This window comes from Euprymna scolopes, chromosome 9 (assembly GCF_053919585.1).
Source record: "Euprymna scolopes isolate OS-2025 chromosome 9, ASM5391958v1, whole genome shotgun sequence".
In the NCBI taxonomy this organism is placed as follows: Eukaryota; Metazoa; Mollusca; class Cephalopoda; order Sepiida; family Sepiolidae; genus Euprymna; species Euprymna scolopes.
Window position 1 is genome coordinate 97021906 of NC_136490.1, and position 72089 is coordinate 97093994.

Below are 72089 nucleotides of genomic sequence, written 5' to 3' on the forward strand. Positions count from 1 at the left end.
ATATGAACTGTAAAATATCCCGTGCAAAAGTCTGATACAACATGACTCGGTTTACACGTCAATATCATGTCCCTTGGCTAAACAGCATACATAGATTTATACGTTTATTACTATTATTATTTTTATCATCGTTAAAAGAACAATATCTTACATCCACTAGATAACACATGACACGTTTTAATATATCATCTCCTCCAATATAAACCAATATACAACATATATATTATATATCATCTTCTTAAGTGTGATCCTGGTCAAGGAAGCATTAGAATACTCAGAGAGCTCATATTATAGGTTAATCTGAAGATGGGCTTAATTGAGGTCGAATCGCTGCAAACCTTTGAATTTCACTTTCTATTGTTAACCAAGTAATTGTCTAATTCAACAACGAAGGAAAATAATTAATATTATCTTGCCTGAGTCTATCAGAACCCTCTAAGAGGAGAATTGTTATCAATGATAATAAGAGTATTTGATTATTTTAGTTATTTATTCATGTCTGTGAATAGATTCAACTCAAATAAATCAGAGAATATTCCTATCTCTGCCTCTAATGTATCAATCTATATCGAAGCGGTATTCACCCATAGATAAGTTGGACCGGCTTTCCCCGAAGGAGGAATGTTCATGAAATATCAGATTCATAAGCGGTTTCAAGTCGCTTATATATATATATATATATATATATATATATATATATATATATATATATATGTATATATATATATATATATATATATATATATATATATAGAGAGAGAGAGAGAGAGAGAGAGACGAAGTTAGGCTTTTTGCAGTTCTTGCAAGGAGGTGTCAACGTCTTTCTACATACAGCGCCTGGTATTCTCGAATAGTCATCCATTTGGTATTGAAGAAGTTCAGTGTTGCCTAACTTTGGTGATCTAACGAGAACCGATGTGTCAGCGTGATTTTACCGTATTTATCTCTTAGTGATTGGACGATTCCAATATTTTCCCCGATTCCGATATAATTACCGATTCTGTACTAAATTCTCGATTCCGATACAATTTCCAATTCCGATTCTTCACAAATCTCTAAATATTCAACTATAAAATGATTATTTTTCCGGATTACCTGTAAAAACGCATGCCAAAATTGCATATATTTTCTCAAACGTGGGGATGATTTCTATAGTTTAGTTTTACTTGTAATTTAAAATCAATAAATATTTATTATTATTTTATTACTATCAGCAGTAAAAGATTTTATTTAAAACAAAAGCAATGACAAAATAATTGAAATAGTCGTTTTTTATCATCGGAAAATAGACACAATTTTTTTTTCCGATTCCGATACCCCCAAAAGTTTTTTCGATTCCCGATCTCCGAATCCGATTCTGATTAATCGTCCCAACACTACTATCTATCTATCTATCTATCTATGTGATTTTCTCTCTAGCTTCCTGACCTCATCCTATCAACACCACTATAAGCCAGCCTTTAAAAACGCCGGACTATCATGATGTGGGCAGCCTGATTGATACCAATTACTTGTCTGGTAGATAAATTAATGAGATCGATATTACAACTCTCATTAATACAGAAGGCGTCATAAAGCAGCTGCTTCCGCATCGCTTTCCTTCATTTTCATCTTGTTCTCCTTCAACAAACTTTTGTTTCCCCCGTGCTGTTAGCTGTTACGGAGAGAGAGAGAGAGAGACAGAGAGAGAGAGAGAGAGAGAGAGAGAGAGAGAGAGAGAGAGAGAGCCGCGCCCAGTCAGGCATGATAGACCAAGTTTAAATCCGGGGGCAAGCCAATGTAATGTGCTTCATGCTAAGGTAAGTACACTTGTATTTCAAAATAGGGACACCATAACCACGCATACACTGCAACACACAAATGCATGCATACAAATACATAAACATAAACGCACATATATATATATATACGAGCATTAGTTCTTGTAAACACACACACACACACACATACACACGAGGACTTGGTTTTTCTGTGGAAAGCAACCATTTATTAAGTCGCCTGACGAGGACTTCTGGTTTTAATCGACCATTTGTCCGAAATACTAGCATGTCCAATGTCGCGATCATGTAAATTTGTTTACATTAATAAAAATATATCGTGCTCTTCTTTTACTGAGCACTCTTAATAACCTTGTTAAATTAATTAGTTATCACTTTTGAATACCTTTAAACCGGTATATATATATATATATATATATATATATATATATATATATATATATATATATATATAAACACACACACGAAGGGTGTCTTAGAAGTCTCACATTATCTACGTTTTTATAAAAAATACAAATACTATCTATTTTCTAGTTCATTTGCTTAACAGATGGACGATTCCCGTCCACAACAGACTTGAGATGCCCCTATATTAAAAAAAAAAATAATAATCAGGGGGCACATCTGATGATCGGAGTGGCCACTTCATGAAGGTCAGCGTACGGTGTGCAACTCCTGTGACATCCTGTAGATTTGCTGAGTGAGAAAGATTTCGCATTGTCATAGTTACTTGTAAATGAAACAAATTATTTGTGCTTCGTATTCATCGGAGCTTGATAAACATTCGTTTGTTTACAATAAAATAATTCCTCTTGTGGTTCGATCATACACCGGTTTTATATGGTCCGACGGACGCTTGTAGTTACGGAAACATCCTCAAAGAAAAGCTGACAAAATAAGCGTTTATCATAGTTAAAATCGTCCCGTTTTTAATAAAAGATTCAGAGCCTGTCTACAATCGTCCATATGCATAAAATAAATAAGCGAATAAAACAAGACATAAAATAATAAATAAATAAATAAATAAATAATCCATAGGATGTGCGTACCTACCTGTGACGGAAAAAATACTTGACACCAAAAAATCGACCATGTAGCTTAATCTTAATAACCGCTATATATATATATATATATATATATATATATATATATATATATATATATATATAGTCTTTGAAGTTTTTAACATTTAAAACTATACAAAAAATATTTTTTATCATTCGTTAGAAAACCATCTAGTCAGTAAGTCATTTAATCACCTGCAATCACTGCATCAACTCACTCTCGAATTTACTATAATACTAATAATTTATTTTTCAAGGGATCATCAGTTGTTTACCATGAAACACTGTTTCGGGGATTTAAAAACAAAACAGTATATTACATCATGGCTCCCCAGCAGTGTTGATCAAATACCACCACCCTTAATCTTAGGAAGAAGACATGTTACAAACATTTGATCCAATTTTCTATTCTTAATTGCAATTACTAACTTTTTGATACTATAAAAATGAATTTCTTACCTGTGCGATTCATCAATTTCCATATTTAAAATGGATACATTTTTTTATTTTTTAATTTATCAGTCTTGTATTTATAAGATTAGGATTAATCCATTTAACTACTTATCACCCCCACTATGATTAGTATTTAGTATATTTACATTCTTATTTATTTAAAATTTGATATATAAAGGTTAAAATATTTTTACATATATACATTTATATATATATATATATATATATATATATATATATAAATTTATTATACGTAATTATAAATATATTTTATACATTGCTAATATAGTTTTGGATTTCCTTTATTAATATAGTCTGGTTTATCTTAAACGATTCAAAAGCATCAGGATACCGAACAAATGCTTTATTTAACTGTTTAAATATTTTATCTTTATCCCCACCTTGTTTTATCATCCTTATTACTAAGCTAGAAACTAATGGTATAAAATCTGTTAATTTTAAAGTAACGCGAGCTATTATCAAAAACTCTGACATAATGGTTCCATAAAACTTAAAAACAGGGCAGGTGCTATCTTTATGGGGCATAGATTTTGCTTTTATTCTGGAATTTATTTTATCTAATTTTTCTTTCACTGGTTGGGAATTATTTACTACCCAAAATAGATTTATATTATTATAGAATTTACTTTTCAGGTGAAAATTATTTATTTGATTTATAATTAATTTAAATATTTTAGATATAGCTTTACTTAAAGGTTTAGTGATGCACGTCTTTGAACCTACAATAAATCTAGCACCAACTGGATTTTTATGCATTTTAGGTATCCAATACATACATGGAAGATTTTTGTGTTTGTCTTCTAACTTTAATCCTACTTTTTCACTAATAATACTATAATTCAAAATAATGCTATCTAAATTACTATTACTTACTTTATAAGTATCCGAAACGTTACCTATAAGTCCTATTTCTATCAATAAACGTTGTATATAATATTTTTTTACATATAAAAGCTATATTGTTTGCCACTTTATCAATCGGAACTATTACAAACTTTTCTGAATTTTTTAAAAGAGGATTGGTTTTTCTAGGGTGTTTAAATTGTTTTATATGTTTAACCTTTTCATTTACGCATTCAAATATACTATTTTTCCATGCATCAAACGTAGACTGTGCTAATTTATATTTCTTTACAATAGACATAAAACCTTCTAGTGCTTTAGTTACTTCTTTAACGCATTTAGTGTAATTTAGGCATTTAGATTCTCTATAATTTGGACCCTTACTAAGTAGTTTTCTTAATTTATGGTTATTTACTATCTTTAAATCTCCTGTAATTACATGTTTTATCTCATTATTACAGAAAGGAGAGGAATTACATTCACATTCTGGAATATTTATAATATTATCATTTATATTTATATGTTCTACCGTTTTCTTATAATTAAAAATCTTATTGCGTATTGTTGGCCCTAGTTTATATGTAACTATTGGTTTTTGATCTTTTGTCTGTAATTCATTTGGAAGTAATTGTATAGTTTTTTGTTTATTAAATATTTTAGGTAAATTTACATCATCAAAACCTTTATTTTCATACAAAACTACACAAACATTTTTAGGTTTCTTTTTTATATCGTTCACTGGTGGCTTATATAATTTAGTGTCGATTATATCCAGAATATATTCATACCATTGAATGAAATAATCCTTCCTATATATCGTATCCAGTTGTAATAATATTTTAGATGCTATTTCCTTCAAAACTTTCTTTTTTGTTGGATTAAGCAATTTTCTTATATAATTGAACGACTCATAAATTTGATTAATAATAATATCTTTAATTTTACTAAAAAAATCCTCGCATGAAATAACTGATTTTCTATTATTTCTATTAACATGAGTTCTATCTCTAATACCGTAGCGAGGCAAAGCTGGTTATAATCTACCTATAATTTCAGAATCTTGTAGGTTATTTTTTTTAAACTTTAATATTCAACCCATATGGGTAAATTACTCGCATTTTTTTAATTATATCGTCTTCCTTATCCTGACGCATCCTTAGGATATCGTTATCTACATTACCTAGACTATTATATCCATTACTTTCAAATTTTTCAATTATTTGTACGGAAAAAGACGACTGACTACAGGTTTCTTTAAAATGTTTAACAGCATGAATACATCCCTTAGTGCTAGTCCTATGCAAATTCATGCGTTTATTTAGAGGCATTACAGTTTCCCCTACGTATTGTAAATTACAGTTTTTACAGGACAACAGGTAGACCAAATTTTGGGACCTACATGACAAATCTTCTTTAGAATGATTTATAACAGAATAAATTTTATTAGTCACATTTGACTTATATTCTTTCGATGTTATAAGAATATTACAAGTTTTACATAAGGGTGCTCCACAAGGAGCAACCTTAAAATTATTATCGGCCGAACAAGTCCCATTTGCCACTTCGAAAGAAGGATATATATATATATATATATATATATATATATATATATATATATATATATATATATATATATGTATATATATATATATTAGGGATGGGACGATTACAATATTTTTCCCGATTCCGATACAATTACCGATTCCGTACTAAATTCCCGATTCTGATACAATTACCGATTCCGATTTTTTATAAATTTCTAAATATTTAACTATAAAGGTATTATTTTTCCCCCCGTTTGCTATAAAAACACATCTTAAAATTCCTAATTTTAATTTTATTATTACTACAAGCAGTGGGAGATGTTTCTTCAACCAAAATCAAATAAAAAAGCTGATTTAAGGAATCGGTTGTGGTATCGGAAAATAGGCTCAAATTTTTCCAATTTCGATACCAATTCAGATGCCCCAAAAAGCTCCGATTTTTCCGATTCCCGATTCCGAATCCGATTTATCGTCCCAAATTCAACGCTATTTCACACGATTAATGGTAGCCGAATGGATACGGCCTCCGCTAATCGAGCCAGAGATGTCTCGTGTCGCGGGGTTCGAATCGTTCGACTGGTAGTAATCGTGACACCCTGCACTGAAGAATCCCGAAAGGATGAAACACTAGTGTCTGTAGGTATTTAATTATTATAGTAAAAAAAAATAATTATGACAGCCCCTTTAAGAAATTCGTTTCTTATCGTTGAGCACTTTCAGTGGAATTAAAAAGTCGGTCAATTTAGCTCTTATGCGTAGATCATCGTATAACGATTTGATCACTGTCTGTCTGACGTAATGAACATTTAAATTAAAATGTTTAAAATGTAACGCTATTTCACACGATTAATGGTAGCCGAATGGATACGGCCTCCGCTAATCGAGCCAGAGATGTCTCGTGTCGCGGGGTTCGAATCGTTCGACTGGTAGTAATCGTGACATCCTGCACTGAAAAATCCCGAAAGGATGAAACACTAGTGTCTGTAGGTATTTAATTATTATAGTAAAAAAAAAAAATAATTATATATATATATATATATATATATATATATATATATATATATATATATATATATATATATAAATAAGGCAGTAGTCACCAACAATGTGTATTTTTTAACATTATTTTATTATTCCGTGTCTTGGTTTTTCATTGAGAATTATGTTTGGATCATTGTAATAATGTTTTTAAGTCATTGAAATCGTTTACGCGCGTTTCAGACGGTCTGTGATGCGTCCTCGTCAGAAATTATTTTCAAATGTGTTGGAGATGTAAAAATGGCGATTTTCGTAGTTAATTTGAAGTTTTTCCAAGGGGTGGAGGCTTGTAAGTGTTTATTATTCATTGGTATGCTGAATTTTTATTGCTCTTTTATTGGGCCTGTCCAGGGAGACGTTGACCTGGCTGTAGTCGCTATCTCTTTCTGCTAATGTTTTTTTCTTTTGCTTTAGGGTGGGGTAGTGTGTGTGTGTGTGTGTGTGTGTGTGTGTGTGTGTGTGTGTGCGCGTGTGTGTGCGTGTGTGTGTTTGCTTTTATTGGTTTGGGAATGTGTATATTGTTTTATAGTATTTTGGGGTTATTTGCTTCCTTAGGAAGGCGGCTGTGGTCCGAGGTCGTTACTAATGTGTATGTGTGGGGAGGGGGGGCTTGCTCTTCTGAAATAAGGGTAGGGGTGCTTTCATTCTATTTTAATATTTATTTTTTGGATTCTTGGATTTTAGTATCGTGATTTTTCGTTTTAGTCTTTTCGGGTATTCCTTATATTATGTTTGTTTAGAAAGAGGGGTGTATTCAAAATAGGGGATTTTTTTAATGTTTCTATTTATTTGTCTCCCCATGTGGGTATGGCCAGACCCAGGATCGGTTCCTAGTGTGGGGAAGATTTTGTTCCCCAGAGGGGGGCATTGGAGGGGGTATAGGTATGGGAGGGGGATGATAGAAGGGATGATAGTCGTTTCAGTCATGAGGGGGTTCTCCTCCACTGACTGAGGAGGGAGCGAAGTGTTGGAACAGATATGATACTATGGTTCTAGGTGTCTCCTAGTGTTGTTGGTTTCGAGGTTAAGTAGGGTTGGTATTGTTCAGTGTGTTGTATTAGAGATAGGGGTGTTATGTCTGTGTGTGGTTGTATGCGCGCACGTGTGTGTGTGTTTTAATGTGTCGGTTCTGATTTATGTGTGGGTGTGTATATGTGTATGTGTATGGGTGTGCATGCGAGTGTACCTTGCATTTCATGTTTTTGTGTGATGGTATTATGTTCTGTTCAGTTCAGGAGTGAATCTCGTGATGAAGTTTTTTTCCTGTGTAAGTAAATAAAAATAATTGTCTGTTTGGAAGTTTGGCATTATTTTGAAGCTGTTTCCACTGCATGTGTGTACGTGTTTTGAAACATAGAGGTGTCTGTTATCTGCAATTTTGATGTTGCTCTTATGTAAGACGACTCTATTGCTGAAATTTTTGGTGGCGCCTATGTAGGATTTGTTGCATGCTGTGCATCTTAGTGCATATACTACATTTCTGGAGGTGCAATTTAGATCCTTTTTTATTTTGAATGTTTGTGCTGGGTTTTTGAATGTGTATGTGTTACCTTCTATTATTATGTCACATTCTCCACATCGCGGTTTATTGCATTTTGTAACTCCTTTTGTAGTATGCGGGACGAGTTTTGAGGAAGTTAGGATGCGTTTTAAGTTTTTTGGTTGGCGTTTGCTTTTTATTATTTTTGTTGTTTTAGGTATGTTGTTTAGTTTGTCGTTCTGATTGAGGAGGATAAGGTTTTTTGTTATCTGTGTGAATATATATATATATTACTCTTTTTCATCCAAAACCAGGCATATTGCGGACTTTGAACGTAGGTAGCTTCTATTTGGGATCGTGTCTAACAGATGACTGTGGGGATTGGAGCAGCGAGATGTTTGTTCACATTACATTTATAAATCTGCAAATTTATAATAGGATTATATAAGTGAATGCACGTGTGTCCGTCTAGATTTGATAATCACATATGCGAATGTAATTTTATGAGCAAAGAAATCTTAATATTAATATTAACTGATAATAATGATAAAGGAATGTTATGTGGTTACATATGCAAATATATTTCTTTATGGACAAGGAAGAAGGGCTTAATCTTAATATTAACTAATAATCTATTATATAAATCTCACCTGTCTGTTTAAATGTATGTATATATGTATGTATGTCTGCCTTTCCACAGAAGCGATGGATTTTCAAGAGATTGGTATCGTTTTGAAGCTTGACCTTTTGGACGACAAATATCGAGAAATTGGCAAAAATAATTAATTCCTTCATCTTCAACTGGGCACTTTTCTACAAGGAGGGAGTCGCTTCCTTCACCGATATTTTCGAAAGTCATCCCCTCTTTTCGATTGACTAGCGTTAGCTTCCGGTTTGGCGATGGACGCAACGGCAAAGACGTCATGTATTTTTTCTCACATTCTTTTCCTCCTTCGCGGTACGGATTCGAGCCTGCCTGCCTAATACCAAATATTTATTTATTTATTTGCTCAACACACACCTCCAAACATCCGGGCAACGCCGGGCCCCCAGGCTAGTAACAAAGAAAGTAAAGAATAATTATATATGCAAATTTAATTTTTATGAGCAAAGAAATGAAAACTTATATTCAATAACTGATAATTAAATTACTCATTAGGAGTAGTCATACAGGCCATCATCAAAGATTTCTTTTTTAGAACAACTTGTGGTGTTCTCTGGGATATGAGTGACGAGAAATCGCCCCAGATTTCCAGTACTCTCTACTTTTTTCTTTTTTTTTTACACGGTGGTCACCACTTATCCAGGCCCGGAAGCCACTCAGGGATAAGGGTTATTGCAAGTCTTTCGATAACCATTGCAGATGAATTTGCGTTACCGTAACAGCCACTTACCATTGATTTCTCGTTGGCGGCGATCATTAGTCTTCAGTGAAATTTGGACCCCAAGATTACAGCCCTCTTTGCACTCATGCAGCGGAGGTCTAGCTAATCTTAATACCCTGTATGTCAAATTTCGAGTCTGAAGACCGAAAATTGACAGTTATTTGGCAGGGAAATCTACACAGACAGACACACACGCAGACATTTTCACTTTTATAGATATATAGATTCCAAATGTTTAGACCGAAAATTGACTGAGTAATTTCATAGAGACCGCAGAGGTCAATTTTTTTTAAACTTTGACCCCAATTATGACTCATTAGCCTTCATTGTTTTCGTTTCAAATGAAATTATAAAGTTGTGTCCATGGCCAAGTTACCTATATCTAAAATTGCAAGTGTTTAGACCCAAAATTGGCGAAGGAGTTAGGTATGGTTCTCAAATATCAAATCGTTGAACTTTGACCCCTTAACAGTCAAAGTTTGGGCCGAAACCCGATTAAAAAGATTTTCCAAAATTTCAATACCCTGAATGTCAAATTTCGAGTCTTTAGACCGAAAATTGACAGAGTATTTGGTAGGGAAATGTACACACACATTTTCACTATATATATATATATATATATATATATATATATATATATATATATATATATATATTAGCATTTCAGCACGGCGTTGGCGGGGTGTTTGGAGGTGTATGTTGAGCAAAAAAAAAAAATGTGGTAGTAGGAAGGCGGGCTCGAACCCGTACCGTGAAGGAGGAAAAGATCGGGGAAAAACGTGACGTCTTTGCTGTTACGACCACTGTCAAACCAGGAGTGACGTAGGTTTATACCCAAAATTGGCGGAGGTGTTTGGTTGAGTTCTCAAATGTCAAATCGTTGAATTTTGACCCCTTAACAGTCAAATTTCTGGCCGAAAGTATATTACAAAGATTTTCCCAAATCTCAGTATCCTGTATATCAAGTTTCGAGTCTGCAGAATGAAAATTGACAGAGTTATTGCGTAGGGAAATGTACACAGACACACAGACACAAACACAAACAGACAGACGGACAGACACGTTCACTTGTATATATATATATATATATATATATATATATATATAGAGAGAGAGAGAGAGAGAGAGAGAGAGAGATAGAGAGATAGATAGATAGATAGATAGATAGATAGATATAATATTATTCATTACCCACGTATGTTTCATCTTAACCAAAAATTATCAGTGTTGTAATATACAAGTGCATTACCGGTCACAGAATTTGAAACCTGACTAAAGTCACCTTTGACATCTATTAGATATCTTTAACCTTGCGAATACTGAAGTAGCTATAAGACGGAATAATGAACATATGCCTAAATTTTTTAAATGAACATTGTCATTCTCAGTAATGTTCAACCAAGGAGATCGAATTTTGCAATATTGCTTCAGTTAAAAGCTTTATATATATATATATATATATATATATATATATATATATATATATATATATATATATATATATATATTAGCATGGGTGCCCGGCGTTGCCTGGGTGTTTGGAAGTAGGTGTTGAGCAAAGAAAAAATGTGGTAGTAGGAAGGCAGATTCGAACCCGTAACGCGAAGGAGGAAAGAACGGGGGAAAAAGGGACGTCTTTGCTGTTACGACCACCGCCAAACCGGAAGTGATGTAGGTTTAAATTAAGGCTAGACAATCGAAAAGAGGGGATGACTTTCGAAAATATTGGTGAAAAAACGACCCCCCCTCCCTGTAGAAAAGTGCCCAGTTTAAGGTGAAGGAATTAATGTTTTTAGCCAATTTTTCGATATTTGTCGTCTGAAGGTTCGAGCTTAAAAAGGATACTGATATTGTGAAAATCCGTCGACTCTGTCGGAAGCTTTAGGCAGACATGCAAACATACATACATAGATTTATATATTGGTAGCTCAAATTTCCGACCCAAACCGATTAAAAAGCTTGCCCTATCTCTGAATATGTAAAATTTCAAATGTTTAGACCAGAAATTTTCTAGCAATTTGGTAGAGACCGCAGAGGTCAATTTTTTTTTTTAACTCTGACCCCTATTATGACCCCTTAACATTTATTTTTTGGGGGGCTCAAATCAAGTTATTAAGTTATATCCATGTCAAAGGAACCTATATCTAAAATGTTTATACCCAAAATTGGCGGAGGAGTTTGGTAGAGTTCTCCAAGGTCAAATCGTTGAATTTTGACCCCTTAACAGCTAAACTTCTGGCCGAAAACCGATGATAAAGATTTTCCCAAAACTCTGTGCTCTGTATATCAAATTCAACGTTTCTAAAAGTATTGACCTCTACGGTCTGTACCAAATTACTTAACCAATTTTTGGTATAAACATTTGAAATTTTACATAAAGTGTATTCAGACGTAGAAGAAGCTTTTTAATATTTTTTGTTTGAAAATTTGGCCTCCAAGGAATCAAAGTTCAAAAGATTTTACCTTTGTAGTCTCTAGCAAACCACTTAGCCAATTTTGAGTCTAAACAGTTGAAATTAAACATAAAGTTATTCGGACATGCAGCAAGCTTTTAAATCAGTTTTGGGGCGAAAATTTCGCTGACAAGAGGTCAGAGTTGAAGGAGTTGACCCTGGCAGGCTCTAACAAATTCCTCTGGCAATTTTGGGTCTAAACACTTGAAATGTTAGATGTAGGTTACTTGGACATAAGTCAAACATTTTAATTTACTTTGAGCCAAAAACTATATATGTCAAGTGGTCAAATTGGGGTAAAAATTATAAAAAGAATTGACGTCTGCGGTCTTTACCAAGGTTTTTCTTTGGTAATTAAGGAAGTCTATTATATAGAAAGGCATTGCGGTACATATTCACACTTTTTAATATATACATATTCACATAAAATTATGAACAGTACAAAGGACCAGAACGAAGCTCTGCTGAGCTGCTAGTATGTCTATAAAAGTGAAAACGTGTGTGTGTGTGTGTGTGTGTACACTTCCCCACCAAATAACTATCAATTTTCGGTCTACAGACACGGAATATAACATAGGGGGTAACAAGATTTGGAAAAATCTTTTTATTTTATGTTCGGCCAGAAATTTTGCGGTCAAGGGGTCAAAGTTACACGATTTGACCTTTGAGGACTCTACCAAACTTCTCCGCCAATTTTGGGTATAAACACTTGAAATTTTAGATATAGGTTGCTTGGATATGGATGTAACTTTATAATTTGATTTCAGCCCTAAATAAACAATATTAAGGGGTCATAATTAGGGTCAAATTTAAAAAAAAAAAATTGACCTCTGCGATCTCTACCAAATTACTCAGCCAATTTTTGGTCTAAATATTTGAAATTTTACATAAAGTGTATTCAGATATAGGGCAAGCTTTTTAATATTTGTTTTTCTTTTGCTGAATATTTAGCTTCCAAGGCGTCAATGTTCAAAAGATTTTACCTTTGCGGTCTTTAGCAAACTATTAAGCCAATTTTGAGTGTAAAAATTTGAAATTTTACATAAAGGGTATTCAGACGTGAAACAAGCTTTTAAATCAGTTTTGGGGCAAAAATTTTTCTGGAAAATGGTCAAAAGTTACAGGGTTGACATTTGCTGACTCTACCAAACTCCTCCGGCAATTTTTGGTTTAAACACTTGAAATGTTAGATGTAGGTTACGTCTGCGGTTTCTACTAACTTTTCTCTATGGTAGTTAAGGAAGCCTATCATATAGAAAGACATTACCGTACATATTCACACTTTTTAATGTATACATATGCACATAAAGTTATGTATAGTACATAATGCCCGAGCAAAGCCGGGCTGAAATACTAGTATATATATATATATATATATATATATATATATATATATATATATATATATATATATTACTGTACTTCTTCCGTTAAAAAAGAAGGAAAAATTGGGTCCCACGATTGCTTGCATTAACAGTCATATAAAATCAGAGAATTACGTGAGTAATTTCATTTTATTTGAAATTATTATCATCATTTCTGATGAGATATATGAAAAATACCACTCTGATTTTTTATTTAGAGTTGGGTTTTTTTTTCTTCGAATTCATGTCAGACAGCGAGTGTTGTTTGATTTGTAATTTGCTTACGTATTTGCCCTTACCACTTGAAATGGTTTCGTCCGGAGCCTAGAAAAAGATATCACTTATTTTATGTAATGGTACATAGCTGCATATTGAAAGCTTGATACTGATTAGTGCAAATACTTCATTTATATTAGACTTTAGTCAATTAGAAACAATCCATCTTGGAGTCACGCAGCTGTTCTCAGTTATTACATAAATAAATGCATTCGCGATTTCCGATTAGTTAGCCAGTCATAGATCAAACGGTGTAAACAAGTCACATTGCTCAGATAAACCACTAAACGATTCTGTTTGCGCGCAAATGCAACCCGCCTTTATTCACGTGCTGTAGACTACACTATCCAAAATGGCGACAGCGCATTGTTACATGGATTTAATTTACTAAGATTTTACCACAGACTTATATTCGGCTGATGAAAATAGTTTTTGCTGACCCTATTATTTATCAAATGAATTCTAAAAGCCTTATTATCCATAATGATATTTATGTCATCTCTAATGTTTAGATGGGACATTTGCCGTAAGTCGATGACTTTTCAGTCATTCAAGCGGAGCAGAGAGTATGAGTTTATTGATTGCTATAATTCAGTTGAGATGTGTATCGTTAGGTTTATTTTCCTTTCTATTTATGGCATTCAATAAATTGATGTGTTTAAGGTACGGAACAAAGCAAATAAATACAACCATTACACATAACTTAGACATGTATATGATTATGTATGAACACAATTTATCAGGTTCATCCCCGTATTAATAGTCTTACCTGTTCATATTTTAACGTAATGGAAAGCTCTTTGTAAAGAAACAAGTAGAGCACTGCAAAGTAGCGATTAATGTTTAAAAAAACATTGAAGATATCATTATCCCGTGAAAACCATCAACTAAATAGTTGTAGATTTTCTCTCTTCTTTGGGATGGATTCTAGTCTAGCTTCACTTAAGAGCCTCTGTCTGTGGATGACCATATATATATATATATATATATATATATATATATATATATATATATCAAGTCCAATGTAAACAAGTTCTTGATGAGCCGTTCCCCTTTAGTAATCCAATTTACAAAAATTACACTTCTGGCGATTACTATATTGTCCTTTTGACTACTGCGCACTCTTTAGCCCTTATCCTCGAGTGTCCTCTGGGCATGATATGTATGATATATATCATATATATATGATATATATATATATATTGATTCCTTTGTAATATATATATATATATATATATATATATATATATATATATAATGTTAGTGTTCTCTCTGAGTATGTCTCCGAGTATTTGCGCTTACGTGTTAATTTGGATCGTCTTTTGTATCGTTCAATTCCACCGATGATGAGTTTTTTTATTGAAGGGAGCCCCAATGGTTTTTCTTATATTATTTTCAAAGCGTTATATATATATATATATATATATATATATATATATATATATATATATATATATATATATATATATGTGTGTGTGTGTGTATCTGTGTGTGTGTGTGTGTGTGTGTGGAAAATTTTGCTTTTTCCATTTAATTAAATTACTTATAATAATCCTTTTATTTATGAAGCTCGATGCATGTTAAATTTAATTACAGAGTATATACAAATACATGACAAAACGGCCATATTCCAAGATGTCTACTTTTTACAGCACCTGTTTCGTAACGATCATTATGTTCATTTTGAATTTGACTCGTTAGCTAGTCAGAAAATTGGAACTTTTAAACTTTAAAAAGAAAAGAATAAGAATTGAGCACGATCGCATAACGCCGAAAAATCTAAAGAATAGTTGCGTTGTATGTTATAATATTGAAGCGATATTTGAATCAAATATAGCTTTAATACCATAATACACGATGACATCTTGGTATTTAGAATATGCCATTTATATATATAACAGAAATAAAAAATTAAAGAGTGCGTAGAAATAAATGGCTGTTATATGTATATATATATATATATATATATATATAACAGTCATTTATTTATATATATATGTGTGTGTTTGTGTTTGCGTTCGCGCGCGTGTGTGTTATATGCATATATATAACAGTCATTTATTTCTCTCTATATATATGTGTGTGTGTGCGTGTGTATGTGTGTATGTGTGTGCATATATATGTGCATATATACATATATATAGTCTATTATATAAACATTATTAGTTACATATGTGCATACATGTTTCGGTGGAGTCCCTTATTTTAAGAGACCCAACTCGTCAGACTAAAGAAGTAAACTCATTGAAACGAGTTAAATAAACTCGACAAAATGGGAATATACTCGAACCAGGAGTGCTCAAATCTACTTTCTGTAAATATTCATAAGGGATTTTTTTTATCAACGCAAATAAACTACAAAGAGGAATGACCATTTTTCTCAATTACAATTATAAAATGAAGTATTTTCCACCGTCAAAAATCAATAATGTTGACGGATTATCTAGACTTATCGCAAAATATGACGAACACCTTGATGGCACAGTGATTGTCTATCTACAAACTGTGAAAGAAAAATAAGTGTATTGCATTAGGCCGTTAGAGAACTTTCGGTAACACTCAAAGAAATAAAAGAAAAGGCGTTAAATAGCGATTTCTTAAAGAATATAATAGAAATAAAAAGAAAGTCACTGACAAATCTCGAAAGTGTATTCCGTGATAAAATATTTATGTACGCTAGTATAACAACAACAAAAAAAAAATACTAAGAGAAGTTCATGTCAGTCACCCGGGCCTTTTTAAAATAAAAATAAAATCTCATTAGAACTTAGGTGAATTGGCCACGTATGGAAAACTACATTATAAATGCGGTGAAAATATGAACATCCTGTCCGTACTATTTGAATTCATAGAACTATTGTTCTCATCTTAAGTGTTATTTTCAACCCGTTTCGGTCGATGTAACCCCCGACCTTCTTCATGTGTATCTTGTCGAACTCGGAAATATTTCAGTCGAACTCGGTAATTTGGATGGAATTTCGAACAGAACCCTATATTTACTTCAAGGGGGTAGCAGGCTTTTGTTCCGCAATTACCCGTGGCTCAGTGGTTAGAGTACTTGCAAAAATCAATTGTAAAAGTGAAATTCTCCTGAAGATTGAAGGTTCAATTCTCAGTGTGGGCGACCGAAAAATACAATTGCGAATTACTTAGGGCCCCTATCCAGTCATGGATGACGGAACGAGAGCATGATACTTCTGTGAAGTAAAAAAAAGGTTTCCATTCGAAATTCTGTCCAAATTCCCGAGTTCAACAGAAATATTCCCGAGTTCGACAAGATACACCTAAAAAAGGTCGTTGTGAAAATCACACTCAAGATAGGAACAGTATATGATGATGAATAATACGAATAAGTAGTCGTTATACCAAAAATTCAGAAATGCAAAGGATGTATTTGACAGCGAAGACGTTTGCTATAAAGGTTAAATTCTGGTAAAAAAAAAAAACCGACCATGGTCTAGGACCCATATTGATATTGCTGGATAATTTGTTAATTTCTATTACCTAATAGTACTGAACACACAATGGCCAGAAATATTAATATGAAAGAAAAAAAAACAAAAAAACAAATACGAAAAGAACCATTATATTTTACATTAATTATTCGCTAAGCTTGGTGCTGCTGATATTCCGCCAAACTTTTGTAGTGGAGCATATCGCGCCGAATCATGCGAGAAGTAATGGTCAGGCAGATCGGTTCATGAATACGTTCAAAAGAGCGCTTAAGAGAGCAAGAGGTACACCTCTCGAAACGGTAATTCAAGATATTTTGCAGGTATAGAAGCTGTCCAAAGAACAATACTCATTCTTTCATGACGCCAACAGAAGCAATGTTTGCAAGTAAGATTAAAACAGTGTTTGGTTGACTATTGCAAACCCACATGAAACCAGAACATGTTTTTACAGGGGAGTAACCATTTATCAAGGTCCGAAGACTAAAAACGAAGGTATGATAACAGACTTGTAATAAACCATAAAACAAACAAAGAAACGTTGGACTGGAAGATACCAATTGAGGATCCGTTCTCGACAATGTCCGGTCCGTAATTATAAAAACAAAGAATGTTAAAACTATCAAGAAAAATTCATGAAAAAAAACAATTAAAAAATCAACGTGAACAAAACAAACGGTCGGGTAGTGCCCGGGTGTTTGAAAAATCCCAAAAAAGTTTGAGGGGGGGGGGGACTCGAACTCGAATCATTGAGGCGAAAGCGCAAAAAATAAACGAAAAACACGTGGTGAATTAACTAAAAAGTGAATTATGTCAAATATCAATTCCGCAGTGAATGAATTCTAAATGAATTGTTTTGTTTTCTTGAATTCTAAATTAATTTATTTGTTTTAATTTAAGTGTAATGCAAGTGAATTCACGATATCGTTGCGTTGTAATAATAAACAGTAAAGAATTAATTCTTTGTGTAAAAATAAATGTTTAGTTGCAAGCAATAATAAATAAAGGTATAGTTATATTTCAAGGTTAGAGTCGTTAAAACCGGAAGTAAGAACTGGTTAGTCCCGCAGGTTGCGTCTTACACTAACTAAAACAAAAGAAAAAAAGAAAACAATAATAATAATCGCGTTTTCTTTTTAAATTTTTTTATTTTTATTTTATTTAGGGTAAAAACAGAAAGCATAAATCAGGGAAAGAAGATAAAAAAAACGGCATAAATAATTTTGTACGATTCCAAATCGGTGTTTCCCCGTACTGTTCCTTGAGAACGCGTCCAATGCTGTGTAAATGGGGAGCGGGAAAAGGAGGAATCTAAGAGAGAAAAGATGTTGCAACTTCCATTGAATGTAACCGATTTTGGCAGTGAACTCTCACCGGGAAAATATAGGAATATACGGTTATCGAGTAAGTGTAAGGGTAATAGGCCTATAGCACACCTCAGATCCTGTGCTGCAGTTTGTGCACATTACATTTGCATGTAATGTCTTGATTTTTTATCCTTATAAGGTTTAACTCACACGGTAAAAATGAGTTCATTTTATATATATATATATATATATATATATATATATATATATATATATGAGATAGAAGGTAGAATAGATAGAATAGAAGATAGATAGAAGAAGATAGATTGTAGAAGAAAGAAAATAGATAGATAGATAGATAGACAGAAGAAGATAGAAGAAGAAGAGACGAGAAGATAATATATATATATATATATATATATATATATATATATATATATATATATATATATATATTATGGCTATGTAAAGACTAAATTTAAACTTGTTCGAAAACATTATTTATTTTAGATTGTGAAATTAAAAAAATAAAAACGAATGCGTCAGCTGACCGGTTTCGAAGCTCGCTCAACAGAGTTAAAATCGAGCTTAATTACGTTTTAAAAAGAAAAGGGGGAAAAATGAATCGATGAAAAAATAGGGGGGAATATATGTATAAAAAAGGGGGCTGGATTAATTATTAAATAGAAACTAGATTAAGCCCTAAGAGATTCTCTTTTTGTTTGCAAAGAGAAGGTCTCAGAGTCTTAATATATATATAGTTTCTAGAATTTTGAGATGGTAAAGAGAGTGCGACTTGCTAAGGATGGAAAAAAAGTCCGCACTAAAATTCAAAGCGAAAATACGATTATTTATAAGGTGCTCTCCTATAGATGAGCCATAGGTATTGTTCAAAACGTCCGAAGGTAGGTAGTTTCCATTTCGAATTTTGGATGGAACATGTTGTTTTACCCTATTATCTAATCTTTGATACGTTCGCCCGACGTAGCGCACACCGCAGCTACATTTAAATAAATAAATAAATAATAGAATTGTTATGATGGGGGGGGGAAGAACTTCTTTACAAATTGAAGACAAAATAGGTTTACAAGAAAAAACAACACGGGTATTTGATGCAAAGTAACATTGTTGTACAACAGAAGAAATTTACTTGGCCAATCTTTCACTAATATTACCTAGCCAAGTTAGGCGTAGGTAGATAGGGCATTTGTCGACAGATGCCTGTTTAATTTTATTGAAATTAGAAATTTTATTTTTAATTGTAGATTCCACGATTTGCAATGGAAAACCATTATTGCAAAGAGTCTTGGTAATAAATTTGACTTCATCATTTAATTTGTTATCTGAACATATCACACAAGCTCTATGGATAAAGGTGTTGATAAGATTATATTTTTGTTTAGTGAGGCAAAAAGAGTCCCAACATGTGTAAAGACCAGTGAATGTAGGTTTACGGTAGATGGAAGTCAAAGAAAACGGAAGGTGTTTTATACACCGGTACATCTAGAAAAGGAAGGGAAGAATTACTTTCCTTTTCTATAGTAAATTTTAGAACTGGGTGAATATTATTAACGGGTGCAAAAAAGGTATCTGCTTCCGTTTCATTGTTTAACAGACAAAAAGTGTCGTCAACATAACGAAAATAAATATCTGGTTTTTGAAAGCCAGATAAAAGACTCTTTTCGTGGAAACCTACGAAAATATTTGCCAGAGCTGGTTCCAGGGGAGAACCCATCGAAACACCATCTATCTGCCTGTACATAATGTTATTAAAACTGAATTCGACTGACATGGTGGCGAATTCCATAAGTTCCACAAAAATATTCTCAGGAATAGAGGGAGTTGGGAGTTGACTGCAGTAAAGGGCATCGGCACATATATCAATAGTCTCTGAGAGGGGAACGCAGGTAAATAGGCTTTCAATATCAAAAGAACATATAAATTTGTCAGTCTGAGTATAATTCTGCATAAATTTAGCAAAAGAAAAATAATCTTTAATGCAAAAAGAACTATACTCTTCCAAAACTGGTTCTAAAATATTAGTAAGCCATTTGGCTACTTTATGTTGGGCGGAACCTATCATGGATAATATCGGTCTTAAAGGTACCCCACTCTTATGGGTTTTAGGTAAACCATAGAGACGGGGACGTAATGAACCAGTCGGTCTGATTAAATCAGAAATCGAGGAAGAAAGAGCTCCACTCTTCACCCATTTAACCAGACGTCTTTGGAATCTAGATTCAATAGATACAGTAGAGTCGTGTGTCTCTACCGGACCTAGCTGTTTAAATTTAGAGGTGTCATTGAGAATTATCATCATTTTATTGATATAATCCTGGTGGTCAAGTATAACAACGCCAGAACCTTTGTCCGGTTTAGTGATAGTAAGAGATTTATTCTGGCGTAGTGTTTTTATAGCACGGAAATGTTCATTTCGCCGTTTGGATTCACTAAACGAGACTGGTGTACCTGCATATGAATGAGCAATATCATTCAATTTCGCCTTAAAGTCACTAACCTTATTGTCGGAAACAGGGGAAAGTCTTGCTAATTGAGCAAAAAAGACTTCGAATTCAGAATAAATCTCTTCACGTTTGGGGTTAGAAGGAGGAATGCAGAAGTCCAACCCATGTGAAAGTATATTCAATTCGAGTTGGGACAACTGCGAGGAAGAGATATTAAGGACGTTTCTAGAAATATCCGAGCTAGTCGAGCAACCAAATTTTTTAAATATTAAATGTTGCAATTTATTCTGGTGTTTTGACTTCAATCTGGAAAGGCTGCGTTCGTGTATTCTTGCAGCATAACGAATAAATCGTATTTTATCAAACAAGGATAAACTGCCTACATAATTTCTCCATAATTCAGATACTTCCTTCTCAAGTACGCCAGATCGCAAGAAAGTTTAGACAAAAATTGGAGATAAACGCATCTTCAATCTTTTGTCTAGGATGTAAATTAGCTCTTTTTATTTTAAACAAAATAAAAGAGGGACATACTTTATTGCTCTGGCATATATATATATATATATATATATATATATATATATATATATATATATATATATATATATATATACCTTAGATTTGCCATCTTGGATTATCTTGGTAAACTTAATTGTAATTCTTATTTCATTTTATATATATATATATATATATATATATATATATATATATATATATATATATAGAGAGAGAGAGAGAGAGAGAGATATATATATATATATATATATATATATATATATATAGATAGATAGATAGATAGATAGATAGATAGATAGATAGATAGATAAAGCCCGGAAGCTCAGCTCTAACAAATACACTGCCATTTTATAATCGTTACAGTGTGGTATACAGAAAAAATACGGTTCGATTTCTTCCCTTTCAGAAAATCCCGTCCAAGTCCAGATTATTTTATAATGCGCCATTGTTAAAAAAGGTAGTAACTCTGAAATCATCCATACAGAGTTAGTTTAAGTCAAATAATTTAGTAAATTTCAATCATTTTACTACCTGTTTTATTCTTAAAATTATCATCTTTCCGAAAACTATTCAATGAATAAAACTCTGATGAGCATTTTTCTTGTTCTCAATTTTTTTAAAACAGATTTGAGATGATAGGGTCTATTTATTATTTCAGTATAGATATGAACATGGAAGATGAGTATTTGAGAGAGTATAGCAATCACGGTACCATTTCGTACGGCCTGTTTTGCAAACAAAGAAAGCAAAATAATGTTTCGGAAATTTTTAAGAGGAGGGTTGAGAAATTGCATTCTGAACCGTGGCAAAACGGACAAAAGTGTTGTTTAACAATCAGTTCAGATTAACAATCTTCTGGGAGGGGGTTGAGGATTCAATATTTATTACGGGCGATAATAACTAAGAATAATAAAAATTAACATTTCTACTCGACCAGGGTTGACGGAACGAGAATAATATATGGATGCGTTCGTATTGTTCCTAAGTTCTGCATAAAGATGTCCTTGAAGGTTCTCATAGATTAAATCGGGTGAAAAACTATCACAATAAAAACAAAAATGTATTTTGTAAGATTCAGTTGTAAGTGACACTCCTTTGAGAGTAGGGATTTAAAAGTTCGATCCTCAGTATGGGCGATACTTAGAATACAATTGCGAATTACTTAAGACGTGTATACGGTCATCACTGACGGAACGATGTAACAAAGCCTCTGATTTAAACGTTGTCTTAAGGAGAATAGTTTCCCATCTCCCTGGAAAATTTCATCAGTATGCCCTGTATTTAAGAATTCAGGTGATCGCTCATCTCCCTCTCAGTACAGGCCAATAAGTCTCCTGTGCGTCATGAGTAAGTTGCTGGAATCTGTGTTAAATACAGAAGTAATCAACCATCTCAACAAAAATAACCTTCTTAGTGACACTCAATATGGTTTCCGTTCTGCTAGATCTACAGCAGATGTGCTTACAGTTATATCTCATAGGATTAGCAAATTTCTCGACGGAGGCAACCTTTCTAGGGCAATTGCTCTTGACATATCTAAAGCCTTTGATAGGGTATGGCATAAAGGTTTACTTCATAAGATCTCTAGCTATGGTATAGCTGGAAATGTCTTCTCAATTATTAAATCATTTCTTTCTGATAGGTTCATAAGAGTAGTAGTTGAGGGGCAAAAATCAGAAGCCCACAGTATTAATGCCGGTGTCCCTCAGGGGTCCATCCTGGGCCCAACTCTTTTCCTGATCTACATTAATGATCTTCCAAATCACATCCTTACATCCTTTGTAGACATTTATGCTGACGACACTACCATTTATGGTAGCACATCTAAGACAGTAAACGACCAAGTTCTCTCCAATTCTCTCTCGTCTGATCTTGAGCATGTAGTACAATGGGGAAAGGAGTGGCTGGTTACTTTTAATGCATCTTAAACCAAGCTTCTCTCTTTACATCATCAACATTCTGATCCCCATCTGGCATCAATTGAAATGAATGGCTCTCGTCTTCAGGAGGCTTCAAGTTTTGACAAGCTTCTGGGCTTGACCATTACTCCTGATCTTAAATGGAACACGTACATCAAATCTGTTGCCAAGGCCGCTGGAAAAATGGTGGGATCTTTCTATCGATCCAGTAGATATCTCACTGCTAATGCAATTCTCTATTTATATAAGAGCCAGGTACGTCCAAGGATGGAATACTGTTGCCACACCTGGACAGGAGCTGCTAGAAAGGACTTGTCCTGCCTTGATAGAGTTCAAAATAGACTTCGTAGCCTCGTAGGAGATGCCCTTTTCTCTTCCTTGCAACCTCTGTCTCACAGAAGAGATGTTGCGAGTTTGTCTCTGATGTATCGTTATTTTCATGGAAAGTGTTCGACTGAGCTTCAATCTATGGTCTTCCCTCGCAAAACTTTCACAAGAAACACTCGTCTAGCTGTAAACACTATCAATAATTCCCCCCACTCTTTATATGTGCCTAAACCTAAACGTAGATTCCATGAACTAAGCTTTTTTATTAGAACTGCACGCCTGTGGAATTGTCTTCCGTTTTCCTGCTTTCCGGCTGACTACAATATGGTTGTCTTCAAGTCTAACGTAAATAAGTTCTTGATGAGCCGTTCCATATAAGTTATCAAATTTAACAAATGTTCATTACTAATGATTATTATATTGTACAATTTCTACTGTACACTCTTTAACCCTTATCCTTGAGTGGCCTCTTGGCCTTGATAATGTGGTGATACATATGAAAAAAAAAGAAAAAGTCCAATGTGAACAAGTTCTAATTGAATCGTCCCCCTAAGTAATCCAAGTTACAAAATTCCCACTGTTTACTATGCTAAAATCACAATGACTAATGTATACCTATTAACCCTTATCCTTGAGTGGCCTCTGGGCCTTGATAAGTGGTGACACCCATGTAAAAAAACAAAAAAAAAAAAAAGCACTAGTCATATGCAAATGACCAGGCTGGCTGTGCGATGTTATGTAACAGCAAGTGTTATAAATGGTATTTGAGACGCGTTCGAGATACAAAACAGTGTAAAATGACGTTTTCAGATGTGAAGGATTCGAGGCATGTTCGACAACGTGTTCGAAACGTGGGGGATTTCAGGCGTTTTTGAGGATGTGCTCGAGACGCGGAAGATTTGAGACGTGTTCGATGAGGTATTTGAGACGTGGGAGATTTGAGGTGTGTTCGAGGAGGTATTTGATACGTGGGAGATTTGAGGCGTGTTCGAGGAGGTATTTGAGACGTGGAGGATATGAGGCGTGTTCAAGGAGCTGCTCAAGAGATGGAGGGTTTGAGGCATGTTCGAGGAAGTGCTCGAGACGTGGAGGATTTGAGGCGTGTTCGAGGATGTGCTTGATACGTGTAGGATTTGTGGCATGTTCAAGGACGTGGTCGAAACGTGGAGGATTTAAGGCGTGTTCGAGGACGTGTTTGAGACGTGTAGAATTTGAGGCGTGTTCGAGGATGTGCTCAAGACGTGGAGGATTTGAGGCGTGTTCGAGTACGTGCTCAAGACATAGAGGATTTGAGGCATGTATGAGGACGTGCTCGAGACGTGGAGGATTTGAGGTGTGTTCGCAGATCTGCTCGAGATGTGGAGGATTTGAGACGTGTAGAATCTGAGGCGTGTTCAAGGACGTGCCCAAGAGGTGGAGGATTTGAGACGTGTTCGAGGATTCGAGACGTTTTCGGGATACAAAAGAGCAGAAAAGGACGTGTTCGAGACACGAATGTTCAAAGTAGTAAAATTCGAGACACGTTCGAGACATGTGGATGGCGTCAGAGCCGAGACGAAAGTCACACGCGACCGGAAAAAGAAAAATGAATCATTTAAATATTGAGAAAAATGCGTTGTTGGAAATACCAGACATAAAGGCTTTTATTACAAAGAAAGTGAGCTGATTTTTTTTCCTTTGCGACGGATTCTACAACGCGTTGGGTCCGTAAAAAGGTAAGAACGTTGTTTAAAAAAGTGTACAACGTTACAACGAGAGCATTCTACTCCCGTGAATTAAATAAAGATTTCCGTCCGAAATTCCGTGTATATTTCCGTGTTCGACAGGAAGATTACCAAGTTCGACTAGATGCACCTGAAAAAGCTCAGAAGTTAGGCTGACCACAACGTTATGAGACTCTCAAGATGAGAAAAATAGTCCGAATAATCCAAATAATATCAGGTTAACTTATTCAGCGATATTTTGATAATCCCACATATCATAGTGAAAGAAACGGGTACTTCCGCTAGTATTAAGTTTTAAAATAAGTATCAAAATTATTTGGATATTTTTTTAAGAAACGTTTTTTAAAGCTTTATATGTTTGCCTGTTACTTCACGAGTTTTCAGGTGCGAGTATGCTATTCAGTTAATTACATAGATGACAGACGTATTTTACTTATTTCGACAAGGAACTCTGAAGAAGGGGAGGGAGTGAAAGCAACTGGCTTAGAGTTTTCGGCTTCACGCGATTTTGTGAGGCTTTGAATTATTACAAAGTTTGACCCTCGACTTTAAACGGATTTTTCAACTGAGATGACAGCAAATGAAACGGTTATTTCATCGGAAAATACGTTTTGTGTGAGAAGACAAAAGAGATGAAACTTTTTCAACGGGGAATGGGGGTTGGGATGCGTAAAGAATGGAATTGTAAAGAAAAGTCTTTTAAAATGAAATAAAAACAGCAGTTATTTTGTTGAGAGAAGATTTGAAGAATTCCTTCTATGTTTTAATAAAGAGATACTGAAGGGAAAAAACAAAATAGTTGACTTGAAAAATGTTGCTCAAATTCATACAATAGAAAAAATAAAACAAAACAACTAAACAGAAGAAGAAGAAGAAAAAAAGAAATTGACAGTAAGTAGAATAGAAAGAAAATATTAGAAAAGTGAGGTTTTACCGTTGAGTTGTGAATAAATTAAAGAATAAGAATCGTTTGCCCAACGCGCAACGGATAAAGTATTAAGTAGCTTCAGTTTTAAGCGACACTCTTCAGAATGTTGAAGGCTGATTCCTCAGTGCGGGCGGTACTAACAATAAAGTGCGAATTACTTAAGACTTCTGCCCGGTCATGGCTGACAGAACGAGAACATACTACTCCCATGGATTATATAAAGGGTTAAGTTCTAAATCCCATACAGATTCCAGGGTTCAACAGAAATATTCCCAAGTTCGACAAGATACGTGTGAAACAGGTACGGAGTTATATGAACTGAAACGTTGTGAAAATTACACTCAAGACTCTCTTCAGCAGAATAAATAATCGAAATATCCCAAAATTATAAATCCTCATCTCAAAAATACAGAAATATAAGTCAAGTGGGTGGGAACTGAAGTCAAGAATTAGAATAAAAAAAACAGTCAGAACGAAAGAGAGGTAGATAGAAATAAATATACGTACGAGTGAAATAAGAAGGGGGCAGATAGATTAAGAGAATCAAATAAAGCAAGAGTGAAAGGAAGGGAGGGAGGGAGGGAATTAAGATTACAGTAAAATAATGAAAAAGAAAACTAGAAAAATAGCGGCACTTATGCAGGTTGTAACGTGACCGTTACACTTTAACCGTGACATTACATTTAAACCGCTCGAACCCACATGTTGTCTGGTACCGTCGCAGGAACAAACAAAAATTTAAAAAAAAAAAGAAAGAAAAATCTTACTCGGCATTTTTAAGAGCAAATAAAATGTATTTATTCGTGGTTCTTCCAAAATAAGGTATTTCATTATTTTTTTAAAGACTTTCCGCGCACTCATACGTTTTGCCAGGCTTTATATGTGTTTTTAAGTCTCTTTCCTCGCCACCTTACACCGGCCCTAAGCCAGCGCTTTATCGCCCTTGTTTTCACACGTCCATCTTCCCTGATCCGCGCTTTTCTTCTCCCGTTGACCACATGGTGTATTTTTTAAATTTTTTTATTTATATCTTCTTCTTCTTTCCATGACATCAGCGCATCCACACTTGCCGATTTACATACGTGCTTTAAATACATCTGCTTTTGACGTTCGTCGACGATCCGTTACAACAAAGGCGCACCGCTTCATTACAAGTTTATTAACCGTTCTAAATTTTAGATAGGATTTTCAACAAATCAATTCTTATGGTATTTTTCTTTATTGAATGATTGCGTAAACGTACAGAATAATTAACAACCCCCCCACTCCTGATGTTAAGAATAGCTTTCTAAATAATACTTGGTACTGGTGCATATTGTGAACCAGACGTATCTCAGCATTCGCTCGGCTTTGGCCGGGACATGACGTCAGCAGCAGGATTATACCGAGTGTCGCCGAAAAAATCATAACAACGCTACGCGTAAGATAATAGCAAAATAAATAAGTAGTGAAGTTTTTAAATAAGTATGAAAATCATTTTGATATATTTTTTAAAAGGGACGTCTATTACATCTTGAAATGTTTGCCTGTTCCTTCACGAGTTTTCGGGTGCGAGTGTGCTATTTAGTTAATTACATATATGACAGATATATTTTAGTTATTTCGTCAAGGAACTCTAAAGAAGGGGTGTATAATATAGAAAAAAAAAACAACCTACCGTAATCTGGTGTTTTATTAATCATTTCTTTTTAATAATAACTGTCAAGAAAAGGTTAGAAGAAGCACAAATTAATTTGAGGGGCGTAGGATTAAATAATTTTAAGGAAATGTTTTACAAAAGGTTCAAAGAAAATATTTTGTTTTTCAAAAATATTTTGACATTTTTAGGCGTTTTTTAAAGTTTTGTTGTTGTTGTTGTTGTGAAGGAAAACTGGAATCAATTTTTTTTCCAAGTATATATTAAACTATGTTTTGTAAAAAAAAAAAAAAGATTCAGCGCGCCCCTTCCTGATTGGCTTATCGGCGTGTTACGTCAGACAGCAGTTAAACCCGAGCTGTTGCTCGGCATTATCCGGCTGTTGACGTTATGTTCCGATCAAAGCCGAACGAACGCTGAGTTACGTCTGGTTCACAATATGCATCAGCACCAATAACTTAATTCCTGCCGTACGGTAAATTGCACAAGTGCAAAAATAGGTAGCAATTAAAAAAAAGTAAACGTAAGGGAAAAAATAACTTTTGTGTGTGAAATATTGAGACGTGAACGGACTGAAATCATTCAGATTGTCGTACAGAAAAAAATAATTTAAAAGTGAAGCTTGAAAATAACAAAGCGAGTTAATGTAATCGTTAAAATAAAAACGAAAAAGAAGAAATAGAAGAAAAAGTAAAAGACAAGAATTTAATTAGAAGTAAAAAAAAATAAATGAATATAGATTCGAATTCGAATTTAAAAAAAATGATAAATAAAAACAAAAAGGCAACAAAAGCAAAAACGAAAAACAAGTGCGAAAGAACTTCAAGAATACCTTTACACCTTAAAAAAGAAGAATTATCAAATTAAAAAAATGAGAAAAATAAATTAAAAAAAGAAGAATTATCAAATTAAAAAACTGAGAAAATAAATAAAAAAAGAATTATCAAATTTAAAAAAAATGAGAAAAATAAATTAAACAATATTTTTAGAAACAAATTAAGTACTGTTACCACCTCTAGTGATGTGCCGATTAGAGAATTCTTCTTTGCCTTGATGAAATCAAAATCTAATGAGATATTACATCTTCTTCACTTCATAAAAATTAGATGTATTTCTATATATTAGTAGTATGTCATGAAAACCAGCGTAACCCCTTTTAAAACAAAAACGAAATGATTTAATTACTTACATCGTTCGGTATAGGTGAAAGAAATGTGGACTGTGCTCAAATAAAGAAAGGAAAGATAGGGAGTTCTTTGAGCTGTCGAAGATCTGCCAGCAGTTATCTTCGGGCGAAGATAGTCGATGCTTGAGCGTCTAGTAGAGAAAGACAAAAGAGAGAGAGAGAGAGAGAGAGAGAGAGAGAAAGAGGAGACGATGCCTTTCCTCGTTGTTTCCAGGGTTACATCAACTGGAACGTTGTGAGAATAACACTGAAGATGAGAACAGCAAGTAGTATAAATAATCGAAATAATCCAAATTCTCAATCCTCATCTAAAAATTCAAAAACATTATTATAATTGCATGCTTCCCAAAGAGGCTGAAGTAGTTTTTTCAGGTGAAATCAATGCGTCTTGCAATCTGATTGGTCAGTGTGTAACCAAATAACCTCGCAAAGACGTTTCTTTGTCAGATATTTTTTTTTCATTTATGATTGCTACATTACGGTGCCTTTCTCGAGGAATGGGTGTTGCTAGTGTCTTTCTATTCTCTCGTTATTTCCATTAAAAAATGCTCGACCGAGCTATAATTTCTAGTTCTTTCGACATTCACAACAATAACTCGCCTTCCTTCCATAACAAAAACGAAACTTTTGTTTTTTTTTTCTTCTGTTTCTAATGGCAGGTAAAAATTCCAAGAAAAAGACTTCTTCGCAAGGGTTTCCCGTCTGTGTGAGACACTATTACGGGACTGATTTCCTGCAGATTACAACATGATTGTCTTCAAGTCCAGCGTCATAGATTTATATCATTGACCATCCCCACAAGTATTCGATCTTATCCTTTTTTAGCAACCATTCTCCGTCCTTTCATAATATTTATCTCTCAATCAACAATCTTATGAATCCTTACTCTTGAGTGGCTTTTGGCCTTGGTAAGTAGTGTAAAAAACTATTTTAGAAAATAAAACAAAAAGATTAAAAGATAAAAAAATAACTATCGAGATTAAAAGAAAGGAATTAGAAAAGAAAGACATTTAAACTCCCTTAAGATTAAAAATTATTAAAAATAGGCAAAATAAACTAAGTATAAAATGCGTTTTAGAATTAGAAAATACAATTGGAAATAAAAAAAAAATAGAAAGAAAGGTTGAAGAAAAATCATACATGATGTTTTCCCCCTACATACCCAAGCCACGTGCCTTCAAAGATGACCTGACTTCCGGAAAAAAAAAGCAGCGAGATTCACTCTAAACGGGTTGAACCTATCCCCCACCCCCATCCAAAGAAGGCAGTTTTATGGAAATATCAAGTTCACAAACCGTGGCCGTCGAAAATAGAAGCAGGTTTAATAACTAAATTCACGAGATTTGCTAACGTCACAAAATAATGTATTATAGGTCGTTCTTGGCCTTCGGGCAAAGATCAAACTGTAGTATTTGTTCCGATGCTACACTTAAGGTAATTTGTCTCAGTCAATGGAAGGGAACCCCTCTATACTGACAAATTATTATTTTGGGTCCTTATCAGAATGCCATTTTTTTCCTTGGGGGTGGGCTGGTTTTCCCCATATTAAAAATGACCTTGTGTCACATTTTGCTTCTTTGGGGGAGCAAATAAATACTATTAATGTATTATAGTGCGGCAGGTTATCTCAATATCCCATAAGAATCTTTTACTTAGTGATACAAGCACTAAGTGAAAGATTGTTCCAGCAATCTGTCCCACTATTAAGCGACTAACAACTATTATGAAGGATGGTTATTTTCTGTTTAAATTCTTAAAGAAGTTGCCGAGGGAATTATAAAACTAGTTCAACCATGACTGCATTTTCTTTTCCGACAGATAAAAACATTATATCTTTGGACACGTGCAGTTAACAGTGAGAGTTTTTATCGCGAAAAATACTGTAATTTTTTTTTTTTTTTCAAAGTATACTTAATTATTAATTAACACATCGGTTTCATTTGAGGTTAACAATGCGCCCGTTTTCCAAGAATTTTTAAATAGATTTTTTACAATCATTTTTCTTAATAATACCGCAGACATTCTATCAACTGTATATTTCCTCATAAAGGATCGTAAAAATAGTGATTTTTTTTTGGCCATAAAGTTTAAAATGTATTTATTTATTTATTTTTGTTTTTAATCTGGTTAAACCAATTTTATGTAAGATTTTTGTCAATCTGTTTTCTTAATAAAAGATAAAATTTCTCATAGAGTATCATTCATATATTAGTTTTCAAGACTAAACGTTAGCTAAAGTTTAGTCTTGATCGTAAGTTTAAGATGAGAATTTTAACTTCTCCATTTCCTTCTTTTAAATTAATTAAATTCTGTTATAACTTGTCCTGTGTGCGCGTGCGCGTGCACGTGTGTGCGTGCGTGTGTGCGCGCTTGTGTGTGTAAAAATGCATGTTCGAAGTTTATTATTTATATCAGGAAATTTTTTTTGTAATAATATTTATCATACGTATAAGTAAAAACACATAAACATATTTCCATAAATTCTGTTATAACTTGTCCTGTGTGTGCGCTTGTGTGTACGCGCGTGTACGCGCTTGTGTGTGTGTGTGTGTGTGTGTGTGTGTGTGTGTGTGTGTGTGTGTGTGTGTGTAAATGAATGTTCGAACTTTATTATTTATATCACGAAGATATTTTTTGTAATAATATTTATCAAATGTATATGTAAAAGCACACAAACATATATTTCCATAAAAATACTGTGTAAATTTAAGCTGTTTATAAATTTATTTACAAATAGTTTTGAATTGTTTGCATCAACAAGTTTTATAACACTTACAATATTTATTAATTAATCAGTTTTTCAAACTAATGCAGATTATGGACTGAAATAAAGGCGTTATTATTTAGAAACGCATTTTTAACTAAGTTATCCAACAAATTTTTAACTAAGTTATCCAACAAATTTTTAACTAAGTTATCCAACAAATTTTTAACTAAGTTATCCAACAAATTTTTAACTAAGTTATCCAACAAATTTTTAACTAAGTTATCCAACAAATTTTTAACTAAGTTTGATTTAAAAATAAATATTTCTTTGTTTATAATTTATTTTTATTTAAATTGTTTTATTTTTAAACCTATTTATCATTCGTCTTCCTTATGAAGAATTAATCGTTCGTTTTGATTAAAATGTCTATTTACCTTTAACGCATAAACACACAACTTTTCCGTTTTTTAAATTAATTGTGTTTTTGTTTTTAATTAATATTGAATAACTTCAGTTTTAGTATCAATCGTGTTCCTTATTATTCTCTTTTTCAATTCAATTCTTAAAGTTTTCTAATGCTTTTTGTAAAAAAGTACTCATTTATTATTAGTGATAGCTTAGCTCTTTAACAGATCCGGTTTGCTCGTACCTGGCGCCATTTTTCAGGTAGTAGATCTGCTTTTATACGGCATAATCACGTTTGACACACCGGTTCCCATCAGATCACCGAAGTTAAGAAACAATGGTCCTGGCCAGTACCAGATGGGTGACCATTTTGGATTTCCAGGTGCTGTATATGCTTTCCGCTTATCTCGACACTGTTTCCAGTCGTCCTAGACTTCTCCTTGCCACTGGACTGAAACTGTGCCGATTCAGGAGAGGTCGGGTTGATGATTGCGCAACCATTGCCTCACAATTACACGCGCAGCTTTCCCTACAGGGGAGTATCCTTTGTCTTTGGAGATTGAACGGAGGCATCATATGCATGATAGATCTGCTTCTATTTACGACGACCACGTCAGTCCTAAGTCGTATGTATCTCCCAATCATGGAATATAACGAGATTAGGTTTTTGCATTTCTAGTGAGGAAGTGTCGACTAGCTCTAACATACAGCGCCTGATATTCCCAAGCGGTCACTTATATGATACTAACCAGTCTCAACGTTGCTTAACTTCGCCGATTTAACATGAACCGGTATTTCAACGAGAAGACCCGTGATTAGATAAAATGTAATCCTCGTCCATGAATCTCACAAAACTAAATATAATTGTGAAGTCAGCATTAATAATAATTTATGACAACTTTTTCTGATTGTTATGGAACAAACATATTTATGAATGACTTAATTACTTTTAGGTATTTATTTATTTACAATCATCATAATTTGCCATTTTTTAAAAATAAAAACAATACCCAACTCATATTAACTGATATAAAACATAGAAATAAAACATGGCGGCTTATCTTCATCGACAAAATGATGCAAGGGTGGATAACTTTAGTTACTTCCGGTTTCTAAATATTTTTACCTTTCAGAGTAATTTCTTATTCCAGATTTGTTATCGACAGCAAAAACCTTGAACTAGTATATTATCGATAAACAAAGCTTTACAAAAGAAAAGAAATAAAAATTAAACTAAAAACTGGCAATTTTTAAAACTAATTGAGGAAAACAAATATGATTACAAACAACGTATGTGTGAAACATTATAAAAGAAAGGATGAATTAAAAATAAATAGAAATAAAAAAAGATGTTCCAATAAAAAGAAATGCATTGAAAGTCAATAGAAAAAAGAAAAGAATATTATGCGAATGGTTAACGGTACTCTTAGTTTGCGCTTTTCATTAAAAAAATATTTGTTACATTTTTTACTACTTACTTCAAGCAAGTGGGAAGAATTAACGTAATGAAGTTGGCCTTTTAATTGCTTACTTTATTGTAAGTTTGTCTACAAAGAACATTTTTTTTTTTTTGTGGAACAGCTAGGAGTTTTTGGTTAGGATACGGTTTTTCGTATTTCCTATAAAAAGAAAAAAAACGGACCCTGTTTTATTTCTGTGACCGTTAAAATGCTCCCCCCCCCGCACCACAAGATAACGGAGATTTTGGAATGGTTTTATTTAAATTATTATGCGTGTCTTTTAAATGTTTGCTCATCCCGTTGTTCAGTAATAAACAAACTCAGTATGTGTTTTTATGTCACTGCTTTACCTGAAGTTCTCGTTTTCAGTTTGTGTCCGTGTACTTTTTCTGAAGGTAAACAGTCAGGTTTATTTGTATTGGTAACGACGAATTCATGGGGGTACACATGGTTCACGCAGTTAGTTTTCCGAGTCGCTGGGTGTAGGATAAGGTGGCCTAGAGTTGGGTAGTATTATATATATATATATATATATATATATATATATATATATATATATATATATATATATATATATATATATTCTCAGCTTATTTGCACCACAGTTGACATGTCCTTGCCTGGTTGGTGAAGTAGATAGGTGCTCTACACACTTTAGTTTTCTGTTGCGGGAAATATGGCTTTATTCCCTACCGGAAGAGACGGGATACCCTTATTCTTATCCATTTTTTTACAGCTTGCTGGGCGATAAACACTGTTTTGTTTATGTTATTCAGCAAGAGCATAAGTTCGTCTGCTAGTTTACCTAGTTGTGTAGAAGTTAGCTCTTTTTGTAATACATATATATATATATATATATATATATATATATATATATATATATATGTATTACAAAAAGAGCTAACTTCTACACAACTAAGAATAAGGGTATCCCGTCTCTTCCGGTAGGGAATAAAGCCATATTTCCCGCAACAGAAAACTAAAGTGTGTAGAGCACCTATCTACTTCACCAACCAGGCAAGGACATGTCAACTGTGGTGCAAATAAGCTGAGAATACTACCCAACTCTAGGCCACCTTATCCTACACCCAGCGACTCGGAAAACTAACTGCGTGAACCATGTGTACCCCCATGAATTCGTCGTTACCAATACAAATAAACCTGACCTGTTTACCTAGTTGTGTAGAAGTTAGCTCTTTTTGTAATACATATATATATATATATATATATATATATATATATATGTATTACAAAAAGAGCTAACTTCTACACAACTAGGTAAACTAGCAGACGAACTTATGCTCTTGCTGAATAACATAAACAAAACAGTGTTTATCGCCCAGCAAGCTGTAAAAAAATGGATAAGAATAAGGGTATCCCGTCTCTTCCGGTAGGGAATAAAGTCTCTTCCGGTAGGGAATATATATATATATATATATATATATATATATATATATATATATATATATATATATATATATATATAAAGGAGATTAGAATAATAGTCTAAAGAGCTAAGTGTATTTTAATGTAATAGTGAAATTACTAGTTTAATTAAAATACAGGAAATGCTCGTTGTAATTTAGATATATAATAAGCTCGATAGTTAAATGTAACTGTAGAAGAAAAAATAAATGTCCCCTACAAGGCTCATGTAAAATTAAAAATGTTATCTATAGCTGCGCAGTATCAAAAACTCCAAATATACAAGAACCTATCAACAGCCATAACTCAACTACCAGATTAAATAATAACACCAACTTAAATCAATCTACCGATCAATTATTAACCAACCCACCACATTATAATCCAACAATAGACCTAACGGAAAATAATCATAATAATCAAGAGGTAATATATATTGGTTCCACATCTGGCCCAATAAAACATAGAATTTCAACGCACAAACATTCTTTTAAAAATAACTCTCTATCAAACCAAACTACTCTATCCAACTATATTTGGCAACTAAAAAATAGCAATATTTCTTTCAACTTAAAATGGCAAATAATTGAGACTTGCAAATCATATAAACCAGGAGATAAATTTTGTACATTATGTACAAAAGAAACCCTAAAAATTTTAAAATATGAAGATATAAAAAGCACAACCAAACTAGTAAATTCAAGACACGAGCTTCTATTGTGTAATCATAAACGTTGGTTTAAATTTAATAAATATAAACCACCTTAAATTATTAAAAATTACTCATTAGTAAAAATAGATTTTTTTTTTTTTTTTTTTTTTTTTTAATAAATTAAGTTAAACCAATTACCGCCCTTAGACTCGTAAATCAAATAATAAATAAAGCCATGACAATTATCTCCCCTTAAAAACTTGCAAAAAAAAAAAAAAAAAAAAAAAACTCTCTCTCTATAGATATTAACTGTAGCGTCTCTAAATCAAAATACGCTAACGGAAACAATTTACTGCACGAGCGTCGCCCTTTTAAAATTCATCATTCAATAAAATAAAAAGCTATAGCAAACATCTAAATGACTACTTTAAATACAGTTCCTGATTTCAAAAAAAGAAAAACCAAAAGGTAATTATATATCTATATATTTTTAAATCAAATTTATTATGTAAATTCAAAAATATATATATGTTTTCTACTCATTTCTATCTCTAACCTATACAAATTTTCTTATTAATTTTCTTATAAATTTTATATCCAAACCTTTTACTTCAATTTTTCAGATTCATCTGCCTTACTTTTAATGCTAGGTTTATTTTTGGTGTCTTTTCAATTCAATAGAAATCCTCCTAAATTTGCTGATGAGGAGACCGTGCTTACCAAAAAAACTATGTATAATTATTCTACGTGACTTCATGTATACCACAAATAAAAAGCACGGATTTCCGAAACGATCGTACAGATAATTGACTTTGTTGTTGTTCCTTCTTATGAAACTGATTTTTAATTTATATATATATATATATATATATATACATTGAGGCAGTAACTGGAGAAATTGTTGCTGGTAAGATTAAAAGAAATATGTGTAGCATAATTTCTTCTCCGAGACTTAGTTGTTTTGCTATCGACAGCATCTCTTGCAAATATGACGATGGCCGAGGTGTTATTTTTGTTTTCGATATTAACTTATCGAGCAATTACGGTTTTGTCCGTTCGTGTGCCTAGATTAATACACGTTTTACCTCCTCATAGTTTTTTACACGAGCACCGATATCGGTATTTTTGAAACCATCTCTGCCCGCAGAGATGATATTATTGTAAAGAATTTTGTAGTTAAGATTCGAGGTGAGAATTGTCTGAAGATAGCGGTTTCAATCCTACCCAGAGCCGGCCAGAGGCTTAGTTGGCCAAAACGTGGTGAGACGACAACTATGGAAGGAAATAATTGTTAAGGATGCGGTTAGGAGATTCGGGGTTCCTATCTTGTCGCAGTTACCACCTGACAAAGGTCAGAGAAATAGTTGGCCGAAACGTCGTGAAAAGAACACTAAGAAAGATGAGGATAATAGTCCGCAATAAATAAATTAATAAATAATACTCATCTCAATTAATTCCAATTAAATAATATATGTACTATTCGGTAGATCAGATAATAAACGTGGATTTATAAGACTAAAAAATTCAACCTCGATCGCCTTTTGGGGCCCGTGGCGCAGTGGATAGAGACATTGAATCTCTACGGTTCCAGATAAGAATTGTCTGAAGATAGCGGTTTCAATCCTACCCAAAGCCGGTCAGAGGCTTACTTGGCCAAAACGTGATGAGACGACAACAACTATGGAAGGCAGTAATTGCTGAGGATGCAGTTAGGAGATTCGGAGTTCCTATCCTGTTGAGGTTACCACCAGAGGACTAGTTGGCCGAAACGTCACGAAACAACAACTCAGAAAGATGATAATATAGGTAATAGTCCGCAATAAATAAATTAACAGAAGGTTTTTGTTCTAGGAAGGTTAGTTTAGTAAATTTGATGCTTTTTTATTTGTTTTTGTACTCTGTTTTTTTTATTATTTTTTTTTGTTTGTTTGTTTGGGAAGTGACTTTTTGTAGAAATATATTTTGCAGTAGGAATGTTTTTTTTTTTTTTTTTTGAGAAGATTTACAACGGCATTTACTTGAAAACAGATAAACCGCTTTGAAATTTATCACTCGCGTGTATAATTTTGTCGGGATATTTCAGTTGATTATGTCTTCAGTATCGTGACGGAAAAATCCGTTTCCTTGTTTGCTCGTCTCAGTTGAGAAAAGTAAATCAGAAGATTTCGTTCGATGTTTGTCAGTTGTTACATTTTTTAGTACTACTTCAAAGAAGTAGGAAAAATTAACGTAATTAATTAAGTTGGCCTTTTAATTGCTTAATTTATTGTAAACGTTAGTCTACGAAAGAAATGTGTTTTTTGTGGAACAGCGTCATACACGTGCGTCTGTTCACACATTGCTTAGAGATTAGAGAGAGACAAGAAAGAATGAAAGAAAGAAAGCTGGGAGATTTTGGTTTGGATACGAAAACGTCTTTTCGTATTTTGTATCATAAAATAGATCCTGTTTTATTTTCCGTGGCCGTTACATATTCAGACATTCATGACAGACAAAACAAAACAATAATAAATAAATATCATGCATAAAATATGTCATTTAATCTCTGTTTAATATTAGTTTATATCGCGATTATTTTAAATCCTTGGAGGTCGTATATTAATATTGGGATAGTACAGTTGTAATTAGAGATAGAGAAGAGGGGGTGCTTCTCTATTGTTAATAGTGGGGGTTGTTTCTCTGCCTAGACGATATAAATTGCTTTATTTCTTCATTAATATATTCTTTGTTTACTATTTATATTACTATTAAGAAGCAAGCATTAACTGCTCGCTATCGAAATTTAATTCCTATTCGTTAAAACAAAGAAGATAAACCTAATTGATATGAAAAATGCATAACTCTATTTTTTTTCGTTCTTTTTTAATAATAATAATAATAATAATAATAATAATAATAATAATAATAATAATAATAATAATAGCATCGAAAGAAGTGGAGAGTATTAGAAATCTGGGGAAACTTCTTGCCACTAAGCTTCCAGAAAACACCACAGCATTCGGAGATCCGGTGTTTTTTCTTACAAAGTCGCCCATTTTTTATTTGGACGTATTATTTATTTATTTATTTATTAGTTTTTAAAAACAGTAATCTACGAATACGCGTGTTTCAGAGCCCTACTCCTCTTCAGTGTAGCTTGCCTGTCCTATATATATATATATATATATATATATATATATATATATATATATATATATATATATATATATATATATATGTCTCTATTATTTTGGTAAGGTTTCTTTGAATTCTTTGGGAATGTAATACACTTATTGTTTTTCCTTTTGTCTTCTAACCCTTTTCTTTCTTTTGCTAAGTTCGTTCTTCTAAAATATATTTTTTTGTTTTCTATTTAATAATAACACTGGCCAACGAAAAAAAATTTTTCATCGTGCCTCAACTGTTTTTTTTTCCTAATTTTATGGCGCTGATTCCAGAAATGCTGTTACATTTTCTATTAGGTCTTGTTTTTCTACTATATAAAAACAGGCAAACCGAAGAAACAATATTTTTATGTAACTTTAAAACACATATTCCTTAAATCACACCAAAATATTCACAATTAAAGCTTGAAATTGTAAAAAAAAAAAATGCTAAGCATAGACATCATCATCCGTAAATTGACGTTTTACTTATTTTCTAGAATTGGTATGTGGGGGAGGAGGCTCCGGCATCATCGCGCTTGATAGACCAACAGTAATCTGCAAGTATGGTGGCATCTCAACGACCTTGATAGCGAACTTCTATTTCGCTGATGTCTTCATGGACGCGCTCCCTTTGCTTGTCCCTTACATCATCTAGATTTTCCGGAAAACGGGCAAGATGGCTGTGCAAAAAGTGTAATTTGATGCTCATATTTGCACCCAGTTGTTAGAGATTTATGAATAAGGTTTCAAGAAGCTCTTTGTAGTTGGACGCCTTTATTTTTCCTTAGAAGAATTTTACTACCTTAGTAAACGCCGTCCAGGCACTCAATTCTACAGGATTCATAAAATTACAGAACTTTGCGTCATTCATTAAACTTCGAATTTGGGTCCATCGAAAATTATAGCTTTTAACTTCTTTATGGTTAGTCCTGAAAATTTCATGCAAATGTATTTGGAACAGTCGCCACCTTTCTCAATAGCCTTCACAAACTGTTTCATGGTGCTAAGGTTAAACACAATTTTGGAACGCTCCACCAAAAGAGAAGCCAGAACTAGAGAACCAGGAATCAGTTATATGCGCAGAGGCCAATCTGATTTGTTTTTTTTATCCAGTGCTCTGTTCTTGCCCTTCTATCCCATAAACACAAGAAGCCAGGAAAATTGTGTGGCCACTTTGTAGCCCGAGGAGCAACCTAACAATTTTCAAATCGATACATATAATCCATTGGTCTGTTTGTATGAAATCTTTTCCAGAACAAATTTGGTTTCATCATATTTTTCTTTGAGGGTTGTTGAATAGATTCTAAACTTCTTTTGGAATAATCTATAAAAAAAAGGTGTCAATCTTGAGAATAATACTTTTCGGCACCAAGCTGCCACAGCAGGTTGGCAATGTCATTGCAATATACTATGATGTTTTCCTGAGTAAAATATGGCAAGAATTCAATATGGCGTTTTTTACAGAAGGTTATAAGTAGATTGAAATAGATTTTATTCTTTGAGCCTTGAAGCTAAAAGTTCACAAAATTCTTTTGAATCATATCATTAAATTCTCCAAGAGAAAAAGGCTGTGGTAGTGAAGGAAGAAAACCGACATCTGAAACTGGCTTCACTATTGTCAGTGGACAAAACAGAAGCCTGGTCTTCTTCAGAACCAGGCAATTCCAATTCGAGCAAGCCTTTAAATACTGCAACAAGATTTTCATTACAGTGTAGAATTGGAGATTTGAGATTTGGATAAACCGACGAATTCCTGTTCTTCCTATTGATTCCCTTAGTTTTGACTGCACAGAAATAAAAGTCATCGAAATGTTTATTCGGTTCACACCAAACCATTGGAATATCAAAGCGGAGTGACTTCTATCTTTTTTTTTTCTACTGTCGAAGATGCTCAACACATTGCTTACATACAATATGTGATGCGCATGCTTTATCTTGAGCACCTAGCATTACTTTGAAGTAAACAAGATAAACACACTTCACAAATTCACCAATCCCTTTCGGGTTCGATTTTAATGTATATTCCCCGCAAATATAGCAAACACATTTGTATTGTTTAAACAACGTCGCCTAAGAGATGATGTAGCCATGCTTGACTTTTACTCCAAAAATATGTAACGAAAATAAAATAATGCAGCTTACTTATTTCCTGTATGACGTATTCTTAACATTAAGAGAATAACCTTTACTTTAAGCCAGAAATCAACAAAAAACATGCCACAATCGGTAAGCCTATTTACTACTCAGTGTCCACTTTTTATTAACTGCATACCTCCTTGTATAGCAAATGTGATTTTTTACTTTAAGGTTTGTGGTGTCATAATCTAATAACATACATCACAATAACAACCTACAATTGTAATTATGAAGCTAGAATATATATATATATAGAAACACGGCTAATGTACTGTTGTCGCACGCACATGCGCTTCACAATCAGATAAACTATTCTAAAAAATAACGAATCTGAGGACTAGTACATAATCTACAGATATATTTATTTAAAGAGAAAAGGTAAAGACTGAAAGAAAAAAATGACGTCATTTGAAGCTCTGCTCGGGCGGCTAAGGCCTTTAGTGAAGCTGGGGATGATCTGGGATACGTTCTACTCAAAGTATAGGGATGTACTTTAATAGTGTTGTGGTTGTAACCTGGGGCTAGAGTCAATGAGGAGTAAAGCGGGTTGATGAACGAAGAGTCTAAGAATGAGAGCACATCTAATTAAGGGGAGCGGTCGAACAGAGAAACCTCGAGGCAAAGACGCAATCAAGAAATAATTGAATAGTACAGACCTGTATCCTTCATCACCGAGAAAAACTCCATTGTTGAGTCCTAGACATGTGAAAGATCTTTTAAAATTTGTTTATCAATGTGAATCGGATGAATTCTGGAACAAAGATATTTGGTCAGATGAAAAAAAATAGCTTTTTGGAAGAAACATGCGTACTTGCGTAGGAAAAAAGACACATACTTTAACCCATCTAATACATTTTCCCACTATAAAATTTGGAGGTAGAAGTGTGATAATTTGAAGCTGCTTTTCTGCAAATAGAGTTGGATGAATGGAAATCATAGAATGGAAAATGGATTCAGCCAAATACACGAAGAATTTGTCAACACATCTGTTCAAGAGATTTACGATTGGGCCGTGACTTTATCTTCCAGCAAGACAATGATCCCAAGCACAAGGCTGAAATAATTAAAAAATGGTTTAAAGATAACGGGATTAGTGTTCTGCAAGGGCCTAGCCAGTCACTCGACCTAAATCCCATCGGAAATCTGTGAAAAACTTTGAAGTTAAGAGTGCATGCAAGAGATCCCAAGAATATCAAAGAATTGAAGAAAATTTGCGAAGAGAAATGACTGAAACTCACAAATGATTGTAAAAAATTAGAAGGCAGTTATGGAATGCGTTTGGAGGATGTAAGGCAGAACAGAGGATATACAACTAAATATTAGTAAATGTGTTAAATATTTTTGCATATGGGTAATTTGATTTTTGTTAATAAATATTTGTCAACTGTCACACACACACACACACACACACCACACACACACACACACACACACACACATATATATATATATATATATATATATATATATATATATATATATATATATATATATATATATGATCTCGTTTTGTCTGACATACTATGGATGTGCACGAAATTTTTGTGGCAGGGATGCGCAATCTCCAACCACACATCACATCGACATTGTTAAATATTAGTGGCAGGTAAAGTCTATGTACAGGACGATTGGAAACTAATGTCAAGATAAGTGGAAAATACATATAGCGCTTACAATTCTCAAATGGTCACCTATCTGGTACAACCAGGCTCAACGTTGCTTAACTTCGGTGATCTGACGAGAACCTATATTCAAGCACATCTGATTGAACACGACAGAGTTATTCATTTGTCCTATCTTTCTGGATATCTTTTCCATTTGCCAAGCGTTTATTTATAATTTCAGCAGGCATATATATATGTAAAATGGCACCTCAAAATTGTTGTTCGGCCAAATTCTTTCTATCGGTGCATTCGATTATCATCAGGAGCAATTGTTGTTGTTTTCTTTTTCTTTTGGGCGCCATTTTATATAACATGCCTGCTAAAATTAAAAAGACCGCTCGGCAAATAGAAAAGATATCCAGAAAGATCGGAAAAATGAATAACTCTGTTGTGTTCAATCAGGCGTGCTTGAATATATATATATATATATATATATATATATATATATATATATATATATATATATGTGTGTGTGTGTGTGTGTGTGTGTGTGTGTGTGTGTGTGTGTGTGTAACATGACCGTAAAGGGTGTACAGGTCCTTATTAAATCCCAAGCAATGTCCGTTAGTGAATTTAAACGATTTAGGAAAAGCCAGAAAGAAAGTAAGAAAAATGAGTACATTTAATGAATCGGAACTCAGAAAATCCAGTAATTACCTTATCAGTGTCGAATATCGACGGATCATCCAGAGTCAGTCCTAGAAATGGTCAAAGCAGTTAAAAGCCACTTTTTCAGAATTCTTTTTCTATTATTTTTATTTTTTTGTGGGACGAAGTTTATTTCTTTTATCTTACTCCTTTGCATGTCTTAAAGCCGTCTGTCTTTAAAAATTTGTTTCGCTGTTTAAATAGTAAACTACGTCGACCATTTCCGAAACTAAATCGGGATTTTCCGTTAATATTTAGGACTGACTACGTAAGGGCAGACACTCTCTGAGTGCCTATTACAAGTACCGAAAACTGTTGCACGTTTGAAAAAGAAAAATGGTCCTTTTTATTGCATTTGAGCCGAACTGAGTTTTTTTTTAAACCCTAACCTCACTCTAAACTACCCTAACTTAAGTTTTAGATTCGGTTAGGCAAAAGTCGGTTTGATTCGGTTCAAATTCTGTAAAAGCACTGAAATAATCAAAATTACCTTTTTAATTTAGAAACGAAAAGAGATTATTATTAGTATATAAAATAAACAAAAACAAATGAAGTGAAAACGAAAGTAATATTTTAAAAGAAAACATTTATAATAAAAAAGAAAGACCAGAACGTGGAAAAATGTAATAATTTTCTTATTTGTTGAAACGGTTTGTGAAACGTGATTGAAAAACTAAACTTCTGCACTTTGTTTGCTAATCATTTATCGCGGCTACTTTGAAACGCTTTTCATTTTTAGAAGAAAAAAAATCAATTCAAATATAATTCTTGTAATTGGTTTGAAATTATTGTTGTACATAGATATTGGCTGACTGCGTTCAACGTTGGCGATCGATTGGCGTAAAGCAATCTCGGTTGGCGAGGATAATTGCAAAATGCCAACACCAGGGGTCGCTGTCATCAATCATGGCCGCTGAATTTATTTCGTGAGATGCCATAGTTGGCGTGTCGTCCGTTTTTCGCGAGGAGAAAAAAGTTTAATGATATTTAGTTTTTTGTATATATATTTAATTTTTTGCTGTTTTTCTAATACCCCGATTTTAAAGAAAAAGAAGCCAAGACTGGAATTAAAAATTGAAACAAAAACGTCAACAGAATTAAAGAAAAGCAAAAAGAATGAGATTAAAAAAAACGGTTTTTATCTTATATAAAAAATGTTTTCAATGATTTTTAAAAAAATATTTTTTTTCAAACAACATGAATAGTGGATTTACGATTTTCAAATAATAATTTTGTTTCTGTTTTTATTAATTTTGTTTCTGTTTTTATTCATATCACGCAATCTTTATTTTTTTTATTTTTCCCCCTGTTTTTCATGTTCTTTTTAATTGAATGCATGTAACATTGATTTCTCTAAATGAACTAGTTGGAAGAATCACGTACTTTGGAGAAGGCGGGTGCAAATACACTATAGTAGCGAAATTTGAAAAACGAAAAAGTCCATTAAAAAAATAGTATCTATTTTAACTAAACGCAATTGGCAAGTCAGAAGTACTTAAATAATACCGCATTATTTAAAAAAAAAAAAAAAAAAAAAAACATAGACGAGTTTTCGATCTTTAGCATAAAAAACAGCGCCATATTTCTTTGGGAAGACGTGACAATAATAAGGGAAGTAACACAGTTATGCTAAAAACAAGGCAATAGTTACACGCTATTTACCTCCCTTTGAAACTATCCGGTGTTTTTTTTTAGACAAATAGATTGTTCTCGCTAATTTTCATAAAAAATGTTTTCTTTAATAATTTTTCTACCTTATCGTTTTTCCTAATTTTTGGATAACATGTCGATTAAGTAGATACCAATGGTTTGCCTTGAAATTCAGTATTAAAAACTTCGAATTTCGTTATTAGAATGTGGTTTGATTAGAAGGCGTTATAATAATAATGATAATCGTCAAACCTCATCTATAGAATAATACGCCAATGCAATCTCACATTTGCACATACGCTATTACTAATCTCTTTTACTTTTCAAAGATGCGATTTTAGAAGCTTTATCTTCACATGGACTATAAAACCTACTTTTTTAAATATTTTATAATTAAAGAGTCGTCAAATGAAAGGAAATTCCCCTCCATGAAAAAAAAAATATGTGATGTCTGTACTTGTAAAAAAAAAAAAAAATACCATAAACAAAAAATGACATAAATTGATTTAGTAGTTTTATTTTTTATAAAGAAAATAATTTTTAAACGATCAATGGAAATTTGTAGGTAGATATTTACATGCTGCCCACTTCAGCAAGATGTGACACAAGGTCGGAAAGTGGGGATGTCCAACCAGCGCCTATAAAAGACGGACAATCTGGCCTGGCAAAAGTTGCTTGGGCATCCTCATTGGCATTCCCCGATAGAGGCGTCTCGGGCAACAAACAAGAAACTTGTCCCACCCGAAAGCCGGGTGACAGAATCTGGGAGAGTGGACCTCATAGACGGCGTACGTCAGTCCGACAGGTAGTGGGCCATGTAAGTGGCCCGTCACCTGTCTGGCTGATTGTCAAGAACGGATTCTTAACTGATACTTTCTACCCAAGTTTCTAAGCAACCGAAACAATAAGGAGACTCATCCTCGAAGGTTAAAAATAAATGGAAATTCGTAGGTATTACGAACACATACAAGACTAATTCTGAAACCTATTTCTGAAAAGCTTTAAAACCAAAATATGTCTCTGGGTACGCCGACATTTTGAGCTAATATCACATTCACACCAGAGGTCGTCCTACTTAGGATTACCAAATAAAGTCGTTTTTTAATATATTTTTACAATTAAAATATAAATATATAATCTATGTAAAAATAGAATTTCACAAAAACCGTTTTATTAGGGACGAAATTTCATTGGTGTGTGTGGAGGAAAAAGTCTAAAAATCAAACAAAAAGTTTGCTGCTGCAAGAAGATGGGTTCCCTCTATCGAGTTAGAAGAATACTCACACCTGAGAGTATCCTGTACCTCTACAAAGCCATCATTCGCCGATGTATGGAGTATTGTTGCTACATCTGGGCTGGTGTATCTACCACTATCCTCTCACTCGTGGATAGGGTCCAAAAATGAGTTTTCAATCTAATATATCCCACTTTGTAACCTAAACCCCAACCCATGTCCCATCGCCGTAATGTTGCAATTATTGATTAATATTATAAATATGTGAAAATATCATTTGATTAATATTATAAAGATAAAAAAATATTATTTGATTAATATTAAAAAGATATGAAAATATCATTTAATTAATATTATAAAGATATTAAAATATCATTTGATTAATATTATAAATATGTGAAAATATAATTTTATTCATATTATAAAGATATGAAAATATTATTTAATTAATATTATAACGATATGAAAATATCATTTGATTAATACTATAAAGATATTAAAATATCATTTGATTAATATTATATAGATATGAAAATATCATTTGATTAATATTATATAGATATGAAAATATCATTTGATTAATATTATATAGATATGAAAATATCTTTCGATTACTATTATTATGAGCAGCAAGATGTCTGTTCACATTACACTTGAACTTCTGCACGTCAATACGGTTGGGAAAACGGGAACCCGGAAGGGAATTCCAAAGTCTAGCAGTTCTGGGGAAGAAACTATTAGAGTAGAAGGCATTCTTACATCTAGAGATCTCTGCTGGGTAGGGGTGGGATTTTGCTGCTTGTCGGGTTTGTCGGGTGTATTTACGTCGAGGCAGGGGCAAAATGGCTTGTGGTCTGTCGAAACATCCACCATTAAAATACTTGTAAAACAGGCAGAGGGATGCAACATTTCGTCGATGGGACAGAGGTTGAAGCTTAGATGATAGTTCAGGACCTATCAGGTTGGTGACTCTCTTTTGGACCCTGTCTAGGAGGAAGAGACTAGTAGCAAATGCATCAGCCCAGATGTGACAAAAATACTCCATTCATGGGCGAATAGTGGCCTTGATTTAGATGATGAAGCGAAGTAATTTTTAGCGATGATAACGATTTAAAATCAAGATCATGATTCTATTTCTGTTGATTGGATTTCAAAGTAACCAATCAACAATCTCTTCTGACCAAAATAGCAACTTAAAACAACGACGCATTATCTGGTCCCTTGGGGACGTAATGCAACAAACACTAATTAAACGTTGTCTTTTATTAATAATCAGTGATCGTTCTTGTTTTCTTTTAATTGTCATGTCCACTTGAAGTCGTTAAATATACCATGTTACCAATACAACACCCGCTTTAAAAGAGACAGAGGGGGAGTAAGGTCGACAAAGAATACTGGAAGAGATGGTTTATAAAAAAGAAAGGAAGGTCATCGTGACTTAAGCTGATTTAATTTATGATGACAACATCAATCCCTTTAAAGCTATCTTCTCCACGCGGGCATCTTTGATAAAACTTTCTTTAACAGTGAAGGCACAAGAACCGGTTAGACACAAATAACTTTAACCCTATTAGTTCTTCATTTGAGTGGGCGTTGTTCATCCTTTGCTCCTTTGTTGCCCCCCAAAGTATTTCATGACTGCAACTGGCGCTAAACTACTATGTAAGTGTATGTATGTAAAATAAACTGCTTTCAGTCCCGAGAGACAACATTCGAAGTGTATTTGTTTGAATAGTTCTCAATAAACCACATTCCCAACTCATTTCTGTTTACTGGTTCATCTTTTTCTTAACACTTTGTTCACAGTTTACATTTGCTGTTTTCTAGGATTCTACTTCTTTTGGCTCTCATAATGTTCGTTCTGATTAGGTGATTTTGTGCGGCCATCAGTAACGATTTCGTTTCTCTGCTCAAGTGTCTTTTTCATAGCCATGTTCATGTATTTTCTTGCGTCTCTTCTTTAATGGATTTGCTGCTTTTCTCTTTTTATTTAGTCACTAAGAGTTTTCACACAAGTCCTTTATTAATAACTACACACTAATAAACAAGCAATGTTACCTTGAATCTCAAGGATAACAAGTCTCTTTGTGTAATCTTTGGTAAGTCATTTACATCATCGTAACAACCTTTTACCATTCATTACTTTCTGATAACAACCGTTGGTTTTCTCTAAAATTTTCATAGCTATAAGCCTCTCCAAGATTCCAAAACACTTCTCGCACTTCCTGTGGAGGTCTAGACAATGTTCTCTCTCTTCAGTCTTCTTGTCCTATTTGATCTCTCGCAACGAGTTTGTGTGATGCCAACCAAGCCTATAATCATTTATAATATAAATCTCACCTGTCTGTTTAAATGTATGTATGTATTTATGTATGTATGTATGTATGTATGTATGTATGTATGTATGTATGTATGCATGTGGTGGTCAAGGTCTGGTGTGGACCTGTGTTAAAAGCACACATATGTCTTAGCGTCATACAGACTAATCAACCCCACGTGCACATCGTGACCACTGCCACGCAGACGGGGCTCTGATGAACGGCAAGTGTCCTGCACAGTATAACTGGACCTCCACTGCCTTACGGACTAAGGGTGAGGTAACCCTGACAGAAACCCCCAGAGGAGCTTAGGCTCTGTAAGCTGCCACATACATGACCCATCGGCGTGTGGAATATGTTCTAGTGGCCAGCAACTTAAGTTCCAGTCATGGATCAAATGACATGATGGGTGGAGAGGGCTCCGTAAGCCGTGGTGAAGGCAACCTTTCTAGGAGAAGGGAAACCCTGATATAAAACCTGCGGCGACTGCTGCATCCAATAATGTTGACTTGCTCTTCTTTTTGGTTCAATGTGACAGTTGTTCAGAGAGTGTGATTGTCTCGGTGCAAAGTCTTTCCTCACTATAAAAAGCTTAAAGCACAGGCATTACTTGATATGTAATGGAATACACATTTTACCATCAGTGTGTATTAAAAAGGCTGGCTGTAGCCTAAAACGGCAAACGGACACTCAATGAGGACTGATGCGGATATGGGCGTCAATGGAAATAAAGGCTCTGGAACATCTAAGGTCTGGACCAGCATTTGTTCAGGGCACCACAGCCTGGACCCAGTCATCAGCAGATATGCAGGACTGTAGAAGGTTCATAGAAGTGACCATCCGGCACATGCTGCTAGTGGCGCTCATGTCTGCCTCATTTGAGCCAGAAAAGTATTAAGTAATGACAATACTCGAGAACGAGTTTGCTGCCATCATGTATGTATGTATGTATGTATGTATGTATGTATGTATGAATGTATGTATGTATGTATGTATGAGTAGTAGTATGAGCCCATGGACTGATGCTACTATTAACTCTCTCCTTTTACTAAGGAAGACAATAAAGTTATTTTTTAATGTTAGAATGAGACTTTGTCTTTCTATTCTACACATGAATAAATACCGAATTACATACAATAAGACAGGTTCTGCTTTCAAATCGCACAAGATTCCATTCTAATACTATACATAATAAAAATCACAGCACAAAAAAAATATGAAGAAGTACATGTTAACCAAAAAGTATTCATGAATGAGTGATTTTTATTATTACGTATAGTATTAGAATGGAATCTTACCGTACCGATTTACATGTAATCGGACCTAAATAGTGGAATCTGATGGGGGAGGGAGGCTAAGCTTGTCAAAAAATAGTCAAAGAACAAGCAAGATGTAACCCTTTTCCAGCGCTTCTATAGACATGATTTTCTTACAATCCAACTGATTTTCGAAAAAGCAGCACAGTGTAATTTGTCTTCTGAAACACATAAATTTGTTATAATTTATGTACGCAAAATATCCCTACTAGCTTAGATAAGTACTTTTGAAGTTTTAACAAAAGAGCTACAATAATATCAGAGCATCTCTATTTACGCTGAACATCTACAAAATGGCCAACATCAATATATTACATATGAATGAGTCCCCTGTGGAATTTCCACAGGTCCCGCGAGTGTTATATAATAATGTGATACTATGTGTGCCATCGCTGATCCAACGTTGTTTCCGTGCTTTTTTTTTCTTTCATCTTCTCTTTCTATGGTCGGGTCATTATCTTTCACACTGTTAAATGCTGAGGGCGTGCACTGGCTCACAAATATAAAAATAAAATAAAACTACTCCAAAGAAAAACACAGACTAACACAGACTTGTAAATATTGATTGAACTCTGGGTACGTGTGTGACACCAACGTGGGAAACGACCCTCTAAGCGATAGCGTACATATCTTAGTTTTTCTGTCGAGACTATGTTTGTCAGTTGCCTTCAGCTCATTTGGAGCTTCTACAGCTTTCCGGCCGTGATCTGCTTTTGACTGTGCCCACTGTGTGACTCCTGTTAACCGTGTCACACTGACAACTGTCGTTAACTAGACTGCCGTAAATGTCGCAAATACAAGACTACAACTTTCCACTGTCATAAAAATCCCTTGCCAATCTAAATATATCTCAGGTCCTTTTGTTTCCGTCATCGACCGCACCTTAATTACAGCCGTAAATCATCCTTACTTTGTCTACCTTGGTGAACAAATTGCTATCCATTGTCTTTCCACCAACCCCATTTCCACGCTTTTGTTTCCCGATAAACCCATTTCCTCTTCTTTTGCTAAATTTCTTTTCCTCTTTCTCTCTCGCTTCCCAAAATTTGGGTAAGGGGCGCTGTAGTTTAACATATGAAAGAAAATAAACAATATAGTATGTGAACTTTTTGAATAATAGAAAGGGTGTTCCAATGAGAATGCCTCCTATTTTTCTATTCCGCCCAAATGGATCAGAGGGGATTGCAAATTGCATTCTTATGATGACTAAACTTATGAAGTCGTGATCTGAAAGTTTCATCTCTCTATTGCAGATATTGACATGACAACCCCTATCATGGACCTGTACCAGAAGCAGATATGCGTCATTGAATTCTTGGCAAAACTGCATTGAGAATTGTAGTGACTATGTAAAAATGAATTCTGGAAAAGAAAAGATCGCTTGTTTTAATGGTGCTACTCCCGTTTTCATAGCTCTTCAAGTTTTCATTTAAAGAAATAGGCGGCTTTACGTTTGGAACGACTCTTAAATTCGTATTTCTGTCTTTTGTTTGTTTATTTGTTGTTTTTTTTTTGGTTTTTTTTACAATTTGATTAAGATATACAAAAGGTCCATTACTTTAATGTTTCATTCATTCCTATATATAGTATAATTCTTGCAAAATATACGATTAAGAGGTGATGTCATTTGCATATTACGTTAAGGAAAATCGATTTTATTAAATAGCGGTGTGTTAGTTATTGTTTAGAGTGAGATAATTGTTTTAAGTGTTTTATCTAAGTTTATTATTTTAATTTAAATTATATAGATAACATATTTAATTTAATTTATTTTACCGACATCGATTTTTTTATAAAACGGTTTGAATTATTTCTCCTTAGCGCGAACTTTGTTTTTTCTGCTTTTGTTTTTTGTTTTTTTTCGGCGGATATTAAAACTAAAAACTTCTAAACATTATTTTTTTAATTAATTTGAACAAAATAATTTCCGTGATTTCGCAATTAACGTTGTGGTTCAGTGGATTTTTATTTTAAAATAAAGAAACAATACAATTCAACCACGATTCTTTATTTAAACCAAAAACAAAACAAAAAAATATTATATTTTCGTTGTTTTACCAGTTTGTTTTTTTCTTCCCATTTTTTTGACATCGTAACTGCTAATTTCTTTTTCTTTTAATAACCCAAAAAGTCATAACTCATCATTTTTATAGCATAAAAACGTGTATTTCGGTTAACACAAATTCTACTTTGGTATATTTGAAACTGAATTATTTGCAGTTCATTTTCGTTGCAACAGACCGTAAAGACAATTTTTTCTAGCCTGAGGTAGCATAAAAGAAATTAGCTTAAACTGGAATATAGTCATAAAAAGGTGCTCAATATCCGGAGAATAGCTTCTCTTCGTATCCCTTCTGCCGAAATATCTGGTGGAGAGTTTGTCAAGCACTTCTTTTTTCAGGCGGGGCGGGGTGGTGAATTACATATTCGAGTTTTCAGTCATTCTTTTATTTTTGAACTTTTTGATAGAGTTGACATATAATAATGAAAAACTGCTCAATATTCTTAGTATAGCAGGTGTGGCCAAACCGAACTTCATGTTGACTCTAGCAACGCTGGGTATCCATGCTAGTATATATATATATATATATATATATATATATATATATATATATATATATATATATATATATATATATATATATACACTAATGATGGGACGATTCCAATATTTTCCCGATTCCTATACAATTTCTGGTTCCATACTAAATTCCCGATTCCGGTACAATTAATGATTCCGATTTTGATTGTTTATTAATCTCTAAATATTTAACTATAGAATTGTTATCTTTTCCTGATCACCGTAAAAACACATATTAAATGGGCAGCTATTTTCTTAAACGTTAAAAATACACTTGTGGGGGAAGATCTATAGATTTTATTTTTACTGCACATTTTTTCTGATTCCGATACCAATTCCGATACCCCTAAAAATTCCAATTTTTCCGATTCCCGATTCCGATTAATCGTCCCAACACCAATATATATATATATTTATATATATATATATATATATATATATATATATATATATATATATATATATATATAAATTCCCCAACTTTATATATTGATATCTAGAGAGAGGCATAGAAAGACAGAAAGAGACAGGGATAAAAGCGAGCACGATGTATATATATATATATATATATATATATATATATATATATATATATATATATATATATATATATATATATATATATATATATATATATATATATATATATATATATATATATATATTATATATATATATATCATATATATATATTATATATATATATTATATATATATATAAATATATATATATGTATATATATACATGTATATATATATATATATATATATATATATATATATATATATATATATATATATATATATGAGAGAAAGAGAAGAGAGAAAGAGAAAGAGATAGTTTTATTATAGATGAAGCCTTCAATTTTTTGTACTTGATCTTTGAAAATATATAAGATTCCCAACGAAACCTCACAAACATCATCTAATCAATAGAATAAACTCTGCCAAAAAGTTTGTTTTGTTTATCATCAAATAGCACAGACTCCTCGCCTGATGACCCTCCTCCATCATCATCACAACTGTTGTCAATTTGGTTTTGTATTTCAGTTGCGAAATTGTAAAAACGTTTCTATTATTTCAAATTTCAAGACCTCTAAAAGTTTAGATGTTTAACCCAAAATAGAAAAGAATGAAGACGCAAAAGAAATGTGCTAATAAAAATTTGAACAACGTATGTAGCACTGGCTTTTCTATGCATGGAATTAATTTTTAACACGTGTGATTATACTTACTGTTCTTGCACGTCGCGGGCCAGTTGACTTTTACTTGCTTTCCACAGCAGGAAGATGTTACACGAGACAAGAAGATGATGAAAACCAGTTCGTCGATGAGAAACTCTGGTTGGGTACTAAAATCACTGAGAACAAATTCATCAGCTTCTCTGGTGGGTGAGGCTCAGACGATCTGGAATATGTCTTTCAAAAGGAGGAGGTAATAAATGGGAGGACGTAACTCCTAGAACCAAACTAAGTACACTTCATTCTGACGGTCTGATGGCGCAAATCAGCCACTAGGTTGCTAGAAGAATGTCAAAGCCAAACTTAGCTGGTATGATAACTAGTCGAGGACTGTTTACCAACCTTAAATACAACAGACATTCTAGACAACTATAGGGCGTTCGTTGTGATCTGCACCAACCAGACAGTGGCTGGCAATAACAGATAAAATTAAGACTTAGATTCGGATGTTTACATTATTTAAATAATTTAGATTAAGATATTTCGACAAATGAAACGTTAGTAATATATACGAAACATAGTTCTTTTTTTATTTTCTGTATAAAAAAGATGATTAGAAAAAATTGAAAAATAAAAACTATAATCAAACTTAACAATTTTGTAATCTTTAACAATCTTTGGTTATATATATATATATATATATATATATATATATATATATATATATATATATATATAAAATACTGTTCACATTTACAAAGTATACACCCCAAATTTCTCCGGAATATAGACTGCACCCAAATATCTTATGAAAACCAATGTAATCTTGACACCCCTTTCAATATCAACTCTTTTTGTGGTTTGATGAAGTGTTGTCCCTGAATTGGGATTCTACTGAAACATGTATGCACATATGTAACCAATAATGATTATATAATAAACAGAATATATATATATATATATATATATATATATATATATATATATATATATATATATATGAGTAAAAATAAAATAAAAATACTAGCGATGGTTTACGTTATGTTGTTTTGAGAAAGAAAAACTGAAAAATTTATAAAATAGTGATCAACGTTTCGTCCCTATTGCAGGGGACATCATCAGGATATCAGAAGGAAAAATGCAGAAGAAACAAACGCTTATAGACCATATGCGGGTGAAAAGGAAACAATATTAAAATCCTACCCATTCATTTTTTTTATAGGATTTTAATATTGTTTCCTTTTCACCCGCATATGGTCTATAAGCGTTTGTTTCTTCTGCATTTTTCCTTCTGATATCCTGATGATGTCCCCTGCAATAGGGACGAAACGTTGATCACCATTTTATACATTTTTCGGTTTTTCTTTCTCAAAACAACCCCCCCCCACACACACACACATATATATATAACGTGTTTGGGATAAATTTGACAGAATAACATTTTTTTTTTTTTTCAGCTTTTAAAAAATTATTCATATCAACTTGACTTAATTTTAAAGTTTAAACCCTCCTTCAATCATATACAGGATGACAATAACAATGGATGACTGGAATCCACCTGAATCACGGAAAAGAATAAATTGTATCAAGGTGATTCACGCCGGCCATCAAAAGAAAGAGATTATGGTTGAAGTTTAGTGTTCTCTGAACACTGTGAAAACAATCCAGCATGAACTAAAGAATTGTAATGGATGTGGCTAAAAGAAAGCAATATAACAAAATTGAAAATCTGCAGAAAAAGTGTTGGAAGATTATGGCATTGAAATGCAGGCTTAGTCTCGTGCATTGAAATAATTCACCCTCTATCATAAATCTTGCACTAAATGAAAGCCTTTTTTACTACTTATATAAGCGTTGCAGAGGTCAACTTCTCATAGAAAAGACCCACGAAAATCGCCTGATAAAGGTAAAGAATCTTCTGAGCAAAGTGAAACATCCTGTGAAACCACAAACAATCTGGTTCTTTTCTGATGAAAAACCGTTTGCGAAAATCAAAAGCACAACACAGAATAACAGATGGCTTGCATACAGTCCTAAAGACTCTTCTCGAATTATGTAGACTAAATTTCCCCAAATTATCATGATTTTTTGGATATGTATCCTTAGAGGATTATGTGATGTCTACACATTTATTCAAATAGGATCTCAGCTTGAATTAAGATCTCTACGTAGAGTTGCTAACCACTGTACTTAAACGCTGGATAAGAAAGTTAGATAAGAGATTTCTTGGCCTTCGAGTTAAGATCAAAGTGTAGTATATGTTTCAAACGATTGGGTTCTAAGTAAGATGTCCCCCAGTACCAATAGGGGAATGAGGTATTATGGTGAAAGAGGATACTAGCTATGGGAATTTCTTGCTTAGTTCTAGAGTGACAAGGATTACCAACGACCCCCTTTTTTCCACCTTTTTGAGTTGGCCTTGTGCCTAAATTTTTTGTTTATGTTGAACTTACATTGTATTTTTGGTCCGAATAAAAGATTTGATACCTCAAAGTGTAGTATCTGTTCTTCAGATGCTACACTTCAATTTTTTTGTTCTCTTTCAGTTGAGGAGGAATCCTTCACGACTGGGACAATTTTTATTTTTGTTCCTTTTCTCCACATTAAAAAACGACCTTGGTGTCTAACTCTGTCCCGTTGGGAGGTATTGTAAATAGAAACAAAGGTAGCTAATAAGATGTCGTATGTATGGCAACAAAATTCACCCCCTGTCACATCCTGCGGAAAAGTAAAAAATGGTGATCAGCCAATTTTTACGACTACACAAATCCCAATGTTTGGCCTCCAAACTCTCCTGATCTTAATTCGATTGATTATTATTTATGGGGCGCTGTTGACAGAGATACCAATCACCATACCAGTACTACAAGACACTAGTTAATCGACAGAATTAAAGTGGTCTTTGAGGATCTTCCAAGAGAAAATGTAAAATTAGCTTGCTCCAGGTTCTGAGCCTAGATTCCGACTGCAGTACGCGCTAATGGTAGTTATTTTGAGTAAAACTCTTCAAAAATAATCTAATTTCTTTGCTTATTGAATTTCTTTGAAATTTTATAGATACCAAGTGCCTTTTCTATTTCCTGGTAAAACTGTCAAATTTATCCCAAACACGCTGTATGTATACACTGGTTGATTGTATCACAATGGCCAAACTAGTATATGTGCTCAAAAGTGGAAACATAACTGAGTTTGTCATTTGAAACAATTTAGACGATGTTATGCAGGATATATACTTTAAAAAATATATATTTTATATAAATATACATCTATATATTAGTCCTCGCGCGAAAGAGCAGAGCACAAAATATTTTAAATAATAATAATAGAATAACAATAACAAAGACTTTTGCTGTCGAGGACTACTATTGAGCGTAACCAGTTATACAGTCCTTTTGAAATTTTCATCTCTATTTTTCTCGTTATCTACTGAATATTTTTAATGAAACCTATATGAATTATGTTCCTTATTAAATTGTAAAGATTTTTCTATTCTGAAAGAAGTTTTTAAAAAATTTAATCTAAAAAAGTTATTTTAAAGTTTTTATTAAAAAAGTTCAGATTTTCTCATTATTCAGACATGTATGACAAAGAGGGAGTTGCAAAAAAGAGTTGTGGTGTGAGGAGAAATACAAACTGAAACAGAGAGAATATTCAGGCCTGTAATAATACAAAGAGTGGGTTGCAAAAATGAGTTGTGGCATGAGGAGAAATACTAACTGAAATAGAGAGTAGGAGAGTTTTTATAAATACATGCAAAACCACATTCATTTTTTTAAAATCCAAATTGATAAATTAAATAAAATATAATCTTAAAAAGATACGATACAAGTTAGAAAAACATTTCATCCAAGGCATGAAAATTGTTAAACAATTATAAAGCAAGGTATTAAATTTTTATACTTTACTTTGTAAAATTTATAAAAGTGCACTTTGAAGATAAATAAATTTCAAATTGAATCTTGTACCTTTATTTTTAAAGCCTATAGTAAAAACATTTTGTTTAACAATTTTCATGCCTTGGATGAAATGCTTTTCTAACTTGTATATATATATATATATATATGATTGGTATGTATTTTTTAACATTATTTTATTATTCCGTGTTTTGTTTTTTCATTTAAATAGGTATCATATTTAGATAATTGTAATAATGTTTTTAAATGATTGAAATAGTTTATAACGCGTTTCAGATGTTCTGTGAAGCGTCCTCTTCAGAAAGTATTCAAAATGTAAAATATTTAAAATATATTTAAAATGTGTTCAGAATATATAAGAGCGTTTTCGCAATCCATTTTGGTGACATGTTTCCAAGCGGTGGAAATGTCTGTAACACGGAATAATAAAATAATGTTATGATAATGTTGGTGTTTTGTTATAATGTTGGTGACCTTTCTCATTTAAGTATGCATCTTTCTCTCGTTAGAATCCCTCAACCCATTATATATATATATATATATATATATATATATATATATATATATATATATATATGTTACACAAACAAAAACATTAATTTTGGAAGCGTCCTGGTTTTATTGAAGAACATACTGTTGATTTCATACACTGGGCCCTTTTGCTTGTGCAGTGTTAAACTTCTCAAATGCACTTGTGGTGTTAGGTTGTATAAGGTGTAAACCTGGTTCAAAATTGGGCTGCTCCTCCTTTAATCGGATTTTTAAATTATTGATTAACAATTTTTGATACTTAACAGAGGAATTTTGATCAAAAACCTATCTAAGAACACTCCGAGACATAAATTATATTTGTGTGAAATTTCATATCGGCCCAGTCGTGTTGGAGTCTATTGAAAACGAACACACACACACAAGTGCCTCTTATATATATATATATATATATATATATATATATATATAACATTTATTCACCTCAAACGGTGTAGATTGACATTGGGATGTAAAAGGTTACTTTGATAAAGGCCAGATTAAAACAAGAGCAATCTAAGTGGGAAGTTGGACAGCAAGCTGTTTGTTGAGATTAAATATAAGTTTCTGCATGTTGGTTCTGTCAGAAAAACCAAGAGCAGGAATGGAATTACAAACGCAGGCAGTCTGAGGAATGTTTGCTTCAGTGAAGATGTATATACAAATAAAGTGAATGATATCTTGTAGTTTACAGTTATAATTTTTCACTTGACGTAGATAGGTACTTCAGGTAGTTAATTATACATTTCTTTCTTTTTTTTAGGTACTGATGTTTCAAAATGCAAGAATGTAAGACAAGAATTTAAAATGAAATGAAAATAATAAAAGATGCTTGACAACGAATCAGAGTTCAATTTGGATCCACCTAACCAAACAATTCCAAATGAGATTGCTCCTGAAAATAAGAGTGCAAATGTTTCAGAAAACGATCGAGAGGATATCTTGGAAGACGATCATCAAGAATTTCCTCCAAAAACACCAGAAAGTGATCGAACATTGTCCAGTAGTCCAGACCCACTTTTGTGGCTTGAAGAACTTGAACAAAAAGTTGACTGCGATTTACAGTCGCTGATTTTTGACAACGAAGCTGGGATTCCTTACCGAATTCCATTCATCGATGCTGCCGTCATGAAGAAAGTGTTCAGCTGGGAATTCCAAAACGATCTCGATTCGTTTTTGTCAAACGGCGAAGACGACCTGCACGTTGCCACTGCTCAATTGATAGACTGCGCTTCGGGAGGAGAGAACCCCAACAAGAAGTGTGGCTCGTCTAATACAAGGGGCAGTCCTTTGACCGATCACAACTGTGACGTGGAATGTTCCAACATGAACCCAGAAGTAGGCAATGAGGCAGCTTAAATTCTGATCCCTCTATCAGTATAAACCACACACACACACACACACACACACACACACACACACACACTCACGTACACGTGCACAAATACACACACACATACACACAAAGTATACATCTATTAGTAGAAATTACGCACACATGCACATACACTCACATACACACAGAATATACATCGCATAAATACACACAGGATATACATCGCATAAATACGCACACACATACACACAGAATATATATTGCATAAATACACACACATATACACACAGAATACACATCGCATAAATACACAAATGCACAGAATATACATCGCATAAATACACACACACACATCATACACACAGAGTATACATCCAGAGTAGTGCTTACTAACCTTTTGACCTTCATAGAATCCTTCCAATAATATAACCCCTACATAAGAAATATTTAACAATCTTATTTATTTATTTATTTCACATTTATGATACAAGCAATAGTTTTCTTTTTATAATCGGTTTAGTTTAAAAAAATTGTCTTTCTGAAATTTATTAACAATTTTGAATGAAAAGATTGATATATTTTTTTCTGACAATGAGTTCAAAAACATAATGACTGGATCCTTTTCAGTTTATTCACAATTTAAAAGTAACTGAAATGATTTTTTGAAGAGGCAGTTTTATTCAAAATAATACAAAATATATATATATATATATATATATATATATATTTGCCAAGAATGAAATGTGCTTCTTTAATCTGAAATTTATGCTTGCCTTTCGGGACACAGTATCTCTTGAAGAAACTTTTGGCAAGCTCAAGGAAATCTTCATCCAAAGAGTTAGAGAATAAAGTTACCCTCTGTTTTCAGTTTTAACAGAAATTAGCATTTATGGATTAGTCCACTATTTACGTCATTCATTTATTTAAGACATTACTGGTACTACTACAGCTAGTAATTTATTCTTTTTTCCCCTCTTCCTGCCACTTCTCATCTCATTTGCCCTTAATTTCACCATATACAACACATACACACAGACAAAGTGGTAGAGGAACGATGTAAATTACTAAGCACTATTCTACAAGTTGAACAAATTCATTTTTTCTAAAGAAAAATAATGTGATCACATATTTATAATAAATTTCAATTAATTCACGCATAAAAATAAAATGAAATCATTATTTTATATTCTACCGTGGGTAACACCGGAACACTGGGCCTGCTAGCTTTTCAAATAACCTTCAATTAATTTATGCATAAAATTAAGTATGAAATGTGCATTTCAAAAAATGCATATAATATACAAAGTTCCAAACATTTTTCTGTGACAATCAATAGTAAAAATATTTTTGCATATTAAATTAAATATTAAATATTAAATGGTACCATGTGTGCCATTGATTATTTTTTTGGTTACGTTTCTTTTGGGCATCGTCCATTTTAATTATCTTCTCACTGTAACCATTAAAAATTGCATTGTGCATTGATCTCACAAACAGCTTCTTTCCTAAAACTACCTGCCTGTGAAACAGTTCAATTGGCCTACTTCTCGGATGGCTACAGAATGATAGCGTTCAAGTCTAATATAAACAAGTTCTTATTAGCCTTTCCCCTTAAATAATCAAATTGTACCTATTATGATTACTACAGTACCACATTACATTCATTAACCCGTTACTCTAAATGGCCTTAGGGCCTTGATAAGTCGTGACTCCCTTGTAAAAAAAAAAAAAAATCCATCAACACATACATCAAATTATATAAAATATTTTATCCGATAGTTCCCAAATATCCCTTCTTAATTATTCTTTAATACTATTATTAGTGAACTAAACTTTTAGCCTGTTAAAAACGGGCAAAATTATAGTTGTTTACCTATAAGTACTTTATGCCAAATTGATGCATTAATATGGTGACATTTGTGTACATTGTTTCATTAAATACTAATCCCTATTAATTCCTATTAATCCCTATTAATTCTTAACTGTGCATTAAACGTATACCATAATGCTTGGTTCGCTTACCTTGTCATAAAAAAGGTCTATACTAAATTTCAGCCTGATCAGTCTAATAGAAAAAGTGGAACGAACAGACAGGCAGACAGACAGACAGACGAAGGGAAATATAGTATAGATTATTCAGTTTTATGTAGAAATATTCTATCCCTCATTTTAATCTAATCTAGCAATTTGTTTTGAAAATATTTCTTATGTGATTCATATCCACATTTAAATTTGCATCGAACAAACATTCAGATGGTGCATAGATGCAATATGTTCTGTTTAGATGGCTTGTTGTACATTGCTACTTTTTTTTTTGTAAATAAAATTGATTTTAGGGAAAGAAAATTAGTTTGCTTGAAGCATTGCGGGAAAATAAAATATAAGTGTATTAGAAGGCTATAGCAATGTGGGTTACCGGTGTGAGAAGTGGTGTAGAAAATGAACAAAAATAGACAGACAGGTGAAAATCTTGTAGAATAGTGAAATACCATACGTCTATGTATTTTTCAAAGTTGCATATAACATCACATATAAAATCAGTAAATGGGGACTTACTATTTTTGGGGGCCCGAAAAGTTAATTAATCATCCCAGTCCCCCCCAAAATAGTAAATCTCCATTTACTGATTTTATATGTGATGTTATATGCAACTTTGAAAAATACATAGACGTATGGTATTTCACTATTCTACTGTCTGTCGATTTTTGTTCATTTTCCACACCACTTCTCACACCGGTAACCCACATTGCTATAGCCTTCTAATACATTTATAAAATTGATTTTATTTATTTATTTTTTTAATTCTTTCAGATGAGGCTTCATAATTGGTTTATTCATTTTTTGCGGACTGTTATCCTCAACAACAATAACAACAATGTAAAGCAGTAATTACTGGAGACACAGTTACAAGACAGCATTCCTATCCTGTCGCGGTTAATCACCTGAAGAAGGACAGAGGATGAATTGGTCGGAATATGGTGAAACAACAACAACTATGATGTTGAGGATAACAGTCCTCAAAAAAAATGGATACACAAAATTGATTTTTTTTTTTAAAGAAGACACTTCAGAGACTGCACATGAAGCCACTTAATGTAAGAAGCTAAAATAACAAAAGATGATTATTGCAAAGAGAGGAGATGTCTATTGTCTTTAGTCTTGAAAAGACCAAAACTATAGGTAGAAGGACGGTGGTTCAACAGGAAGAGAGTTCCACAAGCCTATAGTTTTTGGAAAAAAGCTACAAGAACAAAAAAAAAACGGTATTATAACAATTAAATTGCTCCCTCTTTGAGGTGAAAAAAACGGTATTATAACAATTAATAGAACAATGAATTGAAGAGAACCATTAGAGCAACAAATGAGTTGAAAGCAAGGAAACAGTGAATGAAGCAGACAATTCTGATGAACAAATACAGTTGATTAAAAAATTTAGTTTTCCACGCCTTGAAACTATCTTTTTTTTATTGCATTTTCATTCCAAACAAGGCACAATGCCACTTTGATGTAGGGGGACTACTATCTAGGACATAAACTGCAGGGATACTATGTAGGGAGTTGAGCAGCAAGATGTTTGTTTACATTACACTTGAACTTCTGCATGTCATTACAGTCGGGGAAGCAGGAACCTAGAAAGTAATTCCAAAGTCTAGCAGTTCTGGGGAAGAAACTATTAAAGTAGAAGGTTTTCTAGTATCTGGGGATATCTATTGTGTAAGGGTGGGATTTTCCTGCTTGTCGGGTTTGTTGGGAGTATTTGCGTCGAGGGGGTACAAAGGCTTGTAGTTTGTTGGAACACCTACCATTAAAATACTTGTAAAACAGGCAAAAGGATGCAAATTTCGTTGATGGGACAGAGGTTGAAGCCTAGATGACAGTTCAGGACCTATAAGATTGGCGACTCTCTTTTGAACCCTGTCCAGAAGTGAGAAACTAGTAGTAGACCCACAAGCCTAAATGTGACAACACTATTCTATACATAGTCAAATGGTGACCTTGTAGAGGTACAGGATACTTTCAGGTATAAGTAATATTCTAACATGATAGAGAGAACCCACTTTCCTCGCAGCAGGCCTGGCAGTGTTTTTGATATATCTGCTTCAACTCATGTTTCCTGTGAACGTTAAACCAAGGAGTTTGAATAAAATATTTTAAGGTAATGTATCATTAGCCATAACTACTGGTGGTTGAGAAGGTTTCTTATTATCAAAGAAAACAAGCTTAGTCTTGGCAGCATTGAATGTGACAACACATTTTTGTCCCCATTCCACTCCATTAGCCAGGCCCGAATGCACTACTCTACATGAAGTCAGAAATTTAATTATATAATAAAAAGGCGCTTGGTTTCTTTGAAATAATATTTCTAACCAACTGTTCAATCATTTAATTTGCCTGTGATACTTATGCAGAGTTTAACCCTTTCATGTCTACAGTTGTACAGTTGTTTCCACAGCAATAAATAAAAAATCATCATAAATTTGAATTTGACCTATATATATATATATATATATATATATATATATATATATATATATATATATTAAGTAATGTGATTTACAATTTAAAAATTAAAAAAAAAATTTTTTAATTTAAAAATCAAATTTTAATTAAATTAAAAATCAGTTTCATAAGAAGGAACAACAACAAAGTCAATTATCTGTACGATCGTTTCGGAAATCCGTGCTTTTTATTTGTGGTATACATGAAGTTATGTAGAACAATTATATATAGTTTTTTTGGTAAGCACGGTCTCCTCATCAGCAAATTTAGGAGGATTTTTATTGAATTTAAAAGACACCATAAATAAACCTAGCATTAAAAGTAAGGCAGATGAATCTGAAAAATTGAAGTAAAAGGTTTGGATTTAAAATTTATAAGAAAATTAATATAGGTTAGAGATAGAAATGAGTAGAAAAAATATATATTTTTGAATTTACATAATAAATTTGATTTAAAAATATATAGAGATAGTTACCTTTTAGTTTTTCTTTTTTTGAAATCAGGAACTGTGTTTAAAGTAGTCATTTAGATGTTTGCTATAGGTTTTTATTTTATTGAATGATGAATTTTAAAAGGGCGACGCTCGTGCAGTAAATTGTTTCCGTTAGCGTATTTTGATTTAAAGACGCTACAGTTAATATATATAGAGAGAATATTTATTTTGCAAGTTTTTAAGGGGAGATAATTGTCATGTGTTATTGATTTTATTTATTATTTGTTTTACGGGTCTAAGGGAGGTAATTGGTCTAACTTTATTTAAAAAAAAAAAAAAATTGTAATCTATTTTTACTAATGAGTAATTTTTAATGATTTAAGGTGGTTTATATTTATTAAATTTAAACCAACGTTTATGATTACATGTCAGAAGCTCGTGTCTTCAATTTAATAGTTTGGTTGTACTTTTTATATCTTCATATTTTAAAATTTTTAGGGTTTCTTTTGTACATAGTGCACAAAATTTATCTCCTGGTTTATATGATTTGCAAGTCTCAATTAGTTGCCATTTTAAGTTGAAAGAAATATTGCTATTTTTTAGTTGCCAAATATAGTTGGATAGAGTAGTTTGGTTTGATAGAGAGTTATTTTTAAAAGAATGTTTGTGCGTTGAAATTCTATGTTTTATTAGGCCAGATGTGGAACCAAAATGAATAAACTACAAAATACAACTATACAAAATACATCGGACTGTAACTGTAGAAGAAAAAATAAATGTCCCCTACAAGGCTCATGTAAAATTAAAAATGTTATCTATAGCTGCACAGTATCAAAAACTCCAAATCTACAAGAACCTATTAACAGCCATAACACAACTACCAGATTAAATAATAACACCAACTTAAATCAATCTACCGATCAATTACTAATCAACCCACCACATAATAACCCAACAATAGACCTAACGGAAAATAATCACACTAATCAAGGGGTAATATATATTGGTTCCACATCTGGCCTAATAAAACATAGAATTTACAGTTTGTAGCAGTTATAAATAAAAAGTTATTTTCTCAAAGAGAGAAACGTCCTTGCTAGGTGATTTGGTTACACACTGACCACTCAGCTTGCAGAACGCATTGATTCCATTTTTGGAAATTACAGTCGGTCAACAAAGAGAACCCTGAAACCAACAAGGAAAGATTCTCCTTCCCCTTTCTCTTCTGTTTCAGTCTACTGAAAACTCCAGCATTGACAATCTCCATCCTAAGAAAACCGCTGGCAGATTTTAAACAGCCTGAAGAACATTCTATTTTTCTTTTCTCTTTTTTTCTTTTCTCCTATTTTTCTTTTCCAGCTATACCAAATGGTGTAAGTAGTATTATTGAATAAACCGTTCCGTTATTGTTATAAAAAAGCTTTTGTTTTTCTTTCATACAAGGGTTTTTGTTATGTATGACTAATATATCGAATTGCATCTCATTTCTATAAAATAAATGATTGAATCTTGCAATTTGTTTTACGTTCATCCGGTGGTTGTCTGTTTTCTTTTTTCTTTTTTTTTTACACAGGAATCACCACTTATCAAGGCCCAGAGGCCACTCCAGGATAAGGGTTAATGGGTATACATTAGTCAATGTGATTATAGCCTAGTAAACATAAGTAGTGGAAATTTTGTAAATTGGATTACTTAAGGGGACGGTTCATCAGTTTATGTTGGACTTGAAGACAGTCAGATTGTAGTCAGCAGGCAAACGGAATAGAGTTCCACAGGCATGCAGTTCTAAGAAAAAAAACTTTGTTCATGGAATCTACGTTTGGGTTTAGGCACAGATAAAGAGTGAGGGAAATTATTGATAGTGGTTTTGGCTAGACGAGTGTTTTTCATGAAAGTTTGGCGAGGGGGACCATAGATTGAAGCTCAAACGAGCACCTTCCATGAAAATAACGATAAAGCAGAAACAGGCTCGCAACCTCTCTTCTGTGGGAAAGAGGTTGCAGGGAAGAGAAAAGGGTCCCTCCCCCCCACTAGGCTACAAAATCTATTTTGAACTCTGTCAAGGCAGGATGAGCGGATTCCAGCAGCTCCTGCCCAGATGTGGCAACAGTACTCCATCGTTGGCCGTACCTCACTTTTATATAGGTAGAGAACTGCATCAGGAGTGAGATATCATGATATAAAAGTTAGATGCATTTTAGTGTTATGGTTTTATTGTACTGATTCTTTTGAAATTTGGGAAACAGATTCAACCCATAACTTATTTGTACTTGAAGCAGGATATCATTCTGGTCAGATAAAGTGGGCTTCCTCTTGAGCACAAACTGCATCTCGAACCATTGCAGTCCAGTTTCATCGATTTTGAGGCAGATAGCAGGATATAACTAACCATTCCCGATTCCATTGCCAGAGAAAAACTACTTGCGGACCCAATAGTACCTCCAGGTTGTTCTTAATTGTCGTCGCCCAGGTCGTTAGCTGCCAACTGACACATTTCTGCTAGGCAAGCAGAGGGGAGGGGGACAATGGATAAAATAAATTCATACCAAAAATATTTTTAGAAATGAAAATATATGTAGTCGTTTGCATTATTAAAAAAATGTGCGTAAAGGATTTTGTATTTTCAAATTAATAAAATCTTTTAAAAATTCAAAAGGATGGCGTCACTTTATTTAAAAATAATTAAGGTAAATAAGTCAAATTGTAAATTGAATTTTTACATCAACAACAAAGCAAAAAATCATAACCTTATCTTACGAATTGGAAAAAGTTTCAAGGAGGAAGATGAGTAAAATTTAACCTGGTCATGAATGAAATAAAAGGGTAAACTAAACTATTAATCCTTGGTAGGGTAAAGGAGAAGGATGATTTTGAAATTGCAACAATCTTCCACTTTACTCAGCACGCTAACTGAGTTATTATCCTATATCTCTATAAAAACACCATTCACATATGCCTTGAGTATTGTACTTACATCCGGGCTGGTTAACCAACTGCTGGTCTCTCCCACTTAAACAGGGTTCGAAAAAAAGTCTTTAAAATTGATCTAATAGGTCCAACACTGTCTACCAAGCTTCAGCCCCTGTCCATCGTTGTAAACATGCATTCCTGTGCTTGCGTTACAAGTACTTCAATAGAATGTTCTCTGATGAACTTGCTGCACTAGAAACCCCTCAATCTAAATACTTCTGACTAAGCCGACAATCAGCAAAATCACACCCTTTCACTTTAGATGTCATAAAGCTTTATTCTCTAATAATAATAATAATAATAATAATAAGTTCTTTCCTCAAACATCTAGCCTTTGAGATTCCCTCCGTGTTACTCTGACTGTACCAACATGCATAAAAACTATTATGTGAACAAATGTCTCGCTGTTCAATTCCCGACATAGGATGCCCCTAAAAATATTGACATTAATTCACAGTAGTTCTCTATATCTTAGGGGCATTGTGCCTTGTTTTATGTGAATTAAAGTAAAAAAAAAATGAAATACGCAGTTGTGAATTATGCAATCCATGCTTCAATATACGCTCTACATCACGCAGGCACCTTTTCAGAGAATATGTTTTGATTCTTGAGAGAGAAGAGGGATAGTAGCATACCGTTTATTTTCGTGTGCAGCATATTTACTCCCATCGATTGTTACCTTGTGCTTTTGCCATAATGTTTGTCACCATGACTGAAATCTGCATAACATTATTTACATTGCAAAAGGTATAAATCCCTATATCTTGCATCCTCCAACTAAATCGTAGGATAAACTAGACTATCAAGTCTTGATGGTGCAAATATTTTTGTAGAAAGAAAACGCAGAAATAGTACCAGTTTTTCTCTGTTTACTCGGTCATTGTTACTAACCATCCAAGGCTTTTCTTTGTCATTGCTCAGGAGAGGTGTCGTTAGGGATTATGCAACTCTTGCTTCACTATAGATTTCCCATGCAGGAATATTTACAAGTTTTATCCATTGTCTGTCAAAATGGAAAAGAGGTCTTACAATAAAATCTGAGATCAATACATTATTGCTTCATGCAGCAATTCAATTTCTATCATTTTAATCTCCATATATGATATTTTGATTCCAGAAATTCCCCTCTGGACCAAAGTACCGTAGGTTTGCAACAACAGATGCATATAAATTTATTGTTTAGACTATTGGCCACTATCTTATGTAATGTTAGAACGACATTTGAGACACGTTTAGTCGTTATAATAAAATCCTACATTTCATCATAGGAGCAACATCATCACAATCGCAACCATCAAGTTATATCGAATTGATAAATACAAATTTTAGGGGCTTTTTTCGTAATGTTCCTGTAAAAATTAAATAATTTTTTTGAAATTGTTATAATTTTAATGCTTGATTTTCATAAAAAAGCAAAAATAAATTCATTCATTTTTGTTCTTTTACTACTGAGAACCATGACTTTAGTAAAGGTATTTTTTTGTTTAAATACATTTTCACTAAAGATTTAAATAAAAAATAATTGGTTCAATATATTCCGTGATCATTATTTGATAAATACTGAAAATTTCATTAAAATTGGTTAATTTCCTGATTTTTGGTGAATTTTTAAGCAAAGGAAGGGGTCAAAATGTTTATACATTTTGAGCATCAGCATTCATTTTGCACGTACCTACAAGAAATGAACTGTTTAGAAAAACATAATACACATGGCTCAGTTTCAGTATTAATTAAGATATAATATTATGCATATTTTACGCCCGGCCAACGCCAAGTGGCCTGCTAGTATATTATATTATATATATATATATATATATATATATATATATATATATATATATATATATATATATATATATTATTTGTTTTTGTTTTTGCGATACGTTTGGAAATTGGTTAAAGGGAAAATTATTCCCAACTCGCATGTAGGTAAAAATGCACTTTCGTAAATAATTGAATTCATTCAAGACGTATCGTAAAACCAAAACAAATAACATCTACGTAAATTCGCGATATATCCGAACAGTCATGCGAGGTGGACGAATGGTAAGGGTTTCTTACCATGGGGTCCCGATTTCGAATCTCCCTAGATTCAGCCACTCTGATGAGTCGTAGACGACAAAACACGTGTCAGTGGATAATTATATTTTAAAAACAATATATATATATAACTTACTTTTATTGGTTATTTTCTCTGCGGTTATTTCACTGCCATGAACCCATGCATGCAATAAAGTTTATCAAAAGTTCGTAAGAAAATCCAAGGGAAGTAAAAAGTATAACATAAATGATGAGTTGTATCCCCTGTATTTGAATTTCGTCTGATTTTCCCGATTCATCATCGTTTTAAGGGGTTTACCGTTTATGTCTGTTTTTTTTTTTTGTTTTTTTTTTAACTGAAATGGCTGACGTACGGATACGGCCTGCAAACTGAGTTTTAATCGAGTTTTTGAGGTAATGTTTATATCACATTTTTTTTTTACCTCGAGAAAATGTACCTGTACAACTACATCTAAAATAAAAAAATAAAATATTCTCCCTTTTGCATCTTTCTTTTTGTGTTCGATTAGAAAAAAAATGTCAACGACTGTTGTTTTTATTTGTTATTTTTGCTAAATCTGTTTTCATTGGCGCTGTTTTCTCTTTAACATAATTTCGGAGAAAAATCCATTATTGCAGTACCTTAATTATAGGTAGGGAACACACACACACACACACACACACACACACACACACACACACACACATCATATTTAGGGGTGCCATTTTTTTTTTTTTTTTTTGTTATTGATAAAAGGTTATCCGGACACTTACGAGTTTTATTCAAGAATCGAAACTAGTATTTCTGATTTTATTACATCCAACATCACAAGTAGTAGAATTATAATTTTTATCACCTACACCTGATATCCAGAGGATTTTTTCATGCAAAATTTAGCGCCGTTCTAACCAATACTTTTAAGAGTAGTGTTTATTATTAGTAATATTAGTAGTAAGATATTAAAATCATTATGTATACTTAGCATTAATTGTTTCATGCCAAATTTGATGCAATTATATGTAAGTTGTTGTTTTTAGCATTAGTAGTAGTAGTAGTAGTAGTACAATGAAGACAGTAGTATTAACATTGAGATATTAGAAAGATTTTGCAAAAGCACAAACCAAATTTTAAACTTATTTTTGCAAAGGATTAAAACATAAAATCTGTAGTTCAGCAACTTTAAAAGTCGTTTGGAGCTTATAAGAGAACTAGCATGGGTGTCCAGTATTGCACGGGAATTTGTAATTGAGCAAAAAAAAAAAAAAATTAAAAAAAAAAAAGTTGTAGTAGGCAGGCAGGCTCGAATCCGTGACATGAAGGCGGAAAAGTGGAGGTGTGTGTTAATTGAGCAAAAAAAAAAAAAAAAAAGGAAAATTGCTAGCACAAAAAAAAAAGAAAAAAAAAAAAGGAAAATTGCTAGCACAAAAAAAAGAAAAAAAAAAGAAGGAAAATTGCTAGCACAAAAAAAAGAAAAAAATAAAGGAAAATTGCTAGCACAAAAAAAAGAAAAAAAAAAAGGAAAATTGCTAGCACAAAAAAAAAAGAAAAAAAAAAAAGGAAAATTGCTAGCACAAAAAAAAAAGAAAAAAAAAAAAGGAAAATTGCTAGCACAAAAAAAAAGAAAAAAAAAAAGGAAAATTGCTAGCACAAAAAAAAAAGAAAAAAAAAGGAAAATTGCTAGCACAAAAAAAAAGAAAAAAAAAAGGAAAATTGCTAGCACAAAAAAAAAAGAAAAAAAAAAGGAAAATTGCTAGCACAAAAAAAAAGAAAAAAAAAAGGAAAATTGCTAGCACAAAAAAAAGAAAAAAAAAAAGGAAAATTGCTAGCACAAAAAAAAAAGAAAAAAAAAAAAGGAAAATTGCTAGCACAAAAAAAAAAGAAAAAAAAAAAAGGAAAATTGCTAGCACAAAAAAAAAGAAAAAAAAAAAGGAAAATTGCTAGCACAAAAAAAAAAGAAAAAAAAAGGAAAATTGCTAGCACAAAAAAAAAGAAAAAAAGAAGGAAAATTGCTAGCACAAAAAAAAAAGAAAAAAAAAAAGGAAAATTGCTAGCACAAAAAAAAAGAAAAAAAAAAGGAAAATTGCTAGCACAAAAAAAAAAAAAGGAAAATTGCTAGCACAAAGAAAAAGAAAAAAAAAAAAGGAAAATTGCTAGCACAAAAAAAAAGAAAAAAAAAGGAAAATTGCTAGCACAAAAAAAAAGAAAAAAAAAAGGAAAATTGCTAGCACAAAAAAAAAAAATTGGTAGTAGGCACGAACCTGTACTATGAAGGAGGAAAAGAAAGTGGAAAAAAAAAAAAAAGCGTGATGCATTAGCTGTTGCGTCTATCGCCAAACCGGAAGTGAAGTAGGTTAAAATTAAGGCTAGACAATTGAAGGGTCGTACTTCAAAATGATACCGATCTCGCGAAAATCTGCTGCCTCTGTCGAAAGTTTTTGCGGGACATGCAAACATATACACATTCATACATTTAAACAGACAGGTAAGATTTTTAGTATAGATAACAGAACACATACAAACATGCACAACAAAACTACCTGAGATTTATATTTGCAAATATTCTAATTCTAGTTTTAAGAGAGTTTAGGAATGTCTTTTTTGTTTTTATGCTTGGAAGCAAGGACTGTTGAAGTAATTTGTTGAATACTAGCTCGGATTCAGTATTACAAAATTAAATGATATCTG

The 72089-nt window shown here is 33.0% G+C and overlaps 1 protein-coding gene and 1 pseudogene across 1 annotated transcript; both read left to right on the forward strand.

Moving 5' to 3' along the window:
• Nucleotides 1–1685: 1685 nt before the first annotated feature.
• LOC145284788 (uncharacterized) lies at nt 1686–60156 on the forward strand. Its single transcript, XM_080133754.1, has 2 exons — nt 1686–1799; nt 58888–60156. Exon 2 carries the CDS (start codon nt 58953–58955, stop codon nt 59481–59483), a length of 531 nt encoding a protein of 176 aa, XP_079989880.1. The 5' UTR covers nt 1686–1799; nt 58888–58952; the 3' UTR covers nt 59484–60156.
• LOC145285040 (5S ribosomal RNA) lies at nt 32548–32665 on the forward strand (annotated as a pseudogene).
• Nucleotides 60157–72089: the final 11933 nt, after the last annotated feature.

Bases quoted from the DNA above. Each gene is read 5' to 3' on its own strand.
- LOC145284788 (XM_080133754.1), top strand. From the start codon at position 58,953: ATGCTTGACAACGAATCAGAGTTCAATTTGGATCCACCTAACCAAACA.